The sequence below is a fragment of the Schistocerca cancellata genome, chromosome 3 (genome assembly GCF_023864275.1).
Source record: "Schistocerca cancellata isolate TAMUIC-IGC-003103 chromosome 3, iqSchCanc2.1, whole genome shotgun sequence".
Lineage (NCBI taxonomy): Eukaryota > Metazoa > Arthropoda > Insecta > Orthoptera > Acrididae > Schistocerca > Schistocerca cancellata.
Window position 1 is genome coordinate 641,291,861 of NC_064628.1, and position 72,089 is coordinate 641,363,949.

Consider the following 72,089-nt stretch of genomic DNA (forward strand, 5'->3'; position numbering starts at 1 on the left):
GTGGCTGGGAGGTTTCAGTCCTGCATGTCGTACAGAAACCATTCTACACCCAGCAAAATTTTGCAAAAACAGCAAATACACAATACGACAGGCATAATTCAAGTTGCATAAGAAGTAAATGTTACTTCTCTTATGATGGGCGTAGGCCTGAAATACGTTAAGGATAAATAAATCGTTAAACCAGCAATAGGGCAACTGACTGAAGACTTCTCTTATCGAGTTGTTGAAACAGAAAAATTTTCAGTGAATGTGCACATAAAGATTGAAAGGGTGGCTCGCTCATGATACGAAGTGCTTTGAGGGTAATGGAAATTAAAGCCTAAGTACCTGCACCTGATAAATAGGGTACAATTTCCGTGACTGCATACATAATTTGTCTGATTAGGATTTCTTCGCGTAAAACAACTACAATATTTTTGATTTTTTATACAGCGTATACCAAAGAAATACAATCTATAATTTTTAAATTAAAGTAAATAAATCAAATTAAAGCATATAAACAACAAAGATTTAAACGTGCATAATGCTCCCTTATTTAACATTCAAACAGCAAATCCACGTTTTCATTTTTCGGCAATAAGATTAAGCGTTGCTCCCCGTAGTTCCATATTCCTCAACGCCAATTCTCACGCTCATTTCCGTACTAATAAGCATATTTAATTGCATACTAATGGCATCGTATTGCCAACATTACAGTTGCTGTTAAGGGGGTTAGTTTATGGATGTATCGCTTGTTGTGGTAAAATGTAAAATAAATGACTGGAGTTTCCCGTTTCTTTCGTTCAAGACGTCAGTTTGGGATTTTCCGATCATTGTAAACACAGGTTGTTGACACAAATGCAATGATCCATGTACAACTTTCCAAGTTTCTTTTTTATTGTTTGTTCCACATACTATTCAGTTAAATTGTACAGAAGGTCAACGACTTATAAGTACTTAGCCTGGTTTTGGTTGTAAGCAGACAACGCCTCTGCTGCTACAGATAGTCTTTGCTTCGTAACAAGAGTGTTGAAGCTTGTAGTTGTAGCGCTTTAAGAACATTTGAGTAGAAGTACGGGTGTGTATTGATTGCATTGTGAGAAGTTTTCGAAGTATTTTCGTAGGATACGTTTGTTGCGTTGAAACTGGATTAGCTTACTGCCGGTAAGCGCAAAGGGAGGAAAATATAAAAACAGTAGTGCAAGCAACTAGTGCTGAAGTAAATTGGCTGATTGTTAAACTTTTTCAGGAACGTCTTTTGAGCTGCAAAGTAAAATAATGTCCAAGAAACCGAGTCAGCAACCAGCTCTCCATAAAGTTATTATGGTAGGGAGTGGAGGTGTCGGCAAATCAGCCTTGACACTACAGTTTATGTATGACGAGGTAAGCCAAAGACTTGCGTATGAGGAACGAACATTATTTAATATTGAATATAGACTGTGTGGTTTATTTTTTGCGTCGTTTTCAGTTCGTTGAGGATTATGAGCCGACGAAGGCAGATTCATATCGAAAGAAAGTTGTTTTAGACGGTGAAGAAGTCCAGATTGATATCTTAGATACTGCTGGCCAAGAAGACTATGCTGCGATAAGGTTCTTATCATTTCAGTGACAGTGTATGCGTTCCTGTAATTGTTGTATGTCTGTGCTAATACTCCAACATTTGCTTTCAGAGATAATTATTTCCGTAGTGGAGAAGGATTTCTTTGTGTGTTCTCCATCACAGAGGACGACAGTTTCCAGGCTACACAAGAATTTAGGTGAGTTGCTGCCATATTCAAGGTTCAGTGTTTTTACGAGATAGATGTCAGTTATTATATCTGAATCTGAGAAGTGATTGCTCACTGATACTGTTGCATGCTCACAGATGTCTATTGCAGAATTATGTGCAGTTAAACACCCCATAGCTTTGGCCTCCTTGCTTTCATAGTTCAGACATTTTCTTTAAAGAATATTCAGGCGATGTCGCACACATTCTGATTTTGGAGCTTTTCATTGGTAGTTTATATATCGCAAACTAACAGAAATAGACTATTTAACAAAACTGTAATGTAATCAGTGAGCAAAGCAGGACAAGGTATGCTGCTTTATAGGATACTACCTACCTCCAAGCAATAACAACTGATGAAACGCCAGCATTTACTCCTCAGTTCTTACCATCTGGTGTCAGACTAATCTTAAATAGTTGATTAGAGTATCACCCATTCCTGATATAATCCCCTCTTTTTTTTTCTATTCACAGGTGAAGGAAACTAGCTATGAATTTCTTTCTCAGTATCCCAGTTGTAATTTTGAGCGCCTTGGAAATTTCGTGCTAGGAGATTTTCTGTTCGACCTTTTGTCTGTGCTACTTGGTTGTTACACAATTACCTGTGACTTTTCTTTTGTTAGCAATGATTCATTTTCTCCTGACCACCCTGCCTCTCTGTTGCTCACATTGTTCGTATTCATTGACAGAAATAGTACACAGAGAGAGATTGTTTTGGTTTTTTTTTTTTTTGGATAGATTTTCACCAAGGAAGAACTATTCTGATCTTATAGAAGTGTATGGCTTGTTTCTGTATCAGTCTTGTGCCCTTTGGATTATTCTCTGGAGGTGACATATGTTGGTGCACATAGATGTCAAGTGAATGGCAATGGATAAGCTACTTGGTGTTCTACCACACATTAGAGCTATTTTCTTCTGCACTCACTCATGGAATCCAGGAATAATAACTGCTTAGAGGCCTGTGTTTGTGTTGTAATTAATATATTTTAGGGTTTTTGGTGTGTCTTTGTCTCTCCTTAGACAACTGTGTGTCCATTCATGATGCCTTCTTTGTGTATGTTAAATGTTGCATTTTAGTCCTATTTGTGAGATTACTGAAAGTTGTGATTCCACCAGTCTGCTTTGACCCATAACGCCATAAGAATGGTTGGCACCCTTATTTCAACCATGACACCTTATTAAACCCGTAAAGAAACACAAATAACATGCGAAATATTTCAACTCCAGCAAGGAAATGGAAATTAAGGGGACAACTGTGGGATGTAGGTATCTTGGGTGGTGACAATTATTAGTGTTAACTCAAAAATAAAGTATACAAAATTTAACACATTCAATAAATGCAAAAACTAAAACCATTGGTATTGTAAATCTTCCATATCTTTGTAGCTCAAATAGAGCCCTCGATACAAGGAACCTACACAAAATTCAAAAGTCCGGTGTTGCAAATTGAACTTGGTCTACATAGCTCAAACGAAGCCCTTGGTACTATGAACCCAAACACAATTCCAAAACTGCCCTGTTTGTCAAAAACGAAAATTCTCAGACATAAGAAACAGCATTACTTATACAAAACACAAGAATGAATCCATCACCCACACTACGTAAAACGAAAGTAACTCGTTTGCAAACTGGCACCCTCTTTGCCAATGATAACCTCACACACATGACTGACAGTGTCAAATGACTCACTAAGATGCCTAATGCACAAATTCGTAACCTAAACATCCAACATCAGTCCTCCACCAAATACTAAAACATGCCATTTAGACAACCTGACTCAAAAAGAAAAAGTATGGCACATGAAGTCACAGAAAAGTTAAAACAGACGGGTGGAATCACAACTTTTGGTTGACCAATATTTAATGTGTGTCCCATGTACCCAGGCAGCATTGTATGATAAATTGAATAAGTGTTTTGTAAGCAGTAGCCTTTGTAGACTGGCTGCACTTTACGATTGTGAACCTGTCTGCTACTTGTTTTAACTATGATTGAATCTGTGATCATTATTTTTTTGCATCCTCGCAAACTGGTTTGAATTGACATAATCCAGTTATCACAAATTGATATTATCGTCAAAGAACACCATGATTTTTTTAATAATTTCATTGTCCAGTAGTATATTTCTGAACATTTAAAGACCAATCATTGTTATAATTATAGACGGCTGCATCTCCTGCTCGGAAACCTGAGGTCTATATCAGTGTTGCCTGCCATACCTTTAGTATGTGATGTGAGCAGTTAGGGTCATATCACTATTCCCTAGAGCATGTCTGGATACGTGGGGTTTTTCAAATCTGGAAGTCGAAAAACTATAGTTGTTGCTAGTTTCTTATGTAGATTGGCAGCTGGCCTCAGAGATCCTATCCATGGAGTGTGGAAAGGATGTCAGTTTCATATGCTTTATATTGAACAGCAATTTGGTGGTGGTGGTGGTGGTGGTGGTGGTGGTGGTGGTGGTGGTGGTGGTGGAAGCCTGCTTTGTGATGTCAGAGTGCACCACATGTTCAGTGATGGACCGAAATTTGTTGAAGTTGCATTGGTATGGGGGTAGGAGTCTGTAACTTGAAGCTTAAAATGAAGAAGAAGAAGAAGAAGAAGAAGAAGAAAATCAATCAACTAAGTAGTGGAAGGTTAGGAGCAGGCTGGAAGAAGAAATCATACTGGTAAACATTACATTCTATATTGCATGTAAAGACAGGAACACCATAGTAAAGTCATTGTATGCATAAGTCAATGTTTTAGCAGTTCTATAGTTGCCCAGTGATGTTTTTCAACTCAAAACGTGTTGGGGTAATAAAAATCTGATACCTACAAATTGATTGGGATAGCAGTTATTAAATGTCACATGTAGTCGTTTGTCTGTACATGTTGGTACCAAACTTCTGGCTGTTCAGAGTTCTGTCTGTTGTGCAAGCTGATGCACATATTAGTCTATAATGTGTGGTAAAAGTAAAGTTATGAATAACTGTTCTGCTTATAGAATAGAAATACAGTTACAGCATTGAGGATTCCGCAGTGATAGTAATAACCAAAGTAAAATTCATGATGGATTTTATTGATGAGGGTCATACAGTAAATACTTAACACTGTTGAGAAAGGAGAACTGAGAAAAAAGGGGAAAAGTAGTATCCAAACATTTCAAACATAAATATTTATTTGGCTGACAAATAAATACATACAAACATACAAATTCTCAGAAGGTGCCTTTTGACTTCATCCTTTTGTATTTTGTTTTATTTCTAAGATCTAAAACTATTTGTTTCCCTCAGTAGTCAATCTTTGTACTGTGGAAACAATTTAATGTATTATATACTTACTTTCTTGCAATGCTTTCTCAAGTATTAAAACCTGAAGTTTCTTTTCAGGTATATTTTATGTATTTATTTTCTTATGATACTTTAAGTATTGTAAAACCTAAACAGTTTCTTTTCAGATATGTGGACTCCCTCTTGTGGGAGAACAATTGTTTTGGACTTTGTCTTACTTCCTGTATATTTCAGGGAACAAATACTTCGTGTGAAAAACGATGAAAATATCCCTTTTCTTCTTGTTGGCAATAAAAGTGATTTAGATGAGAAGAGGAAAGTCTCATTAGCAGATGCAACGACTAGAGCACAGCAGTGGGGTGTCCCATATGTGGAGACTTCAGCAAAAACACGTGAAAATGTCGACAAAGTAAGTTCATTGTGTAAGGAAAATTTTTGTGTTTACTTTGGAGTACCATGTTGTTTTGATACAATTATGGAATTAATGTTATCCAAATAGCTTATGTTTTAACAGATGATTTTTTAAACTGAAGTGTGTCAAATGAAGGCTCAGATATTTCTTATATATTGCAATGTGTATTGCAGTATTTTATGTTTAAGTTGTATAGCTAAACCATCAATGTCCACACCAGCTTTTTAATTAAATATGCTGTGCACTAATGAATTCTATTACGGAGCATCTGTAGCACATTCTGCTAAGGCACAGCAAAGAAGCTCCTGTTCTGTTCACAATACATAGTCGTAAGCCACTGAGCATGTATCCACAACTTTGCTGTCGCTGTTTTTAACACTTTGCTTTGTTTGTTTCAAGGTCTCTTTACATTTCTCCTCGAGTTTCTTTTCCAGACCCTCTGGGGATCCTCCACCTCGTTCATGCAGTGGTCTGTCATTCACACCATCCTCAGGAGTATCCTCATCTTTCTTTTTCTTTCCTTGACATTGGGCTTCTGTCTATTTACCACAAGCTTTGTGCTTCAGGCAGCTTTTTTGCCCTTGACGGTCTTACCAACTACATCTATTGTTTCCTCTTCTCTCTCTTTTGATTCTACTTTATCCTCTGAGAGAACATCCAGGTCCTACCTCCACAGGTCAGATGGTGACTTGCCTGCAGAATTTTGTATTCTTGAAGCTTCTCATTACGCTTTGCCAACAGTACATCCTTAGTAAGAGTTCACATTGTCATCCCTAAGAGATAGTCAAACAGCTTATCAATATCCTGTCACCTCATCCTGAGAAATCTCCATCGTTTGCCTCCTCCAGTAACGCTTCTTTGTCTTGCTTGATTTTGCACTGCCTTACTGGATTAGGATCATATCCTCTTTATTTTAGTTCATCAATAATTACTTTCTTCTGCTTGTTCTCCACAACAAGGACACCATCACATTTTTCGAAAATAAATCTCACTTGGTTGCTCAGCCTCAAGGATTCTGCTTACAGCATTCCTTTTAAATACACCTTGCGTTTTCTATATTAAGTCAGTCTCAAGTTGAAATATTCTTTCAGGATTTGAGTAACTGAGTCAAATCTTCTGAGGCACTGCATATCGTCAAATGCACACATGGAGGTAAGCATCATTGTAGTTTCCAGTTTGAAAAATTGTGTTGAAAGAAATTGACCAGCAAATCTTTGATGTGTGTTCCATCCTGGTCCTGATCTGTCGTTATTATCTTTCCATATCTCAAGGTCTTTTAGATCATTCATAGATTCATATTTCTTCTTGTACCAAAGCCCAACAATGCAAATGATGTTTATTTCCACATTTTCAATAATCTGGTTGTAAGAAGCTTTGCAGACATTCAGCAGCTTGCCTCCAAGTGGGAAGAAGCCATATTTCTCTCTGCCGATTACACCGAGGCAAGACACTTCCAATGACTTGGCTGAATCTCCCTCGGCAAGAATAAGAGTGCAATCCAGAGAATTTTGCATTCCCATGTGGTTTGTGTTTTCCAGTTTTGGTATGCTTGTGAGTCTTGTTTCTTTTTGCTGCAATTTTTTGTCAAGAGAGAATCAGTTTTGGCTTTTGCCCACAAGAGAATAGATACAGCAATGCCAGATTGCAGCATATTGTTGATGAATTTATCTGAAAGTGGGCATTTCGATCCAAAACATTTTGCCTGTGTAGCCACATTTTTTCTTTGCCTGTGAGTCAAATGTCGGATTCACAATAAAACAGTTTACGAAGAGTCACATGTGATTTTTCACTTTGAAGAGTTTGATCTGGGTACCATTTGTATTCTTCTTTTTCAGTGTCTCAATTAATTGCTTTACAATGAGATCAGAAACATGTGTCTACCACCCTATGTTGTAGCAATGCTGTTCACAAATAATACTTGTTGAAATCCTCTGTCTTGAATAGTTATTGCCACCTCCCACCTCTCATTCACCTGTTCATACACTATTTTCAGAGGATTACCCATCTTGTCTTCTTTATTTTTTAGATAAAGTTCCACATAATCTTTGAAGTCCTTTACAGACAAAAGTTTTCCATTCAGCATAACTTTAACACCCCCTGTGGATGCTACAATATCATATGCTCTCCTCGACATTAGAGCCACTATATCATTATCCAGAGCTTCCATTTTGAATTTTGTAACATCAGGGGAAAATGTTAATTTTGTATAATCTTCTCCAGTAAAATCCGTATCTTTGGGTCAGATGTCTTATCCATATTATTTGCCCAAATTTGTTTAAAAGCCCTTTTATATTCTTTTGATGCTATTTCCAAAATGAATTTTGTGCTAAATATATTGCACAACTTTGATCCATAACCATTTCTACCACCAGTGACCTTTTCTTCTTCATTTTTACAATTTTATGATTTAAACATGTGCCCAAACATCTTCTCTTCTTTTTTGTGTTCCACAACAGGTATACCTTTACCATTATTCCACACTGATATCGTGTTGGTTTCCTGGTCTATCAATTTTTATGCAATCCTTCATTTAATTTCTCTGATTATTATCTGCAGCATTTAGCAGAATTTCATCAATGCATTCGCAGCACTACCACATTAATCCTCCATCCGCAGCTGTTTTCTGATTTTTCTGTAGAAAATAGTGTTTTAATTTTATTTGGTAATCAGAATAATTATGACATGTAATGGACATATCTGTTTGGATGCACTTAGAAGAATTGTTGTCAGACAATATTTGTCAGTCATCTTGAAGCAAGACAAAATCATGAAAATGGTTGGAAAAATTGCTGGTGTGAGAAGGTTTGTAAGTGTGCGGGTGAGACTCGAGAATGTGTAAAATGCAACACCAAATGTTGTAGAGCAACAGAAAAATATTAAACTGGAAAATAGCAAATTCTGGTGTTCCAGTGCGACATCTGACGCACAAAAAAATAGCCCAGAAATTATATCTGACGTCATAACAGCATGTCCTGTTCAGTTGTATAGAAAGGGCTGAACGCACACTTGCATGTTGTCCACAGCAGGATAGTTAAGATAATTTCTTATTTTTGTTATTTGAAAATTTTTACAAAGTAGTCAGTTCATAAAAAGTAATCTTGTACTACATGATGGTTGATGCATATGACGTTCAAGCCACTCTAATTTCAGATATGGTTTCTGGAAATGAATGAGTCTGATTCTTGTAGTAATGTATGAAAAATGTTGAAGATTGTAATTGATGAATAGTGAGACAGGACTAAGAGGAAGGTAGGAAACTATTTATGGGGAACTTCTGAGAGCGGGCAGTAAATTTTTGCTGATAGTGTCTGGTCCTTGTTTTGTATATAATAGAAATTATTCTGCAAGGTAAAAACTGTATGTGATCTATCTGATCATTGAAAGAAAAAGATAACGAGAATTGTTAACGGAAACTAACATCTGGTTCAGAAGAGTGGAAGAAGATTGGCAAAAAATGAACACACTATCAAAGAGCTTTAGCTGGTTGATATGTGAAATTTTCATCCCAGCAGAAATTTGCTTTACTCTGCAGATCATAGTGTTGCACAAATTTGCTACTTCTTTTACGTTGTCAATAACGAATTTGTTTAGCTTACGTAACATGATACAAAACTCATAACTCAATCATTGTTAAAGTAAGAGAAAACTGATTTTTTTTTTTTTTTTTTTTTTTTTTTTTTTTTTTTTTTTTTTTTTGAATGGTTTCATGAACAGTTGATAAAAATGTTGATGATGGCTGAATCTTGAACAACAGTTGAATAATTTGGTATCATAATTTGCAAGCAAAATTGTATGCTTAGTATAGCTTGTTCGATAAAACAAGGAAATTACAAACATTTCTGAGTGACCAGCTCTTATTGTTAATAAGGGTTTACTTATTATTGGTGTGTAATGTCTGTTATGTTTTATTTAAAGGCTATTTTTGTACAGAGATATAACACCAGATTAAACTATTTTTCAGTTTTATGGGTTTGTCACTGTTGTTTGTCACATATCACTAGTAAAATTTGATAAGTTGTCAAGTTTTGAATTTTTTCACTTACCAGTATTTCTGCTTTGCGTTTCTTGTTTCAGTCTCTTAATGGACACCATAATATAAAGCTTCCAGCATGCCTACATTTTGTATGTACAGTTTTTGAGATGCACACATCACTGCTAACTACTTAGGAAAATAGGCTGTTTTGATGTTAAACTGTAGGCCATCATCTACAGAAGATGGGTGGAGAAACTTTTTCAAATACATTGTTCAGAACACACATTTCTATGCTCAAACCTTCAGGGCAAAAATTGCTGCATTGATGTGTTGCAGAAACTGCCACTTGTTTAATATTGTCAAACCTCTTACAGTGAACTAAGAGATAGCCAATAAGTTTGAGTTTCAACCACATTTAGTATTTGAAGCTTATATTCTAATTTGTTGTCTGCTGTGAGGCTATTTTTTACAGCATTATTTTTGGAACCCGTTTTCTGATTACATGCCTGCAACATTGCAGGTATTTTTCGACCTGATGCGAGAAATCCGATCTCGGAAGATGGAGGATAATAAGACAAACAATGGGCGAGGGAAAGACAAAAACAAGAGGAAGAAGCTCAAATGTGTAATTCTTTAGGTTGGAAAAAAATTTATTACAGATAGGATATGTTGTTAGAAGTTTTAGCTTCATTAAGAAGTCAGAGGCATGTGTAAGAATGTGAAATTTAGGGTGAACTAACCTGTTGATTGCATAGACCTTTCCTCTTTGGGTAAATTAATTCATAACTGGGTATTGCATACTCCCCAAGGACACTGAAAATGTCATATTTAATATAGTGATGGATTTTTAAAAGTAGCCTTACTATTCATAATTTTTCTGTGAGTGAGGAAAAAAAATAATAAATTCAACATGGCCAATATTTCAAGGGAGACTAAAAGAAATAGTCACCATTGCTCTACAAGCCACAAAACTTGAGTTTCTGTTAAATATTTGCAGTTAATAACCATGTGGTGGACTGCATGCTTTGCTTCGTTATTGCATTTTGACATGCTTCAAGTTGCCTGTAATAGCTTTCAGAATGCATGCTAATTTTGCATGACTATTATTTGCTCACATCTATCATCTGCATATGTCAGTTGGTTAGTACTTGGCTTACTCAGATTTTTGGATTTCTCTCTCTCTCTCTCTCTCTCTCTCTCTCTCTCTCTCTCTCTCTCTCTCTCTGTGGGTGCGCGCGTTTGCATGTGCGTGCACGCGCGCGCACCCCAATTATCCATATTTGAAGCTTCTTTTAGAACACGGCTTGATTTCCTAGCCATATCCAGTTTGGGCATTGGTCACAGGGGTACAAATAGTCAAATGCTTTCAAATGAACACTCAGCAAGGGCAGAAAAGAATGAGGGGATATTGAAGGTTGTTAATGACTGTATAGTAGTGCTAAAGTGCATTTGTTGTCATCCATTATAGGAATACATACCTCGTTAGGCATTAAGAGTATAGAAAATTTTACTCCTCGAATAATTAGAGAGACTTATAGAGCACACAGTGTGCCTGAATATGATGAAAGTTTAGAAAGTGAAAGGATAATTCAGTACTCATCATGCTGAGGATAAACCCACTTGTAGTAGTAAATGGAGGTAAGTATATTGTAACTCACAAAACCAAATGTATTGTTACTGTAACTGCTTGGAGCTCTGTAACAAAAGGGATAGGTACAGACCACAGAGATCAACTTGAAAGTGTTATGACTCACTGACTATTCAGATTGTCTCTTGCAAACATGTGAACAGTGTTTAACTGTATTCTAGGAATTTATTCCTTAATTATATTTCTCAACTCAAACATTCCTCCTACTCTGCTAAGTTGAAGAGCTGGTGGTGGTTATAAATTTTGGACATTTTGGTTGCCTCGGGAGTATTTCGTCCGAAGATAGTCATCAGATTCATCAATTAAAATCTGACAACTTTAAAGTTTTTCACTTTCTGTTGCTTTCCACTTGGTTGCTTTTTAATGGAAAGAGTAGAGTAACAGTCCTACTTCTCACAGTAGGGAGGAACCACTGGTGCACACAATGTTAATTTCAGTTAACACAGGTGATTGATTGGAGTTAACTAATGAATTTTTTTTTCTATTTTGCCTTAGCAAGAGCATGTGTTACTTCTGCATCGTTCAGTGTTTTCAAGGCATTATCCAGATGTGCGAGCTTTTGATCAAAGTTACAATGAAAATAGAGAATGAAGGTAGTCACAATGATAGAAATTTTCCAGTTGATTTTTCCATTCTTCAGTGTAAACTGAACATTCAAGGCTCTAACTGGATCGTGCCTGGAATATTAAAAACAAAAAATAAACAGCACATAGAGTTCGAACTTAAGGTACAGATGATTGTTGAACTCTGCATTTCCAGATTCTTAAAATGCCACACCCAAAGCATTGGTATTCATAGCAGTGCAATAGATTAAGAATGAATGCCTGTAATATGATCTATAAAAATCATACCTAGATGTACTCTGACAGTACCAGCCTGACTGCTTCTATCTCCACCACAACCATTAAAGCAGCTCAAGCTGCCACAGTGGAAACAAGAGTACATATGTACTGAAGCACAATGGTTAAAGCAGGACAACTTGGGTTTCCGAGGCCTGGAAAACTTCATGGGACCTGTTCAGCCTGCTGAACCTGACAACAGGTTGTGCGGTCAGTCCAACATGACTAGTCAGCTATATGTTCGTGTACGTAGTTTCACTGCTGCTCATTTATTATAACTGGGGAGCAGCAAAATGAACAAACCCAAACTTAATGGAGACTGAGGCAAAATTTAGGAATTGGGAATGTATACCAGTCACGGTACAGAGCCTAAATCCAGCTGGGGGAAAGCTTTCATATGTTTGAGGCAGCTTCAACCAAATCTGTTGGTGTCTCGCAAAGCAAATTGTGTAAAGAGTTACTAAACATACATTAGAGAACCTAGAGTGCATTGATATGTTTGTAAATTTGACCGGCAATTTCCTCATTCCATAAATATTTGGAAAGAGGACAAAGACTTAGTGGCTGACAAGTGTGTGGAAATGTATGCAAAGGACTTGAGGCTTCTTAAATTTAGGCAAACATTGATTGAGGTATAATAATGATGTCGTGTGACTAGGGCCTCCTGACGGGTAGACCATTCGCCTGGTGGAAGTATTTCGATTTGACGCCACTTCGGCTATTAGCGCGTCAATGGGGATGAAATAATTATGATTAGGACAACACAACACCCAGTCCCTGAGCGGAGAAAATCTCCGACCCAGCCGGGAATCGAATCCGGGCCCTTAGGATTGACATTCTGTTGCGCTTACCACTCAGCTACCGGGGCACATTGATTGAGGCAGGAAAAATGTATGGCTCAGTGGATATTAAAAACTACCTTCTAGTGTATGCAATGTACTGTGAAGAAAGTGTAATATGAAAGAAAAGCTTTTTATTTTTAGATTAACATAATACGAAAAACAAACTTTGCATTGGTAAAATGTATTTGGGGATTTAGAATATTATATTCTGGCCACTTAGAATGAATACAACAAACCTACCATACAATCCTGGAAAAAAGTAATTAAAATTGGCATAACAGGGGTCATATTTGGCTGAAACACACTAAGGTTACAGAAACAAGACTTCCAAAATGTATCTTTAGTTGACATTGCAGTATATAGACATCTACAGGTTCTTAGGTGCAGAGAATCTAGACTTTCAGAGAGGGTTCCACTTACTACAGAAAACATGTATTAGATGTGACCTGATGATTTTATTTGAGAATAGTCAGTACTAGTTCAAAGAGAGTGAAGTTGCAGAGAAAACTGTTCATATTGAAATAAACAAATAAGTCCTAAATATGCCTAAAAGGGAAAAAGGACAAATAAAATCCACCATTTTGTGGTCTACAATAATCCAAAATGAATACACACTTGATTGAACCCAGTCTTGTGATACTTGCTCAATAAAAGACATAAACTTCCTAACCCTTCTCATAGCAATACAGTAAAATCGTATGGAATAAACTGCTACATAGCATAGCACAGTGGGAAACAGGACTTACGCTGGGCATAGCTTGGCGTGAATGGGATTGAAGCTGCTTGTTTGTTCTGCTGGTAACATGTGGCAGCTTGTCGGCCTGGATAAAAGGAAAGCATGTACAGTACTGCCACTGGCCCTGACAGGGTGCCTGTACAATTCTACATAGGCTATGCAAAAGAACTTTACTTTCTTCCAGCAGCAGTGTACCATGGGTCTCTGGAGGAGTGATGTGTTCTTAATGATTGGCAAAAAAGCACAGGTCATTCCTGTTTCCAAGAAGTGTTGTCAGACTGATGCACAAAACAGTAGGCCTGTATCTCCAATGTCAGTCTGTTGTAGAATTTTGGAACATGTTTTATGCTCGCATATTATGATGATTTTGGGGACTGAAAATCTCCTGTAGGAATCAACATGAGTTGGGAGCAATTTAAAGTGGAATAACCACACAAAATAAATCACAGGAAAGAAGGATGCTAGACTGAGATTCATTGAAAAAATGCTCAGGAGATACAGTACGTCAACAAACCTTCAATCTATACTTGACTACTGCTCGTAGAGAAGATCCAAAGAAGGGCAGTAAATTTCATTACAGGTTCATTTAGCAAGCATGGAAGTGTTACGGAGAGTATCAATCTACTCTAGTGGCAGATGCTGCAAGAGAGGCATCTGCATCACAGTGTGCTTTGCTGTTAAATTTCCAAGAAGTCAACAAATATATTACTTCCTACTATGTATATCTCATTCAAACAGTGTGAGTAAAAAGTTAGAGATAATTGGCGTGTACATGGAGGATTTCCGGCAATCATTCTTTCCATGAACCATTTACGATTTGAGCAGAAAATGGGGGGAGAGGGGGGGGGGGGGGGATGGCAGCGAGCATGCACAAGACGAAGGAGAAACACACAGCGACAGTTGGCAACACTACACACTGTAAACACACAAATGCAGTACACAGTGAAAAGTGGAAGGATGTGGTGGTTTTTATGCATGTTGCACTAGAATGTTCGCAGACTACGAAACACAGTAAAACTGACACTGAAGTCTAGTAGTAAGACAGTGTCTTTTGGGCATCTAGTAACACAGACCACAGTCTGCCGCAGGGCAGAAGGTAGTGGGGGAAAAAAGTTTCCCCCTCTCCCTGCCTCACCACTTGCAGTCTTTCCTGAGCTGCCTACTGTACATTCAATGTCATGGCCATTCTATTGATTGAGATACAGTTTCATTCAGGGTTTATACGCCCTGGGAAAAGCCCTGGAATTTTTTTAGAATTTCGTGAATTTTTCAGTGTTCTAGGTTTCAGTTAACTTTTTGTAATTTTGGCTGGTAAGAACCGATACTCTAACGTCCATCAACAGCAAAATGTGTCAAAGGCTTTAGGACAGAGACTGTGCAGTACTTCATAACAACAAAGTGCTTACAATGAGTGTGACATCACAATTGTTTGCATTAGGTTCGTTTGAGCACTTTCCAGTGGGCTCACATGGATGCATAGTTGAGTAGCATAAGAGCAGTACCTTCTCCCACTTCAAGTAGCCAGAAGTTTTATTTTGCTAGAAGGCTAAAATTGTTGTTAGTTTTCTGATTTTATTTTATTTTTATGATTTTGGCTGTCAAGCATTAAGTGCCTTGCAGAACATGAAATTATTTTTGTTTGTTTGCTAAAGCAATTTGGCTTTCATTAATCTTTTCCACAGAGACAGTCAATTTATTTGAAACGAAGTGTTACAGTCCAAACTGTTCACCAGTTTCAACTGTTCGCTGATTTCAAGTGCACATTTTCATCTTCTGGCATGCATGGCGTTATGCCATAATAAAGAACCTAACAAGAGATAATACAGTAGTGGTACTCCAATTTATGTTGTGAAAACCACACAAACACTTAATATCAGGTTTAAGTCACAGAGCACTCGACTCTCATTTAAAACTTAACGCTTTGAGGACCAGCTGCTTAAAAGAATTTAGAGCTCACAAGACCGGACATATTTAGTGATTATTTAAAATTTTACTGGCACATATGTTTAATTTAAACCATGAACTTCTATTTGTGTTCACTCTATTTAACAGTGATATTGTAGGGCAACACAATCCCAAGAACCTTTCACAAATTGGGAAATAAATAGACAAAAACTTATGTTATCTTCAACAGATATGCATCTTGACATGAACAGCCATCTGAAGATGAACCCATGAGCTCAAAATCAGTTATGGCACTATTATTGTAAATAAATAGTATTATCAATAGGGGCTGGTTGCTGTCTTCTTTTTTGAAATAATTGACCTATATTGGGTACAAAGTCAAGGTTTTGAAATGTCATTTTTTACAAAATAGCGTACTTCCTTTAGTGTGTGACGTTACATCAAATTCATTGATAAATGTGTGTCACAATTATCTTAAAACTAATTTTTTCCATATTCTGATATCTTTTAAAATAATTGTAAAACCCGCTACTTGTGATCAAATTTGAACTTTGTTATACCTTTGTGTGGTACATATTTACCACAGCTCGAAAAATATTGATATCCCTTGAGATCAGTGTAGTGATAAAAGTACTTCAGCACATTCCTGAGTTGTTATAAATTTGTTCAGCCATTCTATTGAGACCAAATGCATTTCCTCCTTTTATATATTTGGAAGCTTGGGCTGCTGCAAATAGCTGTTCCAGTTGCACTAATTAATTGCCTTCATATCTTTTCATTAATTGCTGTCTTATTACCTTAGGTAACTTAATGTCAGTCTTTGGCTTCACCTTCTTATGGCTGTTCGTATGTTATCGAGTTTTCAAGACTATTTTTGTTACTTTGATATGTTTTGAATCTAATTCATTCAGATGTGAAAATCAATCCTTCAGTTGTTTTATTTTTAAATTCATGACTGGTTTCAGGTTAACAAATGCCATCATAAGGTGCTAATAACTGAAAACAAAAAAGTGAAGTGCACTAAAAAAATAATCTTTACGTGTGCTTGTATATGTAAAATAATGACAGCTGATGAGGACTATCATTTGTAAAATTCTAAAGGCAGTTGGGCTAGATACAGTGAAAAATGAGAGGGAATATATTGCAGTATCGTGGAGGCTAATAATAATAAACAGAGGAACCACCTAGGTTAAGAGACATGGTATAAGATAAGAACCAGAACACACAAGTCGTGTGCTGTGATCTCGAGTGCAGCGGGACCATGTAGAATGAAAGCGACCACCACGCATGAGCGCACAGCATGGAGTGGCGCATGCAAAGGATAGAGCTGAGATGGTTAACTTTGTTGTGATGATACTGTGGCTGTCTGTTAGCACTGCTGGAAGTGAAAGACATGAGACAGACTAGTCCTGTCATTCACATGTAAATTGACAACTTGAAATGCAGAATATTAAATGTAGAACATTAGAGTACAATAAGACACATTTTAATAGAACTGTTAACACATCGAAATGAGGAAACAAACTAATAGACGATAAAAAAAAAAAAAAAAAAACACTAAATAAAAAGCTAGCAGCTTGGAGACCTGCATAGAATAAAATGTAATGGAGAAAAAGCTTTTGCCCTGAGTGACAGGCACAAGCTATTTAGTGGCTCTACATGTAGCAGCATGCCAGTGGTACACCATAAGTTAATAAAACCATTAAGTATGCAGAATTCTGTTGAAAGTAAAATTCTTAAAAGTGTGCAGAACACAAACTGAAACACAAGGTTTTTTCCATTAAGTAATAAGCATATGCCATTTAGTAGCTGTATGTGTAGCAAAGTTCCAGTAATGTGCAATATTAGTGATTAATAATGCCATTAAAAGTACCGGTACATATCCAGCACACAATTATCAGAAACTAGAAAGAAGGAATGAAGGTGGACACTGTTGAATACATTATGGGAGTGGTAGTGATCAATGTGTTACAAATATTTACTATTAAAAACATGCTGTGGTCATCTTCAGACTTAAAACTTGTATACAAAGCTATAATTAGACGGCTACATACATTAAAGAAAATACATAAAGTTATAAAGCAATAAAACGATAAATTACCATTGAGTAGGAACCTATTTCTGTTGGAGAATCACTACTGGAAAAACCAGTGCACGTCTTACTATATATAATGGAGGCTCCGCCCACTTATGACGGCGTGATGTCATTACTAACCATTGAGTTATAAGTCGAATAACAATGTAAAATTTCTTAGTTAAAAGAACATAGTCAAGAATTAAAAATAAATGCACACTAAACTTAGCTTATTAAACAGCTATTGTCAATTAAGAAGCGTTAAAAATATTTAAATATGTAGGATAAATGAACTTCAGTTTGGCAGTGCATGGGTTGCCCCCTCAAGGCCTGTTAGTGAACCATTGGGAACCACTGGTTGCGATGGTGAAGTTGGACGCTGTTCCAAAGATGAGGTAGCAGGCTTCTTTCCACTGAAGTTGTTGTAAAGTTGATAGGCGGACTAGTGGTTGCCATGGTGAGGACAAACACCTGTGCAGAGATGTGGCAGCAGGCTTGTTTGTAACAAAGTTGTTGCGAAAGTGGAATGGTGAAGACTGTCACGTCAGACGATGTATTAATGAGCACCAACATGTCTTTATTGAAACAATTTTCAATGAGTAGGCTGCAATAATCATTAGCTGACATGTATACTACATGCTGCACAAATACAATACGAAGTAGTTGTCCTTATTTATGAAATATGGTCTATGAAGTTCGTATGTAAATTACATGTGACAATTTTTAAAAGGCATTGCTATTCCTTAAGTTGTATGCCAGTCTTATAAACAAATAAAAATAATGAAAATGGAAGGAATTTAAAATTATAATACTATGAGCCATAATGTCAAAAATAAAAGGATGTGAATTAGCGATATGCAGTCTAAAAGCATATAAGCAAAAATTCTAAAACAGTCATAAAATAATGTTTGGTGAAATAAAATTACAATGTGAAGATAAAATATTTCCTAAAAGTCTTTTTTTGTAAAAAAGGGAAAGAAGAGTGAACATTATAAAGCAAATCATCAAAAAGCTCGAAGAAATGTTTCTTTGAATTGAAGTTGTTCGTTTAAAACAGATAATGGATTATTTTTGTGAAGTGAAAAGATTTCAATTTCTTCTAAAGTATTTAGCAGTAGTCCTTTTGGCACAGTATGTAATATTTTCAAATTGTTAGAAATGCAATCCTCAGAATGATTGCATCCATAAAGATGTTGACCAAATATTGATTTGGTACGTGCAGTACCGGTAGTATGTTCTTGAAAACGTGTTAGAAAGTTACGGCCAGTTTGGCCAATATACTGTTTTTGACAGTCATTACATATTATTTTGTAAACGCCTGACTTTTGGTACATATTTGAGTCCCCAGTTGTGTGTTTGTTTCATCTGTAGGGGGTTATTGGTTTCAAATGCTATTGTCATGCTTGTATTCTTAAATAATTTATTTATTGTATCTGAAATAGGTCCCATGTATGTCATTCTTCTAAATCCCTTCTTGGAATTTATAACAGCACCATTTGTTTCTTGTAATTTTTGATGTAACAGATCAACCTGATGGGAATTATAATTGTTAGCAACTGCTATCTGTTTTAATGTATCAATTTCCTTCTGGATTGCATCAGGTTGAAGAGGTAATTTCAGTATCCTATGTATTATAGTTTTAAAAAATGCCATTTTGTATCTTAATGGATGGCATGATGTAGCATTTATTATCATGTCAGTTGAGGTGGGTTTTCTATAAATAGAAATATTATGTTTTCCATTCTTGTTTGCAATTGTGAGGTCCAGGAAATTAATACTATTGTTACTTTCGTGTTGTACTGTAAATACAAGTTTTAGATGTAAATTATTTAAGTTGTTAGCAAAAGCATAAATTTCTTCTTTAGAACCATTATATAATAGTAGTTTGTCATCAACATATCTTCAGTTGTATATAATTTTATTTGTTATTTCTGGATTATTTTTGAAAAATTGAATTTCAACATAATTGACGAAGATATCTGCTATAGTGCTAGCCAGGGAATTCCCCATTGCAAGTCCATCTTCCTGTATGTATATTTTATTATTAAATGAAAAATAATTAAAATCTAGAGGAATTCTTAAAAGTTCAATGAATTATTCTATTTCTTCAGGGCTCATGATTTTGTGATACGTTAAGTTATCATTAATAATAGAGATACTCTTGAATAGGTATATTCGTGTAAAGATTTTTGATGTCCAACGATGCGAACCTGTTTTTTTTGGAATATCTACATCATAAATTAATTTAGTTAATTCAAAACTGTTTTTAATACTATAATTTTCTTCATAGATGTAAAAGGATTTTAAGATTTGATTAAGCTTTTTGTTCAGGTTACAAGAGGGACTGTTTGTATTATCAACAATTGGACGAATTGGTAAATTTGGTTTGTGTAATTTGATTTGTGATCTCAACTTAGGTAAAGTGGGGTTCATAACTTTTAAGTGCTATTTTATCTTTAGGTGAAAGTAAAGAGTCACTATCATCAATCAGCTTTTTAATTTTTGTTTGAAATCTTGTAGTCGGGTCTTTATTAACCTCAGTTATTCCATTAGTGTTAAAAAATTGTAAAGTCTTAGAAACATAATCATCTTCACTAAGAATGACAAGAGTATTCCCTTTATCTGCCTTGATTGCAATGGCTTTATTAGTTATTAACTTCTGGTTGATTTGTTTTACAAGTTTTAATTCATTATTATGGTTATTTTTGTTTTTCATTAGTAATGACATTTTTAGTTTTACGTGCAATGTCACATATTTCAGACATACTAAATTGTGCATGTTTTGCAGCAATCTTTACGTCAGCAATCACACATTTAATATTTGCATTGCTCAATTCTGGAGCTAAATTATATTTTAGACCTTTGTTGCAGCATGTAGTATACATGTCAGCTAAAGATTATTGCAGCCTATTCATTGAAAATCGTTTCAATAAAGACAAGTTGGTGCTCGTTAATACATCGTCTGACGTGACCATCTTCGCCATTCCACTTTCGCAACAACTTCGTTACAAACAAGCCTGCTGCCACATCTCTGCACAGGTGTTTGTCCTCACCATGGCAACCACTAGTTCGCCTATCAACTTTACAACAACTTCAGTGGAAAGAAGCCTGCTACCTCATCTTTGGAACAGCGTCCAACTTCACCATCGCAACCAGTGGTTCCCAATGGTTCACTAACAGGCCTTGAGGGGGCAACCCATGCACTGCCAAACTGAAGTTCATTTATCCTACATATTTAAATATTTTTAATGCTTCTTAATTGACAATAGCTGTTTAATAAGCTAAGTTTAGTGTGTATTTATTTTTAATTCTTGACTATGTTCTTTTAACTAAGAAATTTTACATTGTTATTCGACTTATAATTCATTGGTTAGTAATGACATCATGCCGTCATAAGTGGGCGGAGCCTCCATTATATGAGGCACTGAGAGCACAAGCGGACTAACCCCGGAGAAGTCAATATGGAGGAAACAGGTCTCATTAATACGGGCCCACAAATAATGTATGTTTGTGATACATTGCAGCCTTGTAACATGCATATGATGTAACTGTGGTTTTATTGAACAATATTTTGACATAGATAAATTACAAAAGTACTATATAGTAGAATATTAGCAGTTTTGTTGTGGCTTAGTCCATTTTCGCTCCAAGTAGTTGAACATTCTCAATGACAGGTCCGTTAGTACGCTGATGCATGTGACAATAGTATTCATTACTAGTATACATTGTACACATTACATGTACCATTTTACATTGGTTTCTGTAATGTTATGCATTGTGTTACATTTCAAAATCATCCACAGGCAATGTTTCTACAGCATTTGATGACGTTTGTAAAGTTTTGTAGAAATCATGATGAAGTGGAGGTACATACGGAAGCAAACTTAGCAGATCCTTCTTTTTTGCCTCTGTAATTAAATTTCCATTAGGATAAAGCAGTTCGAGATTGCTGATGCATGTGGATGTTCGTTTGGCCACATCAATTTCCTGAAATGGCTCTTGGTTTTGGTTCGAGTATTTATACAATATTTTGAATCTGTTGGTTGCTTCATACCGCAGCCACTGTATGTTCAACCATTGTACTTTACAATTGCCAGAAGACATTTTTCGATTCGTGATGTTTCTTTCGAGTTGTTTTGTTGAAAAGAAACATTCCGCATTCATATTAATTACCTTGAATGGATTCCTTTTTCTGGCACTCACTACCACATCATTCCAGTGTTTAGGACGGTAAATATTAGGAAAATACTTTTTTCGTTTCTGAACTAAGCCAAAATCCTGATCACAGGGCAGGTACGAGTGTCCGCTAACTAAAAATTTATGGTCTATTTCCTTCACAGAGAACTCTGAGCTGTTGACAATGTATTGGCACAGTACAGCAACCTTTATGTTTCTATTCTGGCCTCCGCACTGATCAGAGTACATAATTAGTTTTTCAGTCCTGACAAAATTGCGTATGAAGTATAGCAAACAAGAACCAATTTCTTGTGGCCCTCTCGACGCAATGGATTCATGCCACAGAAACATGTATACATCATCATTGTGCATATTGTGGATGCCAAAGCAATATGTCCACAACTGACGTTTGTAATAGCAAACTCCAGTTGAGATGATCGGTGTAGGCAAAGTTTTCATCAAATCAAATGTTATCACTGTAACGTTACCATCTGATTTGCTAAGCAATGTATCACTATGTAAACCTGCCCGTGCATACTCAGCTTTTTGCTGATGGAATTCACGTTCTGCAATTAACTCCGTCCTCTCCTTATCATTATCGGCAGCTGTTATTTTTACCTGCAAAGCATCACATGTTCGACAAGAGTCGGACACTGGTGGATGAAATGACAAATTGAAGTTTTCGTAAAAAATTTTGCGGAAAATAAAATGAGAAACGGGCATTTGCTCCTCTGCACAGTACAGTGAATACATGACTGATAAATTTAAATCTGGTCCTAAATACTTTCTACCGTTATTTTTATGATACGCATAATGGCTTTCATACGCTGGGAATTTTTCTATGAAACGTTTTACTACATCAACTTTGTGGCGAGGTGTTTTATTACCAGGTTCACCTTTACCTCTACCATCACGAGGAGGGGTGGCTTTTTCCCCTTTATTCTTGAGTACCCTATCGATTCTTCCAGCAGATACGGCTAAAGTATTCTGAAAGAATCTTTTGCACACCCTCGTTTCAGACCCATTTGAATTGAGCAAGTAATACAGTCTCGTCTTCTCCCTACGTGAATGTTGCTGACCTACGTAAGACCGTGCTTTATCAACGACTTTAATCATGGTAAACAGGAAAGCCGACTGCAGATCGTGGCTGCCTAAATTATAAAACTCATTGAACACTTGTTCCTGCTGTTCTTCGTTGATGTGTTTGTGGCACTCATACCGGCACGTACACTCGCTGATTTTCCGCAATTCCTTTCGAGGTACAAGGTTACCCTTACGGTTTACATACTCTTGACCTAGAGCTCTCCGTTCTTTCCTAACGTTACGAAGCCATTTATCTTCGTTTCTAAGGCGCTTCTTTCCTCGGCTCCGTACCACGGCATCGTCGTTCGTCTCTGGCACGTCCTCTGGAACAGTTGTTGCTGCAGCCGTGCTCGCGTCTCCCGGCACGTCCCCATCGGACGCAAACATCTCTGTAATAACAATATCCATCCCTCAATGTAATATTAACTACACTACAGTAATGGTCAACGTGTGCATTGGTATCCACAGGCGAAGCAATTGCTCAACACAACTCGGCGGGCGGTAAAACATTGTTGTACACATAACATTACAAGTGATCGTTACTTGATTACACAAAATAGCAATACATAAAGTATTGTTTGTATGTCATTCTGTTTTCGTATGGAAAACAACCTGCATTTTCTGAACAACGTCACCATTCGAGATACGGTACATCTAGACGTGTTTGCATATGAACGCGTTAGTGTACAATCGACAATGTTATCCGCAAAAAAGGAATGGAACACAATACAAACTAACCTTCCAATTGCTCCTCCACACTTTTCGCAGGGGCTGCCATGCTGATCAACTGAAATACACGTCCACGTGGTCACTGGTCCAATACGTTGTTCCACACTAAATACACAAGTCTTTCGTTCGCCGGCGTCACGCGCAATGGCAGTGGACGGAGAGCATAGAGCACAAATGGACTATGACGCATAGTCCACCCCTGCTCTCAACGGTATCTATCGGCGGTTGAGTGCAACAGCAATGTTTACGTTGCTACATTAGACAAACCTTCAGATAAACAAACAGATCAACATGCATTGCATAATACTCGTATACTGTTATCACAACATGTCAATACCTCAAATTCACAAAAAGTGTGGGTTAGTCCGCTTGTGCTCTCAGTGCCTCATATATAGTAAGACATGCACTGGTTTCTCCAGTAGTGATTCTCCAACAGAAATAGGTTCCTACTCAATGATAATTTATCGTTTTATTGCTTTATAACTTTATGTATTTTTTTTAATGTATGTAGCCGTCTAATTATAGCTTTGTATACAAGTTTTAAGTCTGAAGATGACCACAGCAGTGGTCAAAACCGGTCACCTTGATAAATAAATCGTGATCAAGACTGTTTTTAATAGTAAATAATGTGGACACTGCTTCAAGAAAAAAAAAATATTCATTAGGGCACTGTGCTTAAGAAAGCATTTGTTCATTCAAAGTGTACAGTGGATCATGGTTAATGCTGAGGAGAATTTAAATTTCCTGTAAAATATTTAAAACATGGCCGTTAGGTGAAGATGTAAAATACTGCAATCTATTTGGTATCTAAAATAGAGTGACTATTGTTTTTCAGGTGATTAACGGGGCTGATCTTGAATTGCTGAGATCTTGCTGTTCTCTGTATATTAAGTGTGTGCAGTTTGGCCTATATAGACTGATGGGCAATCACTGCATTGAATCTGATAGATACTGAGCATAGTGATTGTATTCTCTAGTTGGTGGTGTTTCAGTTGGGTAACAAACTTTATTGGATGCTTAGGACACAGGTAGGCTCCACTTTCCTAGGCTATTTACTAACCCTAGCAGATAGACCACCTTTTTAAAGGATCCTACAAAAAATTTTTCCAAGTTTTTGTTGGTGGGTGATAGGCTAATTTGGAATGGTTGTTTGGTGAGGCATATGGCGAAACCTTCCTTGTTCATTTAGGTTTTCTTCTGAACACGTCTCCTTAAGTTACTAGCTTTTTATTTGGTGTTTTTATCACCCACTCATTTTGTGTCCTAATTTTAATGTGTTCATTAATCTTTTAAAATTTGTCTTATTATACTTCACTACACACCTTTTGTTTCATTTACATCACTTTATAATATTTTCTCTGTTCTTCATTTAAAATTGTCAGTTGACATGTGCATGGCTGGGCTAGTTAGTCAGTCTTGTGCTATTCACTTAGTCATCCTAGAAGATGGCCATAGTATAGTCACACCAAGGTTAACTAATTAGCTCCCTCAGTGCATGCCACTATGTGCTCTGAACTCACTTGCGGTGGTAGCCTCTGTTCTACCCAGTCACACAGCACTCGCGGTCAAAGCACAACTTGGGTGTTCTGCTTCTTAGATCGTGCCTCTTTCCTAGGTGGTTGTTTTATTAGTTGTTGCCACAGTATTGCAAAGTATTCTCTAATTTTCACTGTATTTAGTGAAACTGCTATTTGATTTATAAAACTTTATAAAAAAGTTTGTCCTCAATAGTTTTCATTATTTTATGCATTCCGAGCATATGTAAAGATTACGTTTTAGTGCACTTCTGTTCTTTTGTTTTCAGTAATTTTATCTGATGGACAATTGTTAGCCCAAAACCTCTTGTGAATTTAAAAATACGAGCCTTATAGCTGAAGCAGTGATTTCCAGGCCGGTGCTCAGTTGCTGATGTCACAACCCTCAACAGCATCATTGCAGGACATTTACAACCATTGAATAATAAATCTAATTTAGTTTGTCCCAACATTATGTACCATGTGTCATTGTTAAATTTGCAGGTTATGACATGACTGGGCTGATTTACCTATAGTTCCAGCAATATTATGCGATTCTAACATTTTCCTTTGCATGATCCCCACATTCAAAGACAGGGTTTCGTATTCTTACTCAACAGTTGTCATGGAAGAGTGCCCAGAATTTATGATAGTGGAGAACTGAAAACATCACCTAGCCTCCAGCTTTGGAATGCCAGGTACACCAAGCCTATAACCACCTAAAGCTAAGTGCTCTCCATTTTGAATGATCAAAGGACTGTGTGTGGTCTTCTGGAAATACCATTGGGTACTTGTTTTCCATGTGTTACTCGGTAAGAAATTTGTGGAGTGGTACCTTTCTCTCGTGTAAATTGCATTAGCTGCCTCAGTGGGGCTTACCCTGTCACTAATGAATGCCAAGTGCTTCAGCAATTAATTCATAGTTTACAGTGAAACTTTACCCTCTAACATTTTTGTTGTTGGAAGTTAAATTGCAGTTGTTGGAACATAATAAAATGAAGCATCTCCACTTGCATTGATATCACTTGTAGTGTAAATTAAGATTATTTTTTCTTTTGCAGTTTTCATTTAGACAATTACCTTGTTAATATCACAAATACATCTAGAGATATGTTTTCCAAATGACTTCCATTCATTCTTCAGTTTCTTCGGCATATTTCTTGCTCGAACAGTCCACGAGTGTACTGCCTGTCCATAGTGTCCAATGGGCACAATATTTCGACGATCAGATGTGTTGCCATCATCAGGTGCACTGATGAACTGAGCTCCTGAGGGCAGGCGGCCGGCCATCTCAAATCCCCTCCCCTCGCAGGGTGTTCTCTCTGTGCCCGCGTGTCAGCGGTCGGTGAGACACTGGCGTTGGCATCTGTGGTGGCGTTGGTGTAATTACCTCATCCGCCCCTAGTCACCTGTTCGTTTCCTTTGCTAAGCGTCTTTTTAATTGAAAAAACACACAACAAAGGAAACGAACGGGTGACTAGAGTGGACGAGGCAAATACACCGATGCCACCACAGTCGTTGACGCCAGCGTCTCACCGACGGCTGATGCGTGAGCACGGATCATGGAGAGAACGCCTCACGAGGGGAGGGGATTTAAGATGGCCGCCCACCCTCAGTAGCTCAGTTCGTCAGTGCACCTGACGATGGCGACATGTCTGATTGTCGAAATATTGTGCCCGTTGGACACTATGGACCGGCAGTACACCCGTGGACAATTCAAACTTTCATTCAGGTAATTTATATTGTTGTTTCGTAAGTTGTAGTTAGTTTCGCTGATGAATTTTTAGTTTACAGAAGAATCAAAAATATTGATATTGATTCTTCATCTTCTCCTGACATAATTCACATTGAAATAGTTCACTGGAGAACAGCTGGATGTCAGTGTCCAGTGGCCACAGTATTTTCCCATGTGACCATGCTGCCATCATGTGCATTGATGATGGCAACATAATAGCTTGGTAAAATATTGTCGCTGTTGGATATTGACATCTGGCCATTCACTTGTGAAGTATTACAACTACTTCATTTCTTCTCTAAAGATTTTGATCTGGTTAGTAAAGTACGGAATTTCCTCATTACAATTTTTGAGTCCTCAGTCTTCTGGCTGGTTTGATTGGTGGAAGTTATTCCTTGAGGTCTTAAGAGATGTCCTATCATCCTGTCCCTTCTCCTTGTCAGTGTTCTTTACATATTCCTTTCCTCTATGATTCTGTGCAGAATCTCATCATTCCTGACCTTATCAGTTCACCTAATTTTCAACATTCATCTGTAGCACCACATCTCAGATGTCTAAAATGCTTAGAGTCTCTTCTGTTCTGGTTTTGCCACAGCCCGTGTTTCACTATCATACAATGCTGTGCTCCAAACTTGGATTCTCAGAACTTTCTTCATCAAATTAAGGCCTATGTTTGGTACTAGTAGACTTTTCATTTACCTATGTTGAATAATTTTCAAGGTATTTTAACTAAAAGTTCTAATTTTTTTCTATAAAAAATGTAATGATCACTACTGTTCTAACTCCAGTCTATGAAAATACATTATGATTGATTAATGTTTAAAAGACATAAATTATTAAGAGTAAAGGGAAATGTGTGTTAATTACTAACATCCCATTAGCATAAACTGTTGGAAATAAGCCTATTTAAACAATTTTTCAAGAATTGGCGTCGATACGCTCCTCATATCGCTTACGTAAAACAAGGCACTGTGGAAGTTGGTATGTAGTGCTGTTTGTAATCATAAGTAATGCTTGGTACGCAACTGAGGTATAGCGTTTTTTTCTGTGAATAGCACCTGCTACACAGTGATTTTTAGGGCTTGATGAGTGTTTGTGATCTCTCTTCCAGAATTCTGCATGCGTTGATGCGCCCCCACCCCACCCCTTACTGAGTAAGTGCAGTAATAGCCAAAAGTTACTGGATGTTGACTTCATGAAAACCTTTGCAACTAGAAAACACTAGAACATGAAGACAGAACATTAGAATGTCCATACCTTGTGTATGTTATTTTCCCTTTCCTCGTCCTCCTTTCCTCTGATCACTTTCCTGTTCTTCACCATTGGACTGAAACCAGGGAGCAATTACAGAGACTTGCCGCTTCTGTAGAGCAACTACAGAGACTTGCCGCTTCTGTAGAGCAACTACAGAGACTTGCCGCTTCTGTAGAGCAACTACAGAGACTTGCCGCTTCTGTAGAGCAACTACAGAGACTTGCCGCTTCTGTAGAGCAACTACAGAGACTTGCCGCTTCTGTAGAGCAACTACAGAGACTTGCCGCTTCTGTAGAGCAACTACAGAGACTTGCCGCTTCTGTAGAGCAACTACAGAGACTTGCCGCTTCTGTAGAGCAACTACAGAGACTTGCCGCTTCTGTAGAGCAACTACAGAGACTTGCCGCTTCTGTAGAGCAACTACAGAGACTTGCCGCTTCTGTAGAGCAACTACAGAGACTTGCCGCTTCTGTAGAGCAACTACAGAGACTTGCCGCTTCTGTAGAGCAACTACAGAGACTTGCCGCTTCTGTAGAGCAACTACAGAGACTTGCCGCTTCTGTAGAGCAACTACAGAGACTTGCCGCTTCTGTAGAGCAACTACAGAGACTTGCCGCTTCTGTAGAGCAACTACAGAGACTTGCCGCTTCTGTAGAGCAACTACAGAGACTTGCCGCTTCTGTAGAGCAACTACAGAGACTTGCCGCTTCTGTAGAGCAACTACAGAGACTTGCCGCTTCTGTAGAGCAACTACAGAGACTTGCCGCTTCTGTAGAGCAACTACAGAGACTTGCCGCTTCTGTAGAGCAACTACAGAGACTTGCCGCTTCTGTAGAGCAACTACAGAGACTTGCCGCTTCTGTAGAGCAACTACAGAGACTTGCCGCTTCTGTAGAGCAACTACAGAGACTTGCCGCTTCTGTAGAGCAACTACAGAGACTTGCCGCTTCTGTAGAGCAACTACAGAGACTTGCCGCTTCTGTAGAGCAACTACAGAGACTTGCCGCTTCTGTAGAGCAACTACAGAGACTTGCCGCTTCTGTAGAGCAACTACAGAGACTTGCCGCTTCTGTATTTTCCTTTTTTTAGTTGTAGCTACAGTACAGTTTTTCCTCTATTGCATTTAGCTCAGTTTGGCTTGGTGGAAAAGAAAATAGACGTATTTGTGTGAACTGTTTTCTGATTTGTGTAATATGATGATCCCAGAATATTGGACTACTCAAATTTTTCTCTTTCAGGTATTCTATGACTTGATGAGAGAGATTGCAAAGCAGAAAGCAGCTGACAGTAATACTGAAAGGAAGGAAGAAAATGGTGCAAAGTCATGTTGTGTGATTTTGTAAATGTAAGACATATTGCTGTAAATATAGGCTTTGGAGTGCTGTTACGTGGAGGATACTCATACAGTGGTTAATGTGAACTTGCTTTTCCATTCAGTATTCTCTTTATGAAAGACAAAATCATTATGTCTTAATTATCTACTTTAACACAGCTGCTAATTTGGTGTGTGTGTGTGTGTGTGTGTGTGTGTGTGTGTGTGTGTGTGTGTGTGTTTTACATAAAATTGCCACCTTGCTGCTTTTACAAAGCAGTAAATCGAATGCACATGGCAAGAGAATTTGACAAGTGTCAGTAACTAGTATTTTTAAAATTGAATCAAATTGTTATAGAAGTAAGAATATATTAGAACTACACACGTATATATATAAAGAAGTAAAACTAGGAAATATGTAATATTTCCCTTTTATATAATATATTTATATATAAATACTTTATAGAGCAGTTTGTGTTTAAAATCCAATAGTCACATCAGTGACAAATGTCAAAGAAGTGCATTTGAAATCAGAGACTGCATTTCACATTAGAGTTCTTTTTGTACATAACATTTGCATACATATAGTTATGTATATTTTGTGTGAATTATAGTTCAATGATATTAAAATGTGGTCATAGATTCTTAGGTTCATTTTGTGGGATGACTGTTTTGCATGAAAATTGCTGTGATATTCTCACAAGTAACAATTTTGAAAGTGGTATCACTGGTTTGCCAGTGTTACTAAGTCATTCAGGTTGGCATATTACTTTCTTTTTCCCCCTCTCCACAGATGCTTGTAAATGTGGATATGGTCCAATAGTTTCTGTGATTTCTGTTGAAGTGCTGTCACATTTTCAATGAAGATACTTCCTCTTTAGTGATATTTCAAAGTCATCGAAGAAAGTTGTCAGGTTTTGTATGTTGTCAGCTACTAAAATTAATGCTGGAAGCTGTTGTTCCTTGAATTTGAAATAATATGGCCTGTGACTCAGATTATCGTGTGATGGCGTGTTCCATGTATTTTTGCTATTTCATCATAAAAAGTTATGGTGTGTGCTGAGGAAAGTGTAGCTGATAGAAATGTCACTTTTATCTAAAAGTTGTTTTGTTTTATTGTACAGATTATCTGAATGCAGTTTTTTGTCCATTGAATTTGATATGATGTGAAACCAAGAAGTTTTTTCAAATGACAGATAGTAGTTGAGGTTTAATAAACTTGGAAAATGTCTTTGTTTGTAATATAGATCTAGGTTTTGTACACTGATTTTTGAAACATGAAGGCCATCTGATGATACTTCAAAAGCCAATAAAGTCTTCAACAGACAAACCAAAATGAAATGCTCAAACTAGTTTAAAAATCATAAATCTCTGTATCTATTGGAATCCAACCACTGCAGTCTTTGCCAACACCATGCTTTCTTTTAGACTGTGAAGTTTGGTCTTTATCTTTTTAACGAGGTAAAAATACTTCATTAGCATAATTCACACACTGTAAGTGTGAAACTTAACAGTTTTACAAAAGAAAACATTAAAATACTTGTATAAGAATGGGGAAATTGAAGTAAATAACACCATTTGGCTCTGATTTGGAGAAAATTTCATTGCAGTTACTGCAATTTCAGGGAGTTCCTATAGGAAGTCCCTCACTGACTGACTTAATTTTTAAGTGAATTTTGCACACGTCACAAAAAATGTGTTATTGGCTAAGATGCTATTGTACCTTGAAATTGTTTTAGTCCCTATTTTTCGTTTGTGAAAACAGTTACCTTTGCATATTCTTTAATCACATCAGAAACAAAAGAAACTTAGTTTAAAATTTCAGCGCCTATCATTCACACATACTGAAATATTTTAGGTCAGTACATCATTACTGTTTTTGTAAAAGAAAAAAATATATTTCTTTGTTTATTTGTGGAGTTGTGCAGTGTTCAGTTAAATGTATTTTCCATTGTTTTAATGGATTCATATTTAGTAACTTCAAATTAAAGCTGTGTATCAAATTTGTGTCAATCTCCATGGTATTCTTAAGCCATTATTGTTTGTTATTGTTGTTTTTATTATTATTGTCATTATCATTTTATTACTATCCCAGTCTTCCATAGTGTTCACTTTACTGTGTTTGAAACTTTATAAGAATAAATGAATAAGTGCCTACATTTGAGTAATTGATGTGCGAAGGCCATGGGACAAATTTGTTTTAAGGTTCCAGACTGGTTTGTAATAATTGGGCTGTCGCAATGAATGATTTAACGTAAGTGTATGTTGTAGTCAAAATTCTGCAACAGTTTTCAGAACTGTTTGTCATCTGCACAATGTTCACTTCAAATTGAGGAAAGTAACCACTCAGTGAAATGAAGACTGTAAAATTATCTTGTTTAAGTTTTTATGAAACCAACAGTGATTTTAATTTGGCACATTTAATGTTAGACGCATACATTTTGACCAGACTTTGGAAAATTGTCCTTTTTGATTCATATTTGTGTAAATATGGGCCAGAACACGAACAAATAAATTCAGCATTCCACTTTCAGTGTAAATCTGTTTTGAACTAGAAATAAATAAATAGCATAATTTTTTTCTGGTAACTTTGTTTTGGGTGCACATGCCAAATGTGAAGACAAAATGAGATGAGAGAGCATTGGAATATTTATAACGATGGTAGTGGTTTGATGAGGGATTGTGAGAAGTGCAATTCAACATTTAGAATTTTTTAATCAAAATTAGTATACACGGTGTACATAAAGTCTGGGAACACTTTCAATTATTTAGTGCACTAGAACCAAACATTGTACAGACATCATACATATGTCATTTTGAAGAGAAACCCTGAAAGTTGCCCCCCCCCCCCCCCCCCTTCCAAGTATACTGCCACAGCATAGTTTGGTAATTTGCCGATAGTCGGCGCTAGTCCAGACATGGAGAGTTCAGGTGCGGAGCAAGCTTTCTGTGTGTTCAAGTTCGACAAAAACAAGTGTGCTACAGCTGTTCAACACAGCTGGCACAACAAATTCGTTAAGATGGCTTGCTTGCGCCCAGCAAAGAGAAGACGACATCCCAGTGTGAGTCAAGTGAATGTGGAGCACTGTCACTGGATATTCCTCTTTGGACACGTTTCAGCAATGCCTGATGCCTCAAATGCAATCAGACTCTCCGTTCATCTTTCAGCAGGTTAAGCTCCACCCCATTTTCATCGTGAAGTTCATGGGTACCTGAACACGGAGCTGCCGCATCGATGGATTGGCTGTGCTACAGAAGGGGGACAGCTGTTTCATGGAATGGCCTCCCCGAATACCAAATCTCACTCCGTGTGACTTTTCTGTGTGTGCACATTAAAGATCTGGTTTATTTACCACCTCTACCACATGATGTAGCAGAGCCCCGGGAGATAATACAGGAAGCGACTTCCACAGTTGATGATGCCATGCTGGGAGGGGTATAGCAAGAATTCGATCACCGTATTGACATCTGCGGGTCACTCATGGTTCGCATATTGAATTTTTGTAAAATAAATAAATAAAATGAAGAGTTTCTCCTCAAAATGCAATATGTATGACATCTGTACAATGTTTAGTTATTGTGCAATAAATAATTGAATGTGTTCCTGGACTTTATGTACATATCCTGTATTATTGTAGTAATATTGGAAGACAAGTTACAAATACTCTTCTTCATCCCCAAGAAAGGTATAAAACTGGTAATGGTGAAGAGCTTCTACATTGGATTGACAGGGTACAAATCCACATTCTGCCATTGTGAACTGAATTTTGTAAATATTTTAAGTTAACAAAACAGTGAAGAGCAATGCACGAAGGAATGAAATACAATGAGGAGGAAGAATGGGGAGGTGTTGAATGATAATAGTAAGGGATGAAGCTGTAAGGAAAGTAATACCATTCTGTACATGGTTTCAGCTGTGCATGGTTTCAGGACAGAACAGAGAAATTGGGGAAGGAATACACTGGGAAAAAGGTGGGTAAGAGGGTGGTCGCAGGAGAGAAGAGAAAATGAATGGAAAGGTGGAAAAAGTTGTGGAATAAGACAGTGAGGGGAGTAAGAAAGCTCTCTGTTATGGTCAAGACTAAGAAGAGAAGTATGATGAAAAATGTCAGGGTGATCAGTAAAGAAGGAAAGAAAATTGAGACTGTACAGGAAATAGAGAATTACTGAACACAAATGGAAATAGGGAAGAGGAAACAGGTAATGAAGAGAATGCTGAAATGGACCAAGATACAAGTGGTGGGAGTGACAAAGATAATGACAGTGGAGAAGTACCTGGGCTGGCTGAAATGTGGAATGTGTTCAGTGGGTCTGTTGAGTCATGAGAACAGTAGACTGGAAAAAGGGAATCATAGTATCAGTTTGTAAGAGGAGTACAGAAAACTAAGAAATTTAGGGAAGTTTTTCAGGCTAGAGGGTATATAAGATGGTAGCAGTAGGATGGAGAGAGAGGAACAGTATGGGTTTAGACCAGGAAAGTCAACAGTGGATCTAAATTTTAGTGTAAGTCAGCTCCAAGAGACACTGCAATTATGGCAGAATTTAGTAATAATATTCCTGTATGTTGAGATGGTATATGATAATGTGAAAAGAAATAAGGTCTGAGAAACTTCAGAAAAGGGGAATCTGAAGGCTATGAGAAGAATAAAAGAAATGTGTGACATTTGAGTTGTGTAAAAGTGAGATGAGAAAGGCACTAGTTTGATTCTGGGAGGTGCATTATCTTTTCCACTTTTCATCATTATTGATGAAATAATGACAGGAGTGGCAGTGTGGGTAGGAAATGGAAACATGATAGAAACGTTTGCTGCGGGTTTAATGGAAATGAGAGGATTTAAGATGTGGGAAGAAGTGATGGGGACAGTATTGATTGAAATTTAATGGAAAGAAGTGTGAAGTGATGGTGGACAACGAGGAATAAAAGGACAGTAGCAACATATATAAGTATTACAGGGAAAGTACTAAAAAAATGGAAAGTTTCAGGTACTTGGTGAACACAACAAATGGCTCTGAGCACTATGCGACTTAACTTCTGAGGTCATCAGTCGCTTAGAACTTCGAACTAATTAAACCTAACTAACCTAAGGACACCACACACATCCATGCCCGAGGCAGGATTCGAACCTGCGACCGTAGCGGTCGCCCGCTTCCAGACTAGCGCCGAGAAATGCACGGCCACTCCGGCCGGCGGTGAACACAACAGAAGACAGTGAGAGGAATGACAAGGAAATTAGTGAAAGGGGAAGGTAAGCCCATGAATTCCTGCAGAGTAAAAAGCCTAGTATGTAACAAGGACCGACACTCAAAATCAAGCAATTTTTATGCCGAAAATATTATGCTAAAGTACTTGTATATACAGAGTGGTCCATTGATCATGACCGGGCCAAATATCTCATGAAATAAGCGTCAAATGAAAAAACTACAAAGAACGAAACTTGTCTAGCTTGAAGGGGGAAACCAGGTGGCGCCATGATTGGCCCGCTAGATGGTGCTGCCATAGGTCAAACGGATATCAACTGCATTTTTTTAAGTAGGAACCCCCATTTTTTATTTCATATTCGTTCAGTGCGTAAAGAAACATGAATGTTTTAGTTGGTCCACTTTTTTCACTTTGTGGTAGATGGCACTGTAATAGTCACAAACATATGGCTAACAATTTTAGGTGAACAGTTCGTAACAGGTAGGTCTTTTAAATTAAAATACAGAATGTAGGTACGTTTGAACGTTTTATTTCGGTTGTTCCAATGTGATACATGTACCTTTGTGAACTTATCATTTCTGAGAACGCTTGCTGTTACAGTGTAATTACCCATAACTACCACAGTGTAAAAGTAGACTGCCTCCAAGTGGTACACCCCGGGCAATGCCAAAAGGTAGCTAAAAGTCTACTACTATCATGGCGCTGCCACGAATGGGTCTTCTCAAAACCTAATGGCAAGAGACCTTGGCCCATCAGTCCGAGTACTGCAAATTAACATAGAAGGTATAAGTAAGACTAAATGTTATATACTCTCAAGACTAGCACGGGATAACAGTATACATGTCATACTGGTCCAAGAAACACATGTAAACCATGAGGCAGATCTCATGAAAAGAGGTCTCGTAAGTGGATACACCTTTGCTGGAGCTAAGACTGGCAGGGCTAGAAAAAGGACCCCAGTACTCTGGTATCAGGCTACTAAGAAGTCTGCCCAAAACCCTGCAAGATAGTGTACTTCACAATGACTTTCCAAAGAAACTTAAAGACTATCTCATTGAAAAAAGAGTTTTACAGTGTTGCAGAATACTTATGCCATTAAATTTGTATATATTGTTACTCATTATCAGTGGTGTCAAAATGTAAGCTAAAGGTGTAGAAAAATAAGTGATAAAGAATATTAATACTTTGACATGTCCTATATTACATGTACGTTTACTGTACACAATATAATCTTACAGGATCAAATAAAATTCAATTCAAATTCACCATGAAAACTATGGATCTTTTGCGTAGTGAGATTGATAACTGGGCCCCAATAAAAATAAGTTCTTCGGATAACATATTTTTAATAGAAACACTAGTAAGTAACCTCACAATAGTCAGTGTATATAAGCCTCCTAACATCCAATGGCCAAAAGAAGCACTGCCTGAAACAAAATACCCTACCCTCTTAATGGGCGATTTCAATAGCCACCACAGTTGATGGGGCTATAGTGAAAACGATGATATTGGTCAGGCCCTACTTGAGTGGGCAGATATTGAAGACCTGCAACTAATATACAGGGTGTTTCAAAAATGACCGGTATATTTGAAACGGCAATAAAAACTAAACGAGCAGCGATAGAAATACACCGTTTGTTGCAATATGCTTGGGACAACAGTACATTTTCAGGCAGACAAACTTTCGAAATTACAGTAGTTACAATTTTCAACAACAGATGGCGCTGCGGTCTGGGAAACTCTATAGTACGATATTTTCCACATATCCACCATGCGTAGCAATAATATGGCGTAGTCTCTGAATGAAATTACCCGAAACCTTTGACAACGTGTCTGGCGGAATGGCTTCCCATGCAGATGAGATGTACTGCTTCAGCTGTTCAATTGTTTCTGGATTCTGGCGGTACACCTGGTCTTTCAAGTGTCCCCACAGAAAAAAGTCACAGGGGTTCATGTCTGGCGAATAGGGAGGCCAATCCACGCCGCCTCCTGTATGTTTCGGATAGCCCAAAGCAATCACACGATCATCGAAATATTCATTCAGGAAATTAAAGACGTCGGCCGTGCGATGTGGCCAGGCACCATCTTGCATAAACCACGAGGTGTTCGCAGTGTTGTCTAAGGCAGTTTGTACTGCCACAAATTCACGAAGAATGTCCAGATAGCGTGATGCAGTAATCGTTTCGGATCTGAAAAATGGGCCAATGATTCCTTTGGAAGAAATGGCGGCCCAGACCAGTACTTTTTGAGGATGCAGGGACGATGGGACTGCAACATGGGGCTTTTCGGTTCCCCATATGCGCCAGTTCTGTTTATTGACGAAGCCGTCCAGGTAAAAATAAGCTTCGTCAGTAAACCAAATGCTGCCCACTTGCATATCGCCGTCATCAATCCTGTGCACTATATCGTTAGCGAATGTCTCTCGTGCAGCAATGGTAGCGGCGCTGAGGGGTTGCCGCGTTTGAATTTTGTATGGATAGAGGTGTAAACTCTGGTGCATGAGACGATACGTTGGCGTCATTTGGACCGCAGCTGCAACACGGCGAATGGAAACCCGAGGCCGCTGTTGGATCACCTGCTGCACTAGCTGCGCGTTGCCCTCTGTGGTTGCCATACGCGGTCGCCCTACCTTTCCAGCACGTTCATCGTCACGTTCCCAGTCCGTTGAAATTTTTCAAACAGATCCTTTATTGTATCGCTTTTCGGTCCTTTGGTTACATTAAACCTCCGTTGAAAACTTCGTCTTGTTGCAACAACACTGTGTTCTAGGCGGTGGAATTCCAACACCAGAAAAATCCTCTGTTCTAAGGAATAAACCATGTTGTCTACAGCACACTTGCACGTTGTGAACAGCACACGCTTACAGCAGAAAGACGACGTACAGAATGGCGCACCCACAGACTGCGTTGTCTTCTATATCTTTCACATCACTTGCAGCGCCATCTGTTGTTGAAAATTGTAACTACTGTAATTTCGAAAGTTTGTCCGCCTGAAAATGTACTGTTGTCCCAAGCATATTGCAACAAACGGTGTATTTCTATCGCTGCTCGTTTAGTTTTTATTGCTGTTTCAAATATACCAGTCATTTTTGAAACACCCTGTATGATGCTAAAGAGAGACACACCTTCTGGTCAGCTAGATGGCAAAGCAGTTTCAACCCAGATCTGTGCTTTGTTAGTAGAGACAACAAGGGTAAAGATTACCCATCAAGCAGGAAAGTATTAACTAACTTCCCACATAGCCAGCATAGACCTGTCATTGTCCACATTGGAATACAAGTCCCTCTTATAAAATTAGCTTAAAAACCAAGATGGAATTTTGAAAAGGCTGATTGGGAGTCATACGCAAAACGTGCCGATGCCACTGTACAGTGGATAAGCCAATCATTAACAACTATGAACGATTTAGTAAAGCTCTTATTGCATCAGCTAAGAAAACTATACCACACGGTTTCAGGAAAGAATATACACCTGCCTGGAATGAAACAACTTAACGCCTCTATAACGAGTTCAAAGAATCGGGAGACAGGGAAGTGGCAGAGGAACTTATCGAGTCACTTGACAGCGCCCGAAGAGAAAAGTGGAAAAAAACCGTGGAAGGTACAGACTGAACATCAAAACTAGGAAGGCAGCTGGGCCAGATGAGTTATACCCAGAATTCATTAAGTATAGTGGGAAAAATGTTACCAACTGACTCGTGAACTTCTATAATAACATCCTTGAAGAAGGCCGAGTGCCTAAGATATTCAAAAGATCTAAAGTGTTGCCAATATTAAAACCTGGGAAAACACCAGACAAGCCTGAACATTTTAGACCAATCTCTCTCCTGAGCACCTGCTTCAGACTCTTGGAGAGACTCTTGTATAATCGTGTTGGGGCAATTTTGAATGATAGAATCCCCATCGAGCAGGCTGGTTTTCGACCACAACGTAACTGTTGCGACCAAGTACTGGCTTTAACAACACATATCGAGAACAGTTATGAATGGAAACTTAAAACAGCTGTTGCATTTGTAGATTTAACCGCTGCATACGATACTGTGTGGAGGCATGGTCTTCTTAGCAAGATACTTGAGATTATCCCTTTCCAGACTTTGTACAAATTACTAAGTGATATGCTCAGCAATAGAACCCTTGAAGTTCATCTCGAAGGAAAGAAGAGTCGAACCATTGTTTCAAACAACGGCTTACCACAAGGTTCTGTATTGGCACCATTACTTTTCAATGTGTACGTAAGCGACATACCAACAACAAATGCGCAGAAGTTCTGTTATGCAGATGACGTGGACCTGGCTGTGCAACATAAAAGTTTTGAACAGTGTGAAAACTCCCTTAACCAAGACCTTGGAGTAATGGGCAAATATCTCAGATCTCGGAGATTAATTCCTAACCCAATAAAGTCAGAAGTTACAGGGTTTCATTTAAACAACCAACAGGCAACCCGATCCCTTGACGTTACCTTTGCTGGTAGAAAGTTAAAGCATAACCCAAACCCAAAATATCTTGGTATTAAACTGGATAGATTGCTTGCATTCAAACCACACCTAATAGATACTGCTGCTAAGATACGTACAAGAAATAAGATTATTCAAATGCTCATCAATACTAGCTGGGGAGCTGATGTACATACTCTGAAGATTTCTTCTGTAGCGCTGGTATACTCTGTTGCGGAATATTGCAGCCCTGTTGGGCTTAACAGCAGCCACACGTCTAAAGTAGATACTCAACTAAACAATACCATGAGAACCATAACTGGGACCATTAAATCCACCTCACCACCTTGGCTTCCTGTTTTCTGCAGTATAGCTCCACCACATCTTACGCGGCAAACCGCCTTAGTTAATGAATGGCATAAAATCTCCAATACGAACCTTCCAATCCATCAGGACATTGCCCCAAATCTTTCCCGACTAAGATCTAGAAGACTACCATGGAGAACAGCTCAAAACCTTATGGCTACGTCGCACGATGCTATGGATTCATGGAAAAATGAATGGTTTCAGACCGGACTATCCAAGAACTGCAATGAAATATCACCTGGTGGAAACCTACCTGGTACAGATCTGCCAAGAAGAACTTGGGTTATACTCAATAGACTCAGAACTGGTCATGGCAGAAGTGGCGAGATGCTCTGTAGATGGGGCATACGAGATTCACCACAGTGCGATTGTGGACATCCAGAGCAAATATCATTCAGGAATGCCCTAAACGTGCATTTAAAGGGTCCATTCGAGAACTTTATGCAGCCTCCCCTGCAGCCATCGAGTGGATGGAAAACCTAGACATAGAACTTTAAAGAGACTCTATAGATTCCATATATGTGATTGCTGAATGATCTTATAGCAACAATTTCTATATGATAATTTTATCCTATCTATAACAAGATACCTTATTGTAACAACCTGTGTATGCCTACTTTATCCTTAATTGAATGTCCATAAGACGAGACATTATTTATGTGTTATAATGTATGTTGATTTTATCTTTATCTGTCTGTATGTATTTAAACATGAAACCATTTGTACTCGAAAACCACATGTTGTTGTTGTTGTGGTCTTCAGTCCTGAGACTGGTTTGATGCAGCTCTCCATGCTACTCTATCCTGTGCAAGCTTCTTCATCTCCCAGTACCTACTGCAACCTACATCCTTCTGAATCTGCTTAGTGTATTCGTCTCTTGGTCTCCCCCTATGATTATTACCCTCCACGCTGCCCTCCAATACTAAATTGGTGATCCCTTGATGCCTCAGAACATGACCTACCAACCGATCCCTTCTTCTGGTCAAGTTGTGCCACAAACTTCTCTTCTCCCCAATCCTATTCAATACTTCCTCATTAGTTATGTGATCTACCCATCTAATCTTCAGCATTCTTCTGTAGCACCACATTTCGAAAGCTTCTATTCTCTTCTTGTCCAAGCTATTTACCGTCCATGTTTCACATCCATACATGGCTGCACTTCATACAAATACTTTCAGAAATGACTTCCTGACACTTAAATCTATACTCGATGTTAACAAATTTCTCTTCTTCAGAAACGCTTTCCTTGCCATTGCCAGTCTATATTTTATATCCTCTCTACTTCGACCATCATCAGTTATTTTGCTCCCCAAATAGCAAAACTCCTTTACTACTTTAAGTGTCTCATTTCCTAATCTAATACCCTCAACATCACCCGACTTAATTCGACTACAATCCATTATCCTCGTTTTGCTTTTGTTGATGTTCATCTTATATCCTCCCTTCAAGACACCATCCATTCCGTTCAACTGCTCTTCCAAGTCCTTTGCTGTCTCTTGACAGAATTACAATGTCATCGGCGAACCTCAAAGTTTTTATTTCATCTCCATGGATTTTAATACCTACTCCGAATTTTTCTTTTGTTTCCTTTACTGCTTGCTCAATATACAGATTGAATAACATCGGGGAGAGGCTACAACCCTGTCTTACTCCCTTCCCAACCACTGCTTCCCTTTCATATCCCTCGACTCTTATAACTGCCATCTGGTTTCTGTACAAATTGTAAATAGCCTTTCGCTCCCTGTATTTTACCCCTGCCACCTTTAGAATTTGAAAGAGAGTATTCCAGTCAACATTGTCAAAAGCTTTGTAAGTCTACAAATGCTAGAAAAGTAGGTTTGCCTTTCCTTAATCTTTCTTCTATGATAAGTCGTAAGGTCAGTATTGCCTCACGTGTTCCAGTATTTCTACGGAATCCAAACTGATCTTCCCCGAGGTCGGCTTCTACTAGTTTTTCCATTCGTCTGTAAAGAATTCGTGTTAGTATTTTGCAGCTGTGGCTTATTAAACTGATTGTTCGGTAATTTTCACATCTGTCAACACCTGTTTTCTTTGGGATTGGAATTATTATATTCTTCTTGAAGTCTGAGGGTATTTCGCCTGTCTCATACATCTTGCTCACCAGATGGTAGAGTTTTGTCAGGACTGGCTCTCCCAAGGCCGTCAGTAGTTCCAATGGAATGTTGTCTACTCCGGGGGCCTTGTTTTGACTCAGGTCTTTCAGTGCTCTGTCAAACTCTTCACGCAGTATCGTATCTCCCATTTCATCTTCATCTACATCCTCTTCCATTTCCATAATATTGTCCTCAAGTACATCGCCCTCGTATAGACCCTCTATATACTCCTTCCACCTTTCTGCTTTCCCTTCTTTGCTTATAACTGGGTTTCCATCTGAGCTCTTGATGTTCATACAAGTGGTTCTCTTATCTCCAAAGGTCTCTTTAATTTTCCTGTAGGCAGTATCTATCTTACCCCTAGTGAGATAAGCCTCTACATCCTTACATTTGTCCTCTAGCCATCCCTGCTTAGCCATTTTGCACTTCCTGTCGATCTCATTTTTGAGACGTTTGTATTTCTTTTTGCCTGCTTCATTTACTGCATTTTTATATTTTCTCCTTTCATCGATTAAATTCAATATTTCTTCTGTTACCCAAGGATTTCTACTAGCCCTCGTCATTTTACCTACTTGATCCTCTGCTGCCTTCACTACTTCATCCCTCAAAGCTACCCATTCTTCTTCTACTGTATTTCTTTCCCCCATTCCTGTCAATTGTTCCCTTATGCTCTTCCTTAAACTCTCTACAACCTCTGGTTCTTTCAGTTTATCCAGGTCCCATCTCCTTAAATTCCCACCTTTTTGCAGTTTCTTCAGTTTTAATCTACAGTTCATAACCAATAGATTGTGGTCAGAGTCCACATCTGCCCCTGGAAATGTCTTACAATTTAAAACCTGGTTCCTAAATCTGTGTCTTACCATTATATAATCTATCTGATAGCTTTTAGTATCTCCAGGGTTCTTCCATGTATACAACCTTCTATCATGATTCTTAAACCAAGTGTTAGCTATGATTAAGTTGTGCTCTGTGCAAAATTCTATCAGGCGGCTTCCTCTTTCATTTCTTAGCCCCAATCCATAGTCACCTACTACGTTTCCTTCTCTCCCTTTTCCTACACTCGAATTCCAGTCACCCATGACTATTAAATTTTCGTCTCCCTTCACTATCTGAATAATTTCTTTTATTTCATCATACATTTCTTCAATTTCTTCGTCATCTGCAGAGCTAGTTGGCATGTAAACTTGTACTACTGTAGTAGGTGTGGGCTTCGTATCTATCTTGGCCACAATAATGCGTTCACTATGCTGTTTGTAGTAGCTTACCCACATTCCTATTTTCCTATTCATTATTAAACCTACTCCTGCATTACCCCTATTTGACTTTGTGTTTATAACCCTGTAGTCACCTGACCAGAAGTCTTGTTCCTCCTGCCACCGAACTTCACTAATTCCCACTATATCTAACTTTAACCTATCCATTTCCCTTTTTAAATTTTCTAACCTACCTGCCCGATTAAGGGATCTGACATTCCACGCTCCGATCCATAGAACGCCAGTTTTCTTTCTCCTGATAATGACATCCTCTTGAGTATTCCCCGCCCGGGGATCCGAATGGGGGACTATTTTACCTCTGGAATATTTTACCCAAGAGGACGCCATCATCATTTAATCATACAGTAAAGCTGCATGCCCTCGGGAAAAATTACGGCCGTAGTTTCCCCTTGCTTTCAGCCGTTCGCAGTACCAGCACAGCAAGGCCGTTTTGGTTATTGTTACAAGGCCAGATCAGTCAATCATCCAGACTGTTGCCCTTGCAACTACTGAAAAGACTGCTGCCCCTCTTCAGGAACCACACGTTTGTCTGGCCTCTCAACGATACCCCTCCGTTGTGGTTGTACCTACGGTACGGCTATCTGTATCGCTGAGGCACGCAAGCCTCCCCACCAACGGCAAGGTCCGTGGTTCATGGGGGGAAGCGAAAACCACATACGCTAAATAAATAAATAACTACCACATTAATGCAATAAATGCTCAAAATGATGTCCGTCAACCTCAATGCATTTGGCAATACGTGTAACGACATTGCTCTCAACAGCGAATAGTTCACCTTCCGTAATGTTAGCACAATGCGCTGACTGTTGTCAGGCATTGTCAGTGGATCACGATAGCAAATATACTTCAACTTTCCCCACAGGAAGAAATCAGGGGACATCAGATCCAGTGAACGTGCGGGCCATGATATGGTGCTTCGATGACCAATCCACCTATCATGAAATACGCTGGTCAGTACCACTTCAACCGAACGCGAGCTATGTGCCGGACATCCATCATGCTGCCCAATAGTGCATATTATGCCGGTTTACATTACTGCTGTTGGTGAATGATGTTTCGTCGCTAAATAGAATGCTTGCAAAAAACTGTCATCGTCCCGGAACTTCTCTTTTGCCCAGTGGCAGAACTGTACACAACGTTCAAATTTGTCGCCATACTATTCCTGGTGCATAGAAATATGGTACAGGTGCAATTGATGTTGATGTAGCATTCTCAACACCGACATTTTTGAGATTCCCGATTCTCACGCAATTTGTCTGCTACAGATGTGCGGATTAGCTGCGACAGCAGCTAAAACACCTACTTGGGCATCATCATTTGTTGCAGGTTGTGGTTGATGTTTCACATGTGGCTGAACGCTTCCTGTTTCCTTAAATAACGTAACTATCCGGTGAACGCTCCGGACACTTGGATGATGTCGTTCAGGGTACCAAGCAGCATACAGTGTGTAAACTTTTAGATGGCAGACCTCTCCCTAGTCCTGAATCGGTAGAAGTCGGTAAACGTCGGGAGGCTTCGGTAGGCACCCAGTTTCAACTGCTACCAACATTACGTAGCTGACTGTGTTGTACAAGGTAGCCGTTGTTGTCTGCTTCGTTATTGTTTAGCGCTGTACTGTTCTGCGTGTTTTTATTGTGCAGTTGCACTAAACATTATCAAAATGAGTGAAGAGGCAGTTGCTGAACCATCTCGGGAGCCGTCAACAAACCCTACCGGTAGGCCTACGGTTAGAAGGAAACCAGTATTACGTAGCGATGCTCGCAAAATTATATTGCGTGTGATTGAGTGTTGCGAAAGGGAAAGGGAACAGAAAAAATTGCTTCACCCCATTTACAAATCTTCAGTGAGAGCTGCTACATACACAGGACAAAAGCATGCGTAGCATTGGAAGATTCAGACAGTTTTCCATTCTGGCGTATCACCACAAACGCCTGGCAAGAAAAGGTGAGTTTCCATTTCAGATATTTTGTTCACGATCACTTTGAAGGAGGCCCCTATTTCGTCCGAATTACCTTATATTTAATTTTTCCTTGCTACTGTATTGCTTTGTATGGAAACACCACTGGTTACTGTATAATTTCGAAACACTTTCATATTACAGTACATTTCCAAATTCAAAAAAATACATGCAGTGCAGAAGGCATTTTCTTATAAATCTTCCTCTCTCTTTTAACTTAGGAAAAGAAGTAGAGAAATCGAAGTAATGATCGATGATTTCAACCAGCGTGTCATTCGCGACACGATTGCGGAATTTTATTCAGTGCGGAAGATTGTGCCGAGCCTGCGAACACTGCTTCCAGTTTCGCACGACAAAATAGGCTGGAAGTGGAGTATTGTCTCGCTGAGAAAAGTACTTTTGTCTATGGGATTCATATGGCGTAAGGTGGAAAACAAGAGGAATGTGTTGTTAGAACGTCCAGACATTGTGCACTGGCGATCTCGTTTCATTGTTGACGTGAAGATCTTCTGGGAAGCAGGCAGAGAAATATTTTATCTCGATGAATCGTGGATCGATAATAACTTAACGTTTAATAAATGTTGGCAGAGGAAGGGTGCCTTACATGAAGAGAGTGTCATTGGTGTCACTACATGGGGGAGCGCATAGTAGACAAACGTACATACATATATATATATATATATATATATATATATATATAGAGAGAGAGAGAGAGAGAGAGAGAGAGAGAGAGAGATTTTAATGTACATGACGATTTCAGTTTCGTTTACGAACAACATTTTAAGTGAGTTTTACTTCCAAGCCTTTCGTTTGCTTTCGTGTAAGCATGACGCACAATTTGTAGTGCCAGCACTGCAACTGGTAGGCGTGCCTTGTCCCTTCCCCAACGGCTCCTCTCCCCTCGCCAGCCAATGCTTGCTTCCTCCTCTCCTGGCACTCCCCTCTTAACTCTGCCATCTTACAGTTAACACATTGTACATAGCACACGCCCGTTGGGCATCTTGATCACAATAGCCACACATCAACACGATATCTTCCTTTTGCGCAATCGGTAAACGGTCCATTTTAACACTGGTAATGTATCATGAAGCAAATACCGTTCGCACTGGTGGAATGTTACGTGATACCACGTACTTATATGTTTGTGACAATTACAGCGCCATCTATCACAAAGCGAAAAAAGTGGTCCAGCTAAAACATTCATATTTCTCTACATACTACACGAATATGTAATAAAAAATGGGGGTTCATATTAAAAAAAAAAAACGCAGTTGATATCTGTTTGACCTATGGCAGCTCCATCTAGCGTGCCAACCATAGCGCCATCTGGTTTCCCCCTTCAAGCTAGACGAGTTTCGTTCTTTGTAGTTTTTTTGTTTGATGCTTATTTCGTGAGATATTTGGCCCGGTCACTGTCAATGGACCACCCTGTATATCAGAAATGTGGGAAATGAAGAAACGGCGGGTGAGCAGGATACAGATTTGGGAGATGAAATTTCTAAGAAGCATGATATTACTTACTAGAAAGGGTAGAGAAAGGAATGAGAAAAGAAGAGAAATAGTTAAAAAGAAGATGAATGAGAGAGATCATAGAGGTTTGAGGATTAAATTGGTATGCACATGTTAAAATAATGGAAGTAGACAGGATGCAGAGATCTATGAAATGATGATAGGATTTAAGAGACCTAGAGGAAGATAGACACTGATGAATCATGGGAATGAAGTGTAGAATAAAGAGAGAAGATGGCTAGAGTGGAGAGAGAAACATGGTGACGACAGAACAGGAAAAGATGGAGAGGCTTATGTTTTAAAAGCTCAGCCTGGGAGTGGAAACTGCAGACGTTGGCTGTAAACCAAATGTAAGCATGTTCTACTCTTCTCCTGGCTATGTCTTGTATGTGTATATGTGGGGGCTTTCATCAGTATATTTGTCACCAGCAAATATTACAGCTTTTGGTGAGTCCTCCATTGTTCTTGGTAAATCATTTACGTAAATTAAGTACAGGAGCTGATCAAGTACGAAACCTTGGAGCATACCATATTTAATGTTTTCACACTCAGAATTTAATGTTATTACTGAAATTAATTTCAGTTCAATTGGGATGCATTGCTGCATACATGATAGTGCTAAAACGGATTTGTTATTCAAGAAAAGAAAATGTGTAATATTTTAGCTCCAAATTCATAATATGAACACTTTTAACAATCTGGAGTTACCAGATTTTAGTTGAGCATATAATTATTTACTTATTTTGCAAACATTTATGGCATAACTTATCATTAGATATATTCAGGTGGAGTGTTCGTTTTTGTTTTGAAGTATGTGGATACTGAAAACATGATAGTGTTTATATACTAAACAAATGGAACATTTAGGTAAGTGATTAATAAGTGGTGTTCATATTCAGGAGTGACATAATGATCAGCAGTTACCATAAATGAATAAACTTAAAACAGTCTGAAGTATTTATAACTGTAACAAGAGTTGCTCAAGTGGTACACTTATCGTGGTATCGAATACTACAATACGTGCTTTTCAGTTTGTTACATTAAATGGCTCACATCTGTTTCATTAAAGACAGATGTATTGATAAATCAACTATCAGTTGCTGTTGCACTGTGCCCTGTTCTGAACTCAGTCTTTATTGCTGTCGTGTCATTTGCTAATGCAACCCGTTTTTATTGTTGGGACTCTCCATCATTGCAAAGGGAAGGCTTCATTTAAGTTTCCTTAGAAGATTTGTATGATCAATGAAGTCAAAGACCTTGGGAAGATCACAGAAAATGCCAAGAGGGTGATTTGTGTTTAGTTGTCCTAGAATTGACTTTGTGAGCTCATATGTTGTGCTCTGGGTAGAGGAGTCTTTACAGAAGCCAAACTAAGCTCTTGTTAAAAGGTCGTTCTCAGAAAAATTGTTCATTACTCGGTTGTAAGATGTTTTCTCAGAAAGCTGGACGTATGTAATACTAGATGCCCTCAGCAGAACTATCCAAAATGAAATCTGTACTGAATTTTTCACATCGTTATTTCTTCTAAGTTGCATTTGCTTAATGGTGTATGTCACCAGGGCCCCCCTTTCCTCACATTATACCTACAGTAGTGGGGTACTAACTTGTATCCACCTAAGTGCATCTGTTCAATTTCTGAGACTGCCAACTTACGATCTTTTATGCATACCATGGCTGTAGAAATACCATGGGATGCAATGTCTTATGATATGATGGAAAAATCAAGTTCTGTGCGTGTCGATCTTTATACTGTGCAAGCTGTCATATTTTTGCTTCTTCAGTTATTGTTGCAACTTTGTCTATAGTTATTGGGTAGCAGTGTCTGTTGGAAACTTTTATCCAAAAAATAACCTAGTGAAAATATTGGAATTCAGTGACAATGTTCTGATTACTGAGAATGCTCCCGGAAATCCGTTTTGCTAGTAACGACTTACTGGAAATATTGGCATAGACTATAGGGATTTGTACCGTTCATTCTGACCATCAAGTTCTTATGCCCAGTCATATAGTATGCCCCCTTCTACATTTTCATGGAAGATATTTATGTGTATGTATTACAGTAAAATTAGTGTGTAAGAGGCATGTTCGGAAAATAAGGGTACTAGATTTTTTTATATGTCTTAGGAAAAAGTGTATTTGAAAAAGATTACAGGATATTGTTGAGACATGAGTCCAAGAGCGCCTTGGTAGCTAAGGCTGTGTGAAGATGGACGCTGTCATTTAACAAGCACACTCCTCTCGTCAGCATTCCACTCCTTTTGTTTTGAATGCTCCTTTTGAGGTTTTTAGCGTCTTCCAGTATTGTTGTGCATTGATGGTCTCCCCCTGAGGCAGAAATTTGACCAAAATAATGCCTTTTCAGTCCCAAAACATTAAGGCCAAGATTTTTTTGCCCAAAATTGTTGTTTTGAATTTTGAGGCAGGTGGGGAATTGGTGCGACGCCTCTGTGATTACTGTTTCTGTGCCTCAGGCATGCAATGAGCCACCCACGTTTTTACATTTCCAGACACATGAGAGCTCAGAAAATCCTCTCTTTCCAATTAAAGTCACTCAAGAAACCTGTCTTTGCTACTGACCAATTTTTCTCATGCTGCTCTATCACTTCTTCTTCTTCTTCTTCTTCTTCTTCTTCTTTTTCCAGCTTGTGCACAGTATCTGGTAAGCTAACGTTTCTGTGAGTCTTTCATGTAAGAGATTTCCGGAGAGTTGAAGCATTGTAGAAATTTAATCCACGTCAATCGACAGTCTTCATGAACATATACCACCATTTTTTGCACCAACTCAACAGTCAAAATTACACAGGGCTGAGCGTAGATGCCTCTGAGTGAAGTCAGGATAGCGTTTAAGAAACTGTGAAGCTTCAAGCATTTATTCTCATTTTTTACAAGTCATTGTCCTTCCACATCAGCCTTGGCTGTTGCTCACTCAGCTGTGTTGGATTCTAGCTAACATTCGTTGAGTCAGGTCAGTGACTGCACACCCAGATGATGATGTCAACAACCCTGGTGCCACAGCAGGTTGCCGGCGAGCAGGCGTGGCCTGCATTCATTGCAGAGTGGTTCCAAGCTGGCTGTTGGAGTGTCCTCGATCCCACTCTGAATTCTACAATGACCTTTGATGACTCATCCGCAATGTATCCTGGTATAAGTAATGCTGTGAATGTCAATCTCCTCTCCCACTTCTGGTAATTATCGCCATCCAGAGGCACCCAAGTTTTGTACAGGAACAGGGACAGGGACCCCATGAGGCCATATTGCTGGCTTCCATGTTGAAGTTAAGTGCTGGCAGCACCCTGCAAAGTGGTGTTGTCAGAATACAGTCAGTTCCTTCATAAGTAGATGGTGGGCAGCAAGCAGCATGAATCCATCATGTGAATGCCATCTCTTGATTACATCTGTGGCTACTTCATAGACTGAGCTGGAACATGTAGGATGTAGATTCACTACAGTATTGTAAGCATGGAATCAAGTGCTGTTACTGTGAATGACACCGATCCCAATGAGTAATTCTTGGTATTTTGGGATATTTAAAAGGAGCTAGTGTGAGACTGTGACACGAGGCTCGGCTTCTAATGACTGCATATGTCCTCGTTATTCTGTTATGTTCACTTAACCGGCTGTTAACTGCTTTGTCAGTTCCTCACTATGTGCTCTTGTGAAAGAGAGGGTTTCTTGCAACATGTCTTAGGAGCGAACAAATATGCTTGCCTCAGTTCCATTGGTTTTCTGTGGCAGTCTCCCCTCAGTTCCTTTGGTTTTCTGTGGCAGGCTCCTTTGTGCTGAAAGTGTACCTTCACTCAACAAACAGTACTGTAACATGTTGATAGCCTGACCCACTTGAGCAATTTACTGTTTCGCTTCCTACTTCTGCCTCTGTTTCTGATATGAATTGATTTTTCCTGTGGCAATGTGACTGTCTTTCAATTATTTTTTTCTGATTTCCACTACTCATTATTATGTGCTGTAATACATTCCCCCTCTTTAAAAATATTTGTCCTGAATTTTCCCTTTCTTTCAGTTATTACTAATTAGTCTGTACCCGCTTTTTATTTTTTAAAAAAAGTTACTCTACAAATGTTTCTGGGTTGTTTCTCAACCTACATTTTGAATGTTAGCTTGCTTAATCTACTTTGTCAATCTGCCCTGGTGGCACACACTATTTACCCTTTTCTTTACATTTCTTATTACTAGTCTGTATCCATTACACAGATATCTGATTAATGGGTCACTCATTTGAATGAGATATCTTATGCTTTATACAAAAGTAAGTTGCACAAATAAACACTAGAACCAAGATTTTGCTTGTCGTTGATAGACTGAAAGTAACTGTACTTTGTTTGTTACTCGCGATATTATACCACATGTTACATTATTTTATTGATTGAAATTTGTCCCTTTCTTGAAGTGGTATTGAAACAAGGGATTGTAGCAAAGTGGAATCTGAGGTATCGTTCAAAGTGGAATCTAAGGTATCGTTAATAAAAGCTAGGTTTTGGTTAGGTAATGTGTGTTGTGGTTCCTCTGGTCAATACAACATTGGTCAGGACACATTAAGTATTGTGCTCATGATGGTAGATGGAAGGTGAAATTGTCTTTCAGCTATTTCACATCTAGTTCTGTTAATAAACAGTCCATTGCCCTGCATTTCTGGTTTCCTTATCCTGGTTGGTTTACCGTTTTTATGGCAAGCAATAATTACTGTTCCAGGTGTAAATATGGAGTAAATTCAGTGATCTCCAGTTTTCTAGAATTTTGGTTGAGGAGCTAATTTCTCACACACTACTGCTTCCATTTTCCCTAAAAACAACTGGTTTTCACATGATTGTTTGTATCACCCTTGTTGGACAAATAATATTCTCTCTAATAAAATCTTTTAAAACTGCTATAGACATAATGATGTGAGCATCTCATCATCTGGAAACTAGTAATACTTTGTCAGTTTCCTAATTGTATTCCATTTAATAGGATATGGATGAACTGTGTAACACTGGTATGGGGCGTTTACCCCTACTACTGGAAATTGTATTTTAATGTGCAATCTAGCCTAATTTATTAGTGTCCACTCTTGACATCAGATATGTGATAAAATAAATTTATATTCTTACTGGTTATAGGCACGACATGTTGTTCTCTCCCTGAAAAGTCTCTGTTCTTTCTGTAATGCCATCAAAATTTGCTTTGGATTTAATGATGTTGCACTCAATAAAGATGGGATGGATTGCTTCATGTAAAATTTCATCCTCAATCCTTGCATAAACTGATCTCTTTGCTAAGGTCTGTAACAATGTAGCTATACCACTTTCTCATCTAGTTTTCTTAGCAAATAAATTTTCATTGTATGTATGCCGATGGTGTATCACATCTCCTCTGCAATAGTATATAGTTCTATGCTCATAGTATAGGAGTACTATGATCAGAAAAAGGTTTTCTGGATTACATCTAGTATGCTACCTTGAAAAAAAAAGAAAGTACCTCCAATTCTCCCCCTGCCCCATCTTTATACAGCCAAACAAATGCAAAACATGGCAAGTAAAGAAATTTAAGACTAGCTTATGTATCTAACAAATACCATATATACATTTTACATAAAATTTATGCTATTTCCTAGATCTAAGTGTATAAGGTACATTTCTCTTATGTTTCTTTTTCCTTGGTAATTCTTCTTTACCTACAAGGGTTGAAGGAATTTATGGCAATGTATCAATCTCACCTCTACTTACAAGGACTAATAAAGCTGTATTTTATGTTGGTAACATGGTATGGTTCAAGATATATTGTTAAAAACTTTTTCATTTGCCATTTGGGGTAAATGGATTAGCTAGTACCCACAGGCGTATGTTGTTTTGTGGTGATTTACTCACCAGTGCTGAATACGTTCTTGCTTCTCTAAAGCTTGTGTATTGATTTTGCCAATTTTTTTCATTTCTCCACAAAATTTTTTACTGGTTCATTCTGTAAACACAGTTTAAGTTGAACTACATCAATGAGTGACCTCATTTTCGCCCATATATTACCTCAGAAGGTGAGAGGCCATTTGCAGTATGAACTTTTGAATTATAAAACACTGACAACAAAACTTAAATATCTCCTTCAGTTTCTTGAATGCTTCTTGACACTGTGTTGTTGACTGAAGACTAAGACCTTTTCACACCATTTTAGCTAACAGCTGTGCAGTTTCAGCAAATTCCTCCACAAACTTAAGATAATTGCATAATTCAATAAACATTTGTAATTGTTTTGTAGTATGTGGCATAGGAAATTCATATTCTGCAGAATGAAGTCGAGGATCTGTTCTCACTCCGTCTTGACAGATAATATGCCCAAGCTAACTATCTTGTGTCTGAGGAAAATGGCATTCTCAACACTTAGTGTAAGGTGTGATACCCTCAATCTACTATATACTTCATCCTGACATTTAACGTAACATTATACAGTTCTTGAATACATGAGTATATTGTACCATACAGATTCTTGGTATTAATACATGAAGTACCCAATCTAATAGGTGTTGGAATGTAGCTGGAGCACTTTTTGGTTCAAATGGTATCATCAATATTGGTAATGACCCAAAGGTGATGTGAAAGCTGTTTCAGTTCTATCTTCAGGAAACCACTCCGGATGGTGATAACCACTTCTAAGATCAATTGGTAAAAATCATTTACATCTTCCGAGGTTGTCTAATGTATCCGTGATGTTCGGAATCGGAAATATGAACACACTGTGAGTTTCCTTTTTGGATACAATAACAATATTTGCTGACCACAAACTATCACTAAGCTCTAAATACCCTCATGTATTTAATCTTCAGATTCATCTATTAGTGGCTGTAGTTGTTTTGCTATAGTGTATGGTTTCCTGTAGAGAGGTAGATTATTTTTGTTGGTATCCAGCATTGTGTGACACGAATTTTTGCTGGTAGTGGATCATCTGAACTGAATAAATCTGAATATCATAACAACAAAGTTTCCATGGCTTCCCGTCCACTGTCTTTCAAGTGATGAACCTTAGCACATAGTACAGATGCATGAATGGTTTGTTTGATGCTTTGATCATCCCATGATCCATGGATATCCTCATGCTTGAGTTCCAGTAAATGCAGCATAATTAAATCTTCTGGGAGATTCACTTCATCTGCCCAGAGTTATCAAAGCTTACTAGAATCATCAGTTCTCTATTAACATTGGACATGCGTGCAACACTTCTTCATGTAAAACAATGCATTCATCTAATGCTTCATTGTTCTATAGTGGCTCAACCACACAGAATTTCTGCTGTGACACAATTGCATCTACAGATACCCAATTCAACTTCCCTGTACCAGCAAGTACTTTGTCATGCTTCATTATCTTTAATGTGCGTGTACATAGTTCAGTTGGTGACACCTTGATGATCAGTGTACCAAGTGACATTTAAACATTTATAGGTGTTGGACTTACTGGAAACAAGTTCTCACCAAGTTCAGCTGCGCACTATGCAAGATTAATTGTTGCATGATGCCTATCCAGGAAGTCAACTGTAAGAATCACGGAATACCCTTATTCCACTGTTGGCAATACTTCCATATGTTCACAAAACTTTATAGTTTCAATCCTAAATATGAGCCTTGTTGTCCCCAATTGTACCAGATCATTGTTTCCAGCTTCAGGTAACTTGGACCTTGGAGTACCTAGTCTTCTAGCCACAATGTCTAGACTAATCACAGATACATGTGCTGTAGTACTGACTAAAAATTTACATTCTTTGCCATTTATGAAGCACATGAGAGAGCACTGTGCCCCTGCATTAGTGTTGGTGTGTATTTCAATTCACTGAGAATTTTTTTGATGAATGAAACATCCTTTTTTAATGTTAACATTTTCTGTTGCTTATTTACATTACCCTGCTTTCTATTCCCACACTCGTTTGCCTCGTGGCCAGAATGCCCACTTCTGTAATGCTGTGGTTGATTGCATTGCACCTTCAGATTCCCTTTCTTCCCTCAACAACAACAATAATTCTTTTCAGAAGCAAAAATTCATTTATCATCGTCTACTCGTGTAGCAGCATTTCCTGCAAATGTGTGGCAACATGCAGTGCTGTAGCCAAATCCTCAATTTTCTATTCATATGCTTTGCAAAAACTCCAGAGGAATTCCTCACAAGAACACACAGAGAGCTCTGTTTTCTTCGTCCCAAGAATTTGATGTGATCTGTTTCTGGATCCCCTGTCAACTCGTATGTTTGCACAATTATGTTACAGAGTCTGTACAAAAAAGTCTCCACAATGTCATTTGTCTTCTGTGTGAACCCACTCAATTTTTACAAAAAAAAAAGAAAGAAAATAGCACTATTGTGCTTCGAGTATCCCTGATGCAAACCTGCTCATTGTTAAAATGTACTTGCCTTGCTCAGTGTTCGTGATCATCATGTATGTCTTGGCCTTACCCATAATGTGCAAAGTGACCATCCCCAGAGTAGTTTCATCTGAACAATTACTCATTCCAGCTGCAGCCAGTACATCATTAATGAATACCATTACGTCCTCTGTTGTTTTGCTGGAGAAGCATGTAATTAGGTTAGCTATTGAAGGATCTACTGAAAAGTGGGGCATTGCTACTGGTGACTTAATTTCACTTTAACTCAACTGTAGCTCTTGTGCAGCCCACAAAGATTCTAATGAACCATCAATTCATCATGATATAACTTTTGTGGACCATTTTTCTCTAATAATTTTGACACTCTCTCTGTTAGAGCAGCTATACTATGTTAGTAGTAGCTGACCTTGTGCCCAGCATTTTTGTGAAATTTACCACTATCTGATATTTATTGTGAAAATATATTCTTGCAACAGAACAACATATACCAAACAAGAAAATTACTACTTACAATGTATGAAACTAGACTCGACAATTTCTTGAGTGCGAATATCACCCAGTGACACCACTACACTTCTAGTGCTGCATGACCATACCGTCTACAAGTACCGAGTGATCAAAAAGTGAGTATAAATTTGAAAACTTAACAAACCACGGAATAATGTAGATAGAGAGGTAAAAATTGACACACATGCTTGGAATGACATGGGGCTTTATTAGAACCACTCCATATTGCTAGATGCGTGAAAGATCTCTTGCACGTGTCGTTTGATGATGATCGTGTGCTCAGCCGCCACTTTTGTCATGCTTGGCCTCCCAGGACCCAGACCTCAGTCCGTGCGATTATTGACTTTGGGGTTACCTGAAGTCGCAAGTGTATCGTGATCGACCGACATCTCTAAGGATGCTGAAAGCCAACATCCGACGCCAGTGCCTCACCATAACTCCGGACATGCTTTACAGTGCTGTTCACAACATTATTCCTCGACTACAGCTATTGTTGAGGAATGATGGTGGACATATTGAGCATTTCCTGTAAAGAACATCATCTTTGCTTTGTCTTACTTTGTTATGCTAATTATTGCTATTCTGATCAGATGAAGCGCCATATGTCGGACATTTTTTGAACTTTTGTAGTTTTCTGGTTCTAATAAAACCCCTTGTCATTCCAAGCATGTGTGTCAATTTGTACCTCTCTATCTACATTATTCCGTGATTTATTCAGTTTTCAAATTTATACTGTCTTTTTGATCACCCGGTGGAACACGTTACTGGTATGAACTTCATAATCATTATCCTCCCAGCAGACAAAGGATCTACCACTGTGGTACTTGACTGACAGGAGTACGTTAGTGAAGGTCTACGCTAGACATCTGACAACTCTACACACAGCATCTGCCTTCAAGATACTATCTCTGTGATTCAAACTGACCTGCAGTCCCTCCTAAAAACGTAACGTCCCTCACAAGGACTTACACCTCAATCCATTGAACGTTTTACCTCACCAAAACCACCCACCTCCACCTTTCACCTTCTGCCCAAGATCCACAAACCCAATCATCGTGGCCATCCTATAGTTTCAAAGCACTCACTGAACGTATATCTGCCTTAGTTGATCAACACCTGCAACCCATAGTACAAAGACTTCTGTTCTATATAAAGATAACAGACCTTTCCTAGATCGTCTGAAACCTGTGTCTGTCCCACTCCCACCACACACCTCGCTAGTCACCATTAGAGATGGGCAAACTCGTTCATCCTTGGGAACTAGTTCACTGGTGATCGTCCTTTTTTGGGAACTCATTTTTACTCGTTCATCGTTCATTTGTGCTTAGTATATGGTTCTTCTGAAAAACTGAAAACTAGTAGTGTAGATGACTGAAGGATGGCGGGCACCAAGAGGGGGCACTTGCCTCCCCCCTGGAGTACAGAGTTTTTATTCTTTACAGAATTCTCATATACTTGTAGACGTAATTTCCGTGATTCTGCAGAGCCTCTCGTTTAGCCAACTGTAGCGTTGTGTGACTGATCGCAGGGAAATAATACAGGGTGGCGCACGGAAAACTGGCCCCGAGTACGGACTGCTCGCCAATTACGCACGATTTGTTGTCCGTTACGAGCAGATATAAAGCCGCGTACACACTGCCACTGGAAACATGTTTCTGCCGGAAACATTGTTTTCTGCGATGTTTCGCAAATGTTTCCGACTTTGTTTCTGGTTTCTGTTTCCGTCCACACAGGCGGCAAACATTTCTCGTGTGTTCACGCAGTAACAAACAGATAAACATGTAATAATCAGGCAGTGAAGAAACAATAAATAAGCTACTGCAAGCAACAACTGCGAAAAAATAGATGACGATTGTTGGGGGATAATGGGCAGTCTAGAGTCTAGTGCTCGGGGCAGATTTTCCGTTTGCCACCTTGTACCACTGAAATAATATTGTACAAGTTATCATATTCCCTTTACAAAATATGACAGCAGACACTCGATTATGGCGCGCAGGCTTCATTCGGTTGTAAGTCGGCCTGCCTTCCATAGCAATGAACGTGCCGTTTTATCTTGGATCAAAGAAAGACGGAAAAAAGCCGCTCGTCTGTGCCGTACCGACTTCCTTCACTGCCTTCTTTGAAATATTGTTGTGGAGTTGCGTTAAATTGAAAAGTTTTAAAGAGAATCTCTGTATGCATTGTAGAAACCATTACAAATAAATATTGATATGTAAAATTACAAATGATTAAAATAGTTGGAAATTGAATATCAGGGAATGGTGCTAATAAAGTCATTGGATTCGAACTATAATTATGGTTGCTCTTATGACAATTTTAAAAGTTATGTTTTCTTTTCTTGGGCTACCACCCTACCCTCTCCTTTCCCCAACTAGGCTGTGCTATTTGAGCTCAATGAGATAAGGCCCCTTGACCATAAAAATTGGAAAACCTTGAAAATATATTAAGACCGCCCAAGTATTACTTCTGCACGACTGCATGATAAATTCATTAATTGCCTAACGTAGACAGATTGTTTACTTAGACCTGCTTAGCTGAATGCGTTTTATTATAGTATTCGTGTGACGGGCCAGTGACTACAAGCAGACAAAGATGTTACTCGGTGGCCACATGGTCACGTAAAGACTAACAGATAGGCCGACACGCTCAGAGCGAATGGAAGTATGGATTTTCAGAACTAAAACCTGTTTATGACCCAGCATGGCCTCCCCAGAACACAGTCGCCTTTCCTTTTCGAGGGAAGATCGTAGCAAGTGCAGCGTGTTTGTTTTCTGTTCGTTTACGTAATAAACTGGCCAGTAATAAGTTGTATATCAAACCAACATTAATAGTTTTCTTTTGCAATTTGCTGCTGTCTACATCACATTGTCTGCGCATCAAACTGCCATACTAACTGTGCGGGAACTGAAGATTTATTTATATCAATCATAACTTCCGACACAGGAGCTGAGAAACGGCACACTAACATCAAAAGCTTTGTATCAGCAACAGCAGCAACTACATAAGGATGCTGGAATATCGTCTTAACTTTATAAGTGAAAAGAAAGAAGATGCGGGGGTGGGGGGGGGGGGGGGAAGGGTTCGTGAATGGAATCAATCATAAATTATTTGAGAAAGAGAACTACTGAGCGAGCAAAGGCAGTCAGGCAGCCATTAACAGACGAGAGTGAAACGAATATGAAATTTTACAATTACGTTTTACTGTACTTAATATAGACTTTACACAAATGTATATGAAAATAAAATAAAAGCGAAATCTATTACTAGTTCAATGATGATAATTGTGTTTAACGTAATATGTAAAAGGTTTTAAAGTCACTTCTCTAAGTTCTTCTTTAATAAGTGGAAAACCATGGCCTCTAGCGAAAACGTATCGCAATATAATGTTAATTTCCTAATGTAAATTTCCAACAAAAAAGGTTCTATTCATTTTTCTAGCATTAATAGTTTGCGTATGGAGAGCTGGGGAAGAGAACATGTTGATGGCTGTTTCCCAACTTAATAAACCACAAGTGTCTTGTATAAAATTCTTCGTCTCGACATCCTCTACTCAGCTATGCTACGTTGTAAATAATAATCGTTTACACCCTATACATACTTCACCTTGTCTCTGAGTTCCTAGGCAAAGTAGAGACTTTATGGAAGAATAAATAGTTTTAAAATAAAATGTGGCTTTCTCATCATACTTGCCTCACACGCTTAGTAAAAATTAGGTTTTTATGCTGCATTATTAAAGTTAATACAGCAATAATAATAATTAATTCACAGTAATAAAGTTTTTGGTTTGAAATCTCCTTCTGAACAAATGTTTTTGAGATAATAAGTAAATACGATTTTATGGCAATCTATGTGTTTTCAAATGGAGAGGCACCCCTTTTCCTACTGAGCCACAATGACCCACAACCCACTTTTTTTTTTTTTTTTTTCAAAGAGACCAAACTAGCAGGCAATGCAAACTGGAAACAACCAAACTTAAAAATTAGAGCCTTCCTAAATGTAATGTTTTGTAGATGAAAGATACACGAAAATCGTTTTATATTAATTTTCTTGTACTACAAATTAAGCAAATTATTGAAAGTTAGTTGCTAAGTCAAGTCGATGAAACCAAAAATATATGAATAACAAAAAACTTGCCTTGTTATAAGGATGTCTTCCGCTGTTCATCAATATAATGAAGTGAGTTGATATGCCCTTTTGTTACCTGAAAAGACGTATCTATTACACACAACGTTATTTTTACATAATTTACGTAACTTTAAAATACTTTTTAATTACCGGCCGTGGACGCTGAATAGCCCAAACCAAGTGCAAGAACAGTTTGAAACCGTGTAAAATAGACGAGCGCAGAGAATGAAACGATCAACTGGATACTGAACTAACTAGGGGCAGTCGGCAGTGGAACTGCGACAGGTGGTCATGCGAAGAACGAGTGCGGCCGAGGGAGACCGAGACTGAGACAAGCACGGGACTGAGGCTGGAACGAGAACTGCCGAAGTGACCGCCGCGACCGAAGTGAACTAGGGAACTATGAACCGATCATTCCTTGTTTTCGGGAACTGTAAGTAGACCGCCGCGACCTAAGTGAACTATGAACGATCGTTCCTTGTTCCCGGGAACTGTAAGTAGACCGCCGCGACCAAAGTGAACTATGAAAGACGGTTCCTTGGAATTCGTTCCCCGGTCCTTTTGTTCATCTTGGTGAACCATTCCTTTGGACCCGTTCGTTCGCGAACTACCCATCTCTAGTCGCCATTGATGCCATCTCCCTCTACACCAATGTCCCCCATGTATATGGCCTGTCTGCTGCTGAAAATTTCCTCAGTCAACGCCCATCTGATTCCAAACCTATGACATCCTTCTTGCTCACCTTAATCAGCTTTATATTTACCAACATTTACTTTACCTTTGAGCCCCCCCCCCCCCCCCCCCCCCCCCAGGGGCTCATCACTCTTTGGTGGGTTTGTGCTTGGCTACCGGGAGGCCCCAGCCTTTGCAGCCTTTTATATCAAACTTCTTAATTAAGCTTTTTTTCTTCGAGGAAAGTTTATTTTTGTGTTATATTGGAACAAAAGGTGCACTTGCGTGTAAACATAACAACAGTGTTCACAGAAATGACAACACACCACATCAGCTGCCAACAAGACTACTTAAACTTGACAGTGTCAAGAATACTCAGAAGATATTTGCGTTCCAGCTAAAATTCCGGCGACACGTGAAACAGAAGCCAAAAAAGGGAATGTCCTGTTTTCTTTACGAGACGAATTCCACCCGCAGGTGTGCTTCTACTGTTCACTGACAACAGAGAAACAGGCGACAATGAAATTAAATTATTCTGCATTCTCGTCCTACTATAGCACTATTACGTCGAGTAATCCAAATTGGTTAGATCATCGCTTCGTGTTTAAAGGAAAAATCTTTGTGCTCGTGTGCCGTGTTCAAAGTAAAATGCTTTGTGCTCATATGTGGTGTAGTACGATTGGAACTGGATACAGTCTTTCTTTCTTTCATTTTACAATTTTTTTTCTTCTGTTTTGACTGTTGGTTGACAATTTTGTAAGTGCCTTAACATGAATAACGGTGAAAAAGGAAACACGCAAAATTAAGTGGGGAGGCATTTCAGAAATCATGGAAGCAAAGGCGGGAACGAGAAGCCGATGTTCTAAAAACGCTTGGAGAGTAGATAAATTTTTCGCAAAAAATTTTGCTGGTTCGACTTCAAATTCAAGTACTACAGATGGCACTGCAGCTGTTGTAAAAGAAGTAAATACAGATGAAACAAAAGTTAAAAATGAAGAAAAGCAAATTGTTCCTGATTTCGAGTTTCACAAAAAACTAAGTGTCAAGTCAGATATTACAAAAAGAAATAACCTCGTTAGTGATGACCCTAAAGAATGGTGTGTCAATGAATCAACAATCGACAATCTCTTACAATGTGGCATTAATCAAAATCGTAACGGTGATTTTTCTAATTCAAGAAGATCAATAGCCAATAAAACCAGATATTTGAACAAAAATGTATTTTACGGTAAACTTTTAAATGGTGAATCAACTTGCTTGATTTTCTAGTATACTCCTGTAGCACCGATGCTGTTTTTCATGCACCATGTACAGTCATACTCAAAAGTATCCGAACGACCTGAATCACATTTCGTCTGATTCGCATGCAACCGGCATAACACAGCTGTCTAGCAGGTCCTCTAATGGCTCCTTGGTACAGTTCTGTGTCCCACTGGGAGTCAAAAACGTCAGATATCGTTAGTGTTGACAACGAATGAAAAAAAACATTGAAAATCAAAATTATTATCCACCAGCAGATAGGTGTTCTCATGCTAGAGCTTGATAATACATAATGAAATCTTTAGTGCCGGGCCAGGATTCGAACCCATTCTCACGTAATATGTGGAGGAATCTGCAGTTTTGAACAAACAACAAATTGTAGCCGAGCTGTATTGCCACGAAGGGATCGAATTCCGCGTTAAGGGCGGTCTGAGTTGCATTCTCAGATCAGAACCAATTTTATCAACATGCAGAAGCTCAGAAGCATTACTGAAGAAGAGAAATTTATTAACATCGAGTATTGATTTAAGTGTTAGGAAGTCGTTTCTGAAAGTATTTGTATGGAGTGTAGCCATGCATGGAAGTGAAACGTGAACGATAAATTATTTGGACAAGAAGAGAACAGAAGCTTTCGAAATGTGGTGCTACAGAAGAATGCTGAAGATTAGATGGGTAGATCACATAACTAATGAGGAGGTGTTGAATAGGATTGGGGAGAAGAGAAGTTTGTGGCACAACTTGACTAGAAGAAGGCATCGGTTGGTAGGACATGTTCTGAGGCATCGAGGGATCACCAATTTAATATTGGAGGGCAGCGTGGAGGGTAAAAATCGTAGAGGGAGACCAAGAGATGAATACACTAAACAGATTCAGGAGGATGTAGGCTGCAGTAGGTACTGGGAGATGAAGAAACTTGCACAGGATAGAGTAGCATGGAGAGCTGCATCAAACCAGTCTCAGGACTGAAGACCACAACAACAACAACAACAACAGAAGCTCAGATAAAAGTGGGAATCGAACCCAGACTATAGGTGTAAGAACCTACCATCAGTCCAACAGACCACCAAACCCTCTTTTCTGTGACTCATTTTTTTATTGTAACGCCGTTGCGCCACACTGGATGAGAATTCTGACACACAGGCTCCCTGTAGTAAATTGCAGCATGTTCAGTAAATTCATTTACTTGGTTGACCAAATCACCATGAACTAGCTGCCTTGGCTACCTGTTTGAAGTTGTGTATGACAGACAATGTCAGTGACTATGTGTAAGGTCAATGAGTCAGTTACGAGTTTTGCAACTGTGAAATACTTTCCTACATTATAGAAGCGAATATTAAATTTGAACTAATATTGCGGAAAGTTTTGTGCTTGGATAACTTAGAATGAAAATCTTTCTGTTTATTTCAAAGGATAATAATTGACGTATATCGGAAGGCAGTAAGATCTCTTGTCTTTTGGTTTGGCAGTATTCGACAGCCATTTCTATGCACAAGTAAATGAAGAAAGGCAGCACTTTTTTTTTTATCAAGTAGCGTCTTCATCAATTACTTTAGTTTTAAGGTAATCTACGAGTAACTGCTGATGTTTGATATTAACATGAAAAGGATTCCGTAGACAGGGAAAAAACCTGTTCTTTGGAAACTGCTTCTATTGTGACCAAAAGGCATTAAATGATCTTCAAGCACATGTGTTCCAGCAGCGGTATGAATAAAATGATAGTAATAATGACGGTAATAATCGAATTATCCGGTAACTTCACACATCACAGTGGGATTTTCTCAAACTAAGAAATTTGCTCAATTTGTGAAAATTCAAAATGGCTTTACTTCCAGCCTATGATGCCTAGAAGAGTCTTTACATCCTGCTGACATGAGAATAACATAATCTCCGCATCAAAAGGCTACTTCTACTTAACCATTTAACAGTCTCGCATTTTTTCCACCGTGACTAATTTTGTAAGCTAAGCACATCATCCGTTTCAGCACACTCTTGAGGCTGGGAAATGTGGCCACAATGGTCTGGTGGAACGAATTATCACAGGTGCACTGCGTGGGTTCAGGAATTTACTTTTAAGAGGCAGAAACAGATTTATTTTCCCTTTGGTAACCTCAAGAGAAAGACGTTATAATCCATAATCCGCATCAAACATCACGTTCCTTCATTACCAACTGGGCAGAGCCGGTTTACATTGGGAAATGACATAGGGGAAGTCATAGCAAACAGAAATACAGTCGCCAGTCAACTCACATACATTAGAAAATTTTATTTTATTTGATGAACCAATAGCCATTTAAAGCAACAGATCTCTTATTTTACTTGTACTTGATTGAACTAGAGACGTTGAAAAATTTGGTGCAGGACTGTGCTTCGAATTCGTATCTCCTCTTTCGAGGATCTGAATCTCTCAGAACAGTATAGTTCAATCATTTCGTTCCTTTTCCCAAGACTGCAATCTTCTCTAGGTCTCCTCCAAAGGATCCAGTACAAAAATAATGTAACCTCCCCACAAAAATAATAATGAATATTATTGATAAGATTCTAATTTTAGTGTAACCTCAAAACAAAATTCTTTCTCATTTGCAACCTCCCTACAAAAATGCTTTTCACATTTAACCTCCACACTAAGTTTCTTTCCCATTTAATGTACCCACAAAATTCTTTTCTCATTTAATGTAAGCTCGAAACAGAAAAATTCCTAAACCTGGTAATAAAAAAATAAATTCAGTAACCTGATAATAAAACAATGTAACTAACCTCTCAATTAAATTGTCGCTCACTTATGACTTTTTCAATAATTCACTGTGAATTTAACCTGGTAAATTTTGGACGACAGCAGTGCTGCGTCATGGCCCTGTAAGGTCATTCTGAATAAAAAAAAAGGAAAAATTCTTACCTCATTAAAATTGCCGAATATATCTGCTCTTACAATAAATTTTTCTGGCACAGCTCTGCGCAACGCTGCCCGATAGATTTGTCATTTATGAAAGGAAGCAACTGATTTTTCTTTTGCAACAATTGGAATGATCATGGATTGGAGAAATTAGTAAATTCTTTAAATTGAAATGAATGTTTGTTAAAAAATTACTTTATATGACAAAGATTAATATTAGGACATTTTTAAAACATTTACGCGGGAGTTCAGATAACATTACTAGATAAGCACGACGCTGCTTTTTACCTCATACAATAATACTCAGGCTCCGGCATCGCTGCACCGCGACCAGCCAGCCAACACGATACACCATACCAGACCAGAGCAGACTGCAGACTGGCCACTAACAACAACTTACTGCTACAGCTACACAGTTCCTACTCAGTCAACACTGCTCTCTGGTCAGCGATTCTCTCATACCTTGCATATCGCAGGCAGCGTATGAGCAATACTTCGAAATTACATCTGCTCGGAGCTCTTACATAACCCTACACTGGGGGGGGGGACAAAAATTTGGCAGCGATGGTGAGTCAATTGGACTTGCCATGAGCAACTAATTTTTCTTAATTAACTAAGTTTACAGTCACAGAGTATAGACATATATATGTAAGTGCAGAATATAAAATGAAATAGAATGCACATGCACTGAGTACAGAACATATCAAGAAATTACAAAATGTATACGCAATGATTACAAAACATATTAACAAATGACATAAAGTGCACATGCACTGTATGTATTTCTACCATTTTACAAGAACTAGTATACGCAATGAGTACAAGACATATTAACAAATGACATAAAGTGCACATGCACTGTATATATTTTTACCATTTTCCAAGAACTGGGATAGGAAAGGGAAGGATTGCATCATGGTTGTAGCACAGTAGGTTGCACGTAGCTGCACTGAAAGTCCATATCTTTCTACAGAAGCACAACACCAAGTGAGACAATCTGAAGTTCTCTTCCCTGAAGTATTAATCAGTGTAGCCAAGACACTGAAATGTCGTATTAATATTCAATGTTATCATTTTGGTAGTAAATTAGGTACACCAAACAGTGGGACCATAATAACATCTCCATCGTTCAAGGTGGTGGACAGCATGATGTGTCAACACCACGCTCTTTCACCAACGTAGAATTAGTGCAAAAACCAAATATGGTGCTCCATGATCATAAGGATGGACAGGACAAACGGATATTGCAGTAATTTCTGGTAATTAGGTCAGAAGGTGAAGGACATTAAGTCTTATGCTAGTCATCATTGAGAATTACACTAGTCTATCAACCGATTTGAGTAATTGGTGGCACTCATTGCCTAGTTACTAAACATTTCTGTACTATGTATGAAGTATTACAGAATATTATTCATAAGTCATCTGATTACAGTGAACATTGGCACTCATTGGCCAGTTACAAACCATTTTTATGCATTATTCAAAAGTAATCATTCAAAGCAAGAGTTAATTAATGGCATACCATTTACATAATTCATCTAGTTATAGTAATCATTGGCACTCATTGGCCAGTTACTAAACATTTTTATGCATTGTTCAGAAGTCATCATTCAAAACAAGAGTTAATTAATGGCATAGCAATAACATAATTCATCATTGGCACTCATTGGCCAGTTACAAACCATCAGAAGTCATCATTCAAAACAAGAGTTAATTAATAGCATAGCATTAACACAATTCATCTAGTTATAGTAATCATTGGCACTCATTGGCCAGTTACAAACCATCAGAAGTCATCATTCAAAACAGGAGCTAATGTGTGTAGCATCAAGCTACTGGTATTCATATATAATAGCATGTAAGTGACATGAGACAAATTTAAAATATAAGAAACAAAGGCATTCATTGGCCATTTACTAAACATATCGCAAGTACTGAATATTACAAAACATTTTTCATCATTCAAGTGACGTAGGACATATTTAAAATGTAACACACTGTAACTATTACACAAGGTCTGTGGTTACAAAACATCATTCAGCATTACTCAGAACTCTCTTAAACTGATAGCATTATTTGGGACTGGTAATACATTTTTTTGTGCTAGCAATGCATTGCGTTGAGATCGATAATTAATTGCTGGGGCATGAAAATATTTGCTTTTGACTTATTGCTGCAAATAAGGATTAGTAACGTCATTCGTCATGAGTCAAATGAAACAAGTAGAGTATATGTGATCACATTCATGAATGACACACACAAATGGGTAAAAAATATGCAAGTACTAGAACAGGTTTAATGACTAACTGCGTATAGCACATTAATTTCATGAATAGCTTCTCCTGGAAAAAAATACAAAATGGATTATTGAGCTGAAAGTAGAAACGCATATTATGCTGAAAAGTAGTGAACTTCGAATTAACAGGTAATGAAACATGTACTCAATATGTATTTACTCTAGCTGTCCTTTCCAAAACATTCAGTCATTATACCATGCGATATAAGACATTCTGTCAAAACGAACTGCAACAAATACTTAAATACAATACTACATAGCATTTCTTAACTAACAGTAAATATATAAACTTCATCATTATTCTCATCTGCAAAGAAAAACTTAAAAGTGGTGCGTTAACTGGCCATATAAAATGCATCACTATCATCACCTGCAAAGAAAAACTTCATTATTCATATTAGCATATTCTTCATATAGCTATTCATCACCATTCATTATCATCTGCAAAAAAGACACTTCATTATTCATATTACCATTTACTTCATACAACTATTCATACTATAGAGTTTCTTATTTCTAGCATATTTCATCACTAAAACTAAAATGTGTAGTTCTGTCTGACAGCCTGCATCAATCGCCTCGTATTCTGAAAGAAAAAATTAGTTAAGACTGCTATCATACGATGTGTATAGTATATTCTTGTTAATGCTTGTTAATTCTGATCCATTTACTCTTCATGACGAGGTATTACATTTTCTTTCATTCATTCCGAAGGTGAAATTCCCATTTCATAGTAATCCACTGTGGTTTGTATAATTTATTTCTTTTACACGTTATTACTTTCTGAAAATGATGAATAAGGATTAATATCTTGCATTTAAATCATATACCCATTAAATACGAGGGCAGTTCAATAAGTAATGCAACACATTTTTTTTCTCGGCCAATTTTGGTTGAAAAAACCGGAAATTTCTTGTGGAATATTTTCAAACATTCCCGCTTCGTCTCGTATAGTTTCATTGACTTCCGACAGGTGGCAGCGCTGTACGGAGCTGTTAAAATGGCGTCTGTAACGGATGTGCGTTGCAAACAACGGGCAGTGATCGAGTTTCTTTTGGCGGAAAACCAGGGCATCTCAGATATTCATAGGCGCTTGCAGAATGTCTACGGTGATCTGGCAGTGGACAAAAACACGGTGAGTCGTTGGGCAATGCATGTGTCATCATCGCCGCAAGGTCAAGCAAGACTGTCTGATCTCCCGCATGCGGGCCGGCCGTGCACAGCTGTGACTCCTGCAATGGCGGAGCGTGCGAACACACTCGTTCGAGATGATCGACGGATCACCATCAAACAACTCAGTGCTCAACTTGACATCTCTGTTGGTAGTGCTGTCACAATTGTTCACCAGTTGGGATATTCAAAGGTTTGTTCCCGCTGGGTCCCTCATTGTCTAACCGAACACCATAAAGAGCAAAGGAGAACCATCTGTGCGGAATTACTTGCTCGTCATGCGGCTGAGGGTGACAATTTCTTGTCAAAGATTATTACAGGCGATGAAACATGGGTTCATCACTTCGAACCTGAAACAAAACGGCAATCAATGGAGTGGCGCCACACCCACTCCCCTACCAAGAAAAAGTTTAAAGCCATATCCTCAGCTGGTAAAGTCATGGTTACAGTCTTCTGGGACGCTGAAGGGGTTATTCTGTTCGATGTCCTTCCCCATGGTCAAACGATCAATTCTGAAGTGTATTGTACTACTCTTCAGAAATTGAAGAAACGATTTCAGCGTGTTCGTAGGCACAAAAATCTGAACGAACTTCTCTTTCTTCATGACAACGCAAGCCCTCACACAAGTCTTCGCACCCGAGAGGAGCTCACAAAACTTCAGTGGACTGTTCTTCCTCATGCACCCTACAGCCCCGATCTCGCACCGTCGGATTTCCATATGTTTGGCCCAATGAAGGACGCAATCCGTGGGAGGCACTACACGGTGATGAAGTTATTGATGCAGTACGACGTTGGCTCCGACATCGACCAGTGGAATGGTACCGTGTAGGCATACAGGCCCTCATTTCAAGGTGGCGTAAGGCCGTAGCATTGAATGGAGATTACGTTGAAAAATAGCGTTGTGTAGCTAAAAGATTGGGTAATAACCTGGTGTATTTCAATGCTGAATAAAACAACCCCTGTTTCAGAAAAAAAATGTGTTGCATTACTTATTGAACTGCCCTCGTAAAAACTGGTTTCTAGTGATATAATTAAGCATACAGCATAGCATGACAGAAACGGTATTATGTCAAAAACATAGACAGTGTTCAGGTGCAAAAATGTACACAGAGTATCATAATGTAGTAGCAAAAAAAAAATGTAAAACAGTCACGATGTTGAGATATCATAAGGCAAAATGTCAAAGTAAACTGGTGTTTGTTATATCTTAAAGATTTCGTAGTGCATACAAACAAAACAGGAAAACAATCATACATACACGAAAAATGGAAAATGTGCACGGTCTGATATATAACGACAAGAAATGACTTTCTTTGTGTTCAGCTTGTATCTTGTGTAGTTGATAGAGGCGAGAGTTGAAGACTTTAATGGAGAAAGAATTTGATAAAATTAATATGTCACTAGATAGAATTGCATAATTGGTCATAAAATATGTAAGTTTATCTGAAAAAATATGCACGGTCTGATGTGTAACGACAAGAAAAGCGACCTGCTAACCTTACCTTGCCGGGCACTTGCCAAGAAAAAATATGATAATCATCAGTAAGTAGTTTCATAAATATAATTGCATCATTGATCATATAAAAATCAGAAAATGGCATTACAGTGTGATAAATCATAAAGTATGTTCATTCAATAAAGGGTTTAATATTGGAGACATGGTGATTGCCTTTACTTTTTCTGGTTCTCAGAGTTTCGACGTGTACTACATTGGGGTGAGGAATGCTGCGAATTCTGTATGGACCTGCATATAGAAGCTCAAATTTACTGCATATACTCTTTCCTCTGTTGGATAAATAATGTGTGCGTACTAATATCTTCTGTCCAAGGTGAAAGTCACGGCGTGTACAAACCTGTTTTTGCTGTCTTCTCCGGCGCTCTGCGGCACGTTTGATGTTGTTCAGCGCAATGTCAATTATTTCATGGTGTCGTAGTCGACGAGATGTAGGAAAGGATACTAATTCTTTAATTTGGTTAGGTGGTTCAACATTTTTCAGTATAACAGACGGAGATAGCATAGTAGATTCATTTGGTATGGAATTAATTACATCCTGGAATGAGAGTATGTGTGTGTCCCAATCAATATGTTTTTTATGGCAGTATATTCTACATAGTTTACCAATTTCTTTCATTAGTCGTTCACAAGGCTTCGAAGAAGCGTGGTACCTGGATATATAGATCGGAGAAATGTTTCTAGCTCGTAACATACGTGTCCATATAGCAGATCGAAACTGTGATCCATTGTCGGAAATTACTTTCAATACATGCCCTACATGAAATAAAAAATGTTTTACAAATGCATTTGAAATCGATTTAGCAGTAGCTTTGCGTAACGGAGTGAAGGTAACAAGTTTCGAAGTGAGTTCAACAGCGACAAAGATGTAGCAAAAACCTCTATTAGTTCTGGGAATCGGACCAAAAATATCTACAGCGGCCATGTGTCTCAATTTAACAGGTACAATGGGATGTAAGGGAGGAATATGTGAAGTCGTATCTGACTTAGCTTTCTGGCAGATTTTACATGACGCTAAAACTCGTCGAACACGTTTCTCCATGTTGGCAAAATAACAGTTCTGTCTCAGTACAAGAAAACATTTTCTGGCTCCGTAATGTGCGTAACTTAAATGAGTATACCAAATTAATTTGTTAACAAGCTCGTCAGGAATGCATAGTAACCAATTGTTGCTGTCAGGGTGAGAGCGGCGAAACGGAATGTTATTGCGTACAGTGTAATGGTTTCTAATGGTAACATTATTCCTATCTTGCCAAAGCTGTTTAATTTCTTTCCATTCGTTGTCTTTACTCTGCTCTTGTGCTATGTCTCGTAATGACGACGAAATGAAATTTTCAACTGCAACTTGTTGAATATACATGACGCTGAAATTTGCTTTGCAGAAGTTGGTTTCGATGTCTTGCTGATTGTTGCTGAGAGAACGGGATAGTGCGTCTGCTACAATATTTTGTGTACCGGGAATGTGAACAATTGTAAAATTAAATTCCTTTAAATAAAGTTTCCATCTGCTTAACCTGTCGTGTGTAAATTTTGCGGAAAGTAAAAACTGTATAGCTCTATGATCTGTGTAAACGGTAGTGTGTCTTCCATAAAGAAAATGCCTAAATCTCGTAAATGCCCATACAACACATAATGTTTCAAGTTCTATAACAGAATAATTGCGTTCAGCAGGTGACAGAATGCGACTCGCAAAGGCGATGTTTTTAATTACTGTAGAACTATCTTCTTCAATTTCCTGAAAAATGTGTACGCCTAAAGCAGTGTTAGAACTGTCGGTGGCAATGGAAAAATTTCTAGTAAGATCTGGATGTGATAAAAGAGGTGCATTCAACAAAGCTTGTTTCAGATTGACAAATTCAGAATGTGCTTGGCTATCCCAGGACTAAATAGTGTTTTTAACCGTCAATTGACATAATCTAGGGGTGTCTAAAGCAGAGTAATGAATAAATATACGAAAAAAGTTAATTAAACCCAAAAAGCTGCGTAGTTGTTTCTTCGTCGTAGGAACAGTAATGTCACGTAAAGCTTGAAGTTTTTCCGGGTCAGGCGCAATGCCTTCTGCTGAAATTACATGTCCAAGAAATTTTATAGAAGTTTTGCCAAAGTGCGATTTACTGAGATTAACTGTGAGTCCTTGTGCACGAAAAGTTCGTAACAGTTGTTCAAGAATCAAATTGTGTTCAGACCAATTAGCTTCTGCAATAAGAATGTCGTCTACATAGTTCTGATTCTGTCTTTTAATTCTGTCGGAAGTACAGTATTCAAACCGCGAATAAACGCTACTGAAGAAATAATTAAACCGAACGGTAATTTACAAAATTGATAATAGTCACCAAAACAGAGAAAAGCCGTGTACTTTCTGCAGTCCGGCTGGAGCTGAATTTGCCAAAATCCCGATTTCAAATCTAATGTGGAACAAATAGCAGTACCATGAAATTTCTGTAGAAGTTCTTCTAGAGTTTGAGGGCGATCTGTTTCATTAATAATAATGTCATTGATGTGGCGCGAATCAAGTACGAGGCGAAGTGATCCATCCTTTTTCTTAACAATATGGAGCGGGTTTATGTACGGACTCACTGCCGGTTCAATAATACCTTGGTCAAGCATAGCTTGCAATTCTTTCTTAACTTGTTCTCTGTGAATATACGGAATGGGATAATGTTTGGCTTTAAACGTGTCGTGCTGTTTAACTTGAAATTCATACATAAAACCGGACATAGTACCAGGGACGTTGTCAAAAACTGGAGCTTGCTGTAAAAGAATTTTGTGTAGTTGAGTACGTTCGTCGTCTGTATTTGCACTGCTCTGTTTAAGTTTATCAGAAATCATCTGTATAACGTCATAGTCGGCTTCGTCTGGAGTATTATAATTGTGTACGTACGTATCTGTGAACGATGTCAAATGACAGTCTATGTTGCGTGATGCAGAAATGACCTCTGTACGATTAATTGTTTGTTCTTCTGCAGATAAAGAGTGCTGAAATTCTAATGCCAGTTGTACATTTTCATCCTTTAACATTAAATAGGAATTTTGAAAGTCAATAATTGCGTCGTGTTGTACCAGAAAATTCGTACCTAATATAACGTCTGTTGTCAATAAGGGAACAATCCAAAATTTGAGTGAAACGTATGACCTGCAATACAAAACGATAAGTGTGTCTGTAATTTTACATCTACCTCTTTATCAGATACTGCTCCTTTTACTTTAGTT

At 38.3% G+C, this 72,089-nt stretch overlaps 1 protein-coding gene across 2 annotated transcripts; it reads left to right on the forward strand.

Annotated features, from left to right (window-relative positions):
* The first annotated feature begins 765 nt into the window (after positions 1–765).
* Positions 766–31,775, forward strand: LOC126175591 (ras-related protein Ral-a). 2 transcript variants are annotated; one of them, XM_049922453.1, is made up of 7 exons: positions 766–1,143; positions 1,229–1,362; positions 1,448–1,569; positions 1,650–1,736; positions 5,245–5,419; positions 9,916–10,032; positions 29,169–31,775. In XM_049922453.1, the coding sequence occupies exons 2-6, from the start codon at positions 1,258–1,260 to the stop codon at positions 10,030–10,032; spliced, it is 606 nt and encodes a 201-aa protein (XP_049778410.1). In that variant the 5' UTR covers positions 766–1,143; positions 1,229–1,257; the 3' UTR covers positions 29,169–31,775. The 2 variants fall into 2 exon arrangements, with proteins under 2 accessions (XP_049778410.1, XP_049778411.1); XM_049922454.1 differs by lacking the exon at positions 9,916–10,032.
* Positions 31,776–72,089: the final 40,314 nt, after the last annotated feature.

Bases quoted from the DNA above. Each gene is read 5' to 3' on its own strand.
- LOC126175591 (XM_049922453.1), top strand. From the start codon at position 1,258: ATGTCCAAGAAACCGAGTCAGCAACCAGCTCTCCATAAAGTTATTATG. The intron at 1,570-1,649 runs GTTCTTATCATT...ATTTGCTTTCAG, and splicing joins GAAGACTATGCTGCGATAAG to AGATAATTATTTCCGTAGTG. The intron at 5,420-9,915 runs GTAAGTTCATTG...GCAACATTGCAG, and splicing joins CACGTGAAAATGTCGACAAA to GTATTTTTCGACCTGATGCG.